The 60878-nt window shown below is 42.3% G+C and overlaps 3 protein-coding genes, 1 long non-coding RNA gene and 1 pseudogene across 8 annotated transcripts; 1 reads left to right on the forward strand and 4 right to left on the reverse strand.

Moving 5' to 3' along the window:
• Positions 1-2728: 2728 nt before the first annotated feature.
• Positions 2729-4937, reverse strand: LOC139581034 (homeobox protein Hox-B5b-like). The gene is made up of 2 exons (XM_071410349.1): positions 4193-4937; positions 2729-3686 (listed from the first exon to the last, which is right to left on the reverse strand). The coding sequence occupies exons 1-2, from the start codon at positions 4782-4784 to the stop codon at positions 3439-3441; spliced, it is 840 nt and encodes a 279-aa protein (XP_071266450.1). The 5' UTR covers positions 4785-4937; the 3' UTR covers positions 2729-3438.
• A 417-nt stretch (positions 4938-5354) lies between these two features.
• Positions 5355-7820, reverse strand: LOC139581035 (homeobox protein Hox-B6b-like). The gene is made up of 2 exons (XM_071410350.1): positions 6739-7820; positions 5355-6168 (listed from the first exon to the last, which is right to left on the reverse strand). The coding sequence occupies exons 1-2, from the start codon at positions 7163-7165 to the stop codon at positions 5915-5917; spliced, it is 681 nt and encodes a 226-aa protein (XP_071266451.1). The 5' UTR covers positions 7166-7820; the 3' UTR covers positions 5355-5914.
• A 9428-nt stretch (positions 7821-17248) lies between these two features.
• Positions 17249-21440, reverse strand: LOC139581876 (tubulin polyglutamylase ttll6-like; annotated as a pseudogene).
• Positions 21441-29729: 8289 nt separating this feature from the next.
• Positions 29730-40772, forward strand: LOC139581036 (calcium-binding and coiled-coil domain-containing protein 2-like). Of its 4 annotated transcripts, XM_071410351.1 has the most exons (21): positions 29730-29898; positions 30387-30562; positions 33678-33780; positions 34744-34904; positions 35102-35227; positions 35332-35454; positions 36067-36192; positions 36286-36408; positions 36643-36702; positions 36807-36922; positions 37096-37165; positions 37270-37332; positions 37440-37562; positions 37978-38093; positions 38227-38296; positions 38443-38613; positions 38698-38886; positions 39055-39150; positions 39263-39434; positions 39566-39591; positions 40023-40772. In XM_071410351.1, exons 2-21 carry the CDS (start codon positions 30395-30397, stop codon positions 40185-40187), a joined length of 2367 nt encoding a protein of 788 aa, XP_071266452.1. In that variant the 5' UTR covers positions 29730-29898; positions 30387-30394; the 3' UTR covers positions 40188-40772. The 4 variants fall into 4 exon arrangements, with proteins under 4 accessions (XP_071266452.1, XP_071266453.1, XP_071266454.1 ...); XM_071410352.1 differs by lacking the exon at positions 36643-36702; XM_071410353.1 differs by lacking the exons at positions 36643-36702; positions 36807-36922; positions 37096-37165; positions 37270-37332.
• A 29-nt stretch (positions 40773-40801) lies between these two features.
• Positions 40802-56031, reverse strand: LOC139581037 (uncharacterized). Of its 2 annotated transcripts, XR_011676136.1 has the most exons (6): positions 55690-56031; positions 55501-55551; positions 55245-55383; positions 54815-54887; positions 54502-54643; positions 40802-41189 (listed from the first exon to the last, which is right to left on the reverse strand). It is a non-coding gene; the product is annotated as an uncharacterized lncRNA (long non-coding RNA). The 2 variants fall into 2 exon arrangements; XR_011676135.1 differs by having other exon boundaries at positions 55501-56031.
• Positions 56032-60878: the final 4847 nt, after the last annotated feature.

A 60878-nucleotide genomic window follows, 5' to 3' on the forward strand; every position in this document is an offset into this window, starting at 1 on the left:
TTTGTAGGCTATAACATGTTCATAGGCCGAGATAGATTGCGAGCCATAACAGTGAACCCGGTCTGAAGCGCGCTCTGCTGGTGTGCAGGTGGCGTTACAACACGTCACTGAAAACGCATAGGCCTCTCTGCTCAAATCGCATGTTTTAAGATTTACTTTGAGGTCACTTTGAGAGGCAAGATTATTATGCCAACTATCCATGCATATACAAATATTTGTTCGATTGCATTTTCTGCAAGACATGTTTTCAGAGAAAGAACACATATTTTGATCTCCCAATGCGTTTTCAATATGAAACTTGATTCCTAACTACATCATTTTCACACACATAAAAAATCGCCCTACAGACTAATACATGTTTAATAATATCGATGCAATTGTATTTTATTTAAATAATAAGTAGGCCTAGAAATGTAAAAAACGAAACAGCCAATTCAACACAAAACATTAATTATGTATGCATGAATCCATACAGAATACATAAGGTACAATTCCATAGGCTAGGATTTACGCTTCCAAAAGCACATATGAAAAAATTATTCAGACTTGTCTCGTGTAGGCCTATGTATTTCGAGGATGGTGTCTGAGAAACAGGCCTATTGATATTGTAGGTTAGAGCCTCGGCTTTGCATCTGTGGACTGTGGCTCTCGTCTAGTGACCTCGCTATGATCCCAGGTCTATGAATTATTAATGAGATCCGTGCACAGATTACCTCTATCAATATTCAATACTCATTACCCTGGTTAAATGGCTATTTAACAGTTATGAATAGTGGAACTGTTTCAACCCAATGGAAAACATTGGCGTGTGTGCTTTAGCATCTTTATTTTTAATAACATATTGCTTAATTATTTAAGCAAAAAAAGTTTCCGACATCTTCTGGAATATTGCATTTAGTTGAATTTTCGATTATTAGATTACAGCTTTTTACGAAAGATGTCGAAAACAGTGTTTTCATATTGGCCTAGATTTGATAGGATATCACTACGCAAAACTGCGATTGCATGGTTGAATTTATACAATTTGGTCAGGTACGCAATGGGAAAAATATCAAACTTTGAAAGGACATGATGCATTATATAGCAAAGGCGAGAAAGCACCTATAGCAACGCGTAGGCCTAATTACAATGTAAAATAGTTTACAAGTACACAAGTCGTACGTAATTCCAAGCCTATACAATCAGGGTGAGTGTGTGATGCGTTTATAGAATCATAAAGCCTAACATTTATATTGTTAGATCTCCATATATCCAGCATAACTTGTTCGAATCGTCTGACGTCTGATCCCCAAAGTTATCAGCGGATTCACCTATCCTCTCTTTGGACGCACGTTCAACGGCTTATCTTGGAGATCGACACAAACCCCCTGCTCAAGTTCCTGTCTATACCTTAGGCTATATGCTTTTATCAAGACGGTCCAATTTTAGTATACAGACTTGAATTTCACATCAAGATTTTTTCCGAATTTTCTGAATTCAGTCTGAGCCATATGCAGTATAGTAAAGCCTACATTGCCTTTCCATCAAAGCAATTGTTAACTTTAATTTTCCTTCTCATATCAGAACCTCTACACTGACTGCACGGGGTTCAATTAAGTTAATGTAGAAATGTAATTACTTAGTGCCCTGTTCATAAAGCCACAGAATTTCCCCCAGTTTTTCTAGCTTTACGCAGCACAAAATCAATTCATTCATTCTTATTTGCTGGAGTTTAGGTAGCCAATAATTCGATTATAATCCATGGATTCTTAAAATAATGTATTTTGAGGCTAATTCTAACATGAATAACATAAATCATTTTTTTCATTATAATCCTATAAGGTGGAAGACTTATTTGACTTTATCACTGCATTTCTGATATGAACTTTCAATCCCAAGACTAGTGCTATACAGTCCACAAACCTTTCTAATCCCCTCGCAGCAGTTAAACCGTCACTTTCCTTAAAGAATGTGAATTATATAGTACATTGCCTACTCCCCAAAACCATAGAACGAACTTTATGGACCCCACGTGACCTTTCAAAGTCAGTAAAGGGGTTATATGTTCTATGGTACGGAGACATTTACTAACTTCGAGCCATGCACCTGTAAAACAGCCAACATCTTGGGACATTTGATGGGGAAACGAATATTTAAATACAAGCAAACAGAAGAGCAACTCAACCCAAAGAAATCGTTAGAGGGTAAGTTTAAAAGGGTAAGCGTTTGTTTTTCTGGTAAAGAAGGCCAGCTTGCAAAAGTAATGACTCCAATAGCCTTGAAATGATGTCGGGCACTTTATAAGTGGCAATATAGGTTGGACTAAAACAATGCAAATACTTGCCACATTAAATCAACAACAAACCTGACTCAAATGTAATCCACGTATAAACCTAGACCCAAAAAGTAATCTCAAAACGATAATATGCATAGAAACGTCTATGGAAATTATTTTTGTTAATGTGTTATTATATAATATACTAATTTAAAACAGCACAAAAGCTATAGAAAATGTTTTTTATGAAGTGAATTTGTTTGAACGTGGCAAGGTGAAGTAGGCTAGGTCTAAATTGTTGACACAAGTAGTACAAAATGGCATGAATGGTTTACGTTCACGAGTGTTAGGCTAAAGCCCATTTGTGTCGATAGAATATGTTCAATATTGCATTCAACATTTGTGGGGCTAATGTCTTATTTTGTAATATGTTTAATGAAGAGATTAATTAATTGCAATACTTTGCTTCAAATATATCAAGCGATGGAGAAACTTTATTTCCAGCTCTATAGATTCACATACAAATACAAAAAGCTTAATTGGCAAAATGTTTACCATCACTGTTGCCTTATAGGCTAATCCACAGAATACCACTCTCTCCTTGTCCACTACTAATGGATCACATTGAAATGTTGAATAGCCTACATTCACATTAGTATGCAACATAATAAGTACTTAGTTCTAAACAATTACAATTGATATATTTGTGCATTTGGTATAGTCTACATAACATATTTACTTGTATTTTTAAACCTCCTTGAAAACATAAGGCTCTGGCCACGATAATCAAGCATAAATACAGCATTAAAACGTACACTAAAGCGCTTTGAATGATCATCTACAGGTTTACATTCAATGAAGAGCAGCATATGGTGTGGAAACATAGTCTACTGTACACGTTACACCTGTTAGACGGTTTACACAATATAAGAGCTCGCGTGAAACATGACAACCTCCAAGAGATAAAACAGAGCACATGGCTTTAAACCCTTCGACAATGAGTCTTTTTTTCTTTTTTCCCTATTTCCAAAGATAAGTTCTACAGGCTACCATAACACAATGGAAAACTAAACGCCTGTTTAAGACCACAGAACATCTTTCCGTCTAAAATCACAACATGCCGAAAGGTGCTGCGCTTTAGTTTACACTCCGGATTCCCCCTTATCATCACTTGCAGTTCGAGCTCAGTTGTGGAACGCGCTGCCTCCTGTAACCAGACTCATACTTTTCAGTTTATTGTCCTTCTTCCATTTCATCCTTCGATTCTGGAACCATATTTTTATTTGTCGTTCCGTGAGGCACAAAGTGTGGGCTATCTCTATTCTCCTCCTCCGGGTTAGGTATCTATTGAAGTGAAATTCTTTCTCCAGTTCTAGCGTCTGGTAGCGGGTGTACGCTGTTCGGGCCCTTTTCCCATCTGGTCCAGCCATTTCTAAATTGTATGAAAAATCCATATTAGAAGTGGACAACACATAGGGGAAATATAATTTCAAACATTACAAAAATAAACATGTTTAATCAACAGAACAGGCAAAATATGGAGCATTTATGGGTGTGGAATAGGCTGCAAGCGGGCGAGTGCCATGCACGTATTGTAGCTACAGCTTCCAGCCATAAATATAAATACCCACCAATTGACCAACATTTAAATTCAATATTTGAACAGTAGTTTTCTTAATTCATACTGTTTTCAATTCAAATCTCCTGCATAGGTTACCAATTATTATGTGTTATCTTGCACTGGACCCCGTCAAAAAAACAATGATCATAAAACTGCTACCCCATCCGTTGCCATATACCATCTTTAGTGACCTTACCGAGTTCATGCAACACTTGACAGATTTATGATGCTACAAATTTAGATTATAGGAAAACACAACAGCAAGCATGCAATCCACTACAAAGCAAGACCACCACAAAACACAGTAGAAGATGTACCGTGGTTAATGTGCAGTTTCCGCATCCAAGGGAATATTTGTGGCGTTTGGCAATCGTTTGACGTCGTGGAGGTTGCGTTGGACTCCTGCTGTGGTTGTTGCGCCCGGGCAGCCGTGCTGCTGGAACTGCTTGTGTGTGCGCCTTCCTCGGACTCAGAGACAACCGCGGTATCCTCTATCTCTGTGAAATGACTGTTGTTGCCTTTGTTGAGATTATTATTGCCGCCCGAGGTCGTGGTCCGGTCAGATGGAGGAGAGGGGCTTTTTATTTCCAAAGACTCGGGGGTGGCGCAAGGCAGGGGGTGTGGATGTGGAGACGAGAGCGAGCAGGTCGGCTGTCTGTACCGGGCGTCCGTGCCCGTGGACGGGAAACCACGGGTATCATCCCCAACAGCCCCGAAGTGGCTACCAGTGTTGGTGCGATTTACGGTTAGGTCCATGCCATTGTAGTTGCAGCCGAAAGACCCGGAGTTCATGGTGCCAGAATCCCTAAACGTACCGTTCACAGCGCCGTTAGTCCCATAATTTAATAACTGATAGTCGGAGCCATTCGGATAGCGCCCTGAAAACGAGTTAACAAAGTAAGAGCTCATTTGGTTGTTTTTAAAGACTCGATTTGTAGATCTTTGTCGCTATAATCCTCTGCTTCACGATTTATGATGTAATCATGAATTATAGCAATGAAGCCTACTGAACTTTGCCAGGTATGCGGCCAAATATGGGAGAGCGCTCGGGAATCACGTGCCTTTGTTGACCAGTCGTAAATTCTCACTGATGACTTCAAGAGGTAATTCATGCTCTATGGTTACAAATGATGACGAAATTATGGTCGTTATGCTCAAGTCAATGGTGCCTCCCCATTGCGCCCTGAGATCCAAGTAGGCAGACAGCGTCATCTACTGGCAGTGGAGATAACTGTCAGTGAGGACGCTATGCAGGATTTTTTAATTTATTAGAACATTCTCGGACATAAAAGTAGGCTAAACTATTTTACCAACAGGTATTTCAGACATGTATCCCAGTAATCTGTTATAGTAATACATTAGCAATTTGATCGTTAAAAGAGAGAGACTAAAGGTTGGGCTTGCTCAACTAGGTCAATATTTACAGGAAATAATAATAATAATAATACAATAATTATGAAACCAGCCTGTACAGCAATAAATCTTTCTATGAAATATTCACACAACTAAACAATGCTTTATTTGTATTTATAAAAGATGACAAAACATATGCTTACACTGCACATGGCATCCAGATGTGCAAGTGCACAATAAATAACTTGTCAAAACATTATTCAGTTGAACATGACAAAGCGATGTAAAAGTCAAAAACGAACAATATACAACACACACTATGCTATTACAAAGCTTGTATCGATATTAAGGACATTTTTGAAGCAAACTATTGAATTATCGTGTCATTTTGACTAGGTCTGTTGTTGCACAGACCTAGTCAAACAATATTTACTGCAACAATATTTACAAAACTAAAAACAAATACGATCAAATAAGAATAGGCTTGCATACAGTAGTTTTAACCTGTTTCTAACCTACATACGCTATTTAATCGTGCAAATATATTAGTCTAGGTCTATTGACATATTTCACAAAAATGTGTAGGCCTATGCAGCTATTTTCTGAAAAACAACAACAATAATTCAACAGCTCTCAATTCATGTTACAACAGTTATGGCTTGTGTAGCTTATTTATTCAGTGTCTTTTAATCTGTCTTGTTTTCCTCTTCTTCGTCGCTGGGTTTCGAAGGATTCATTACTTTGTTCTCCTTTTTCCACTTCATTCTGCGATTCTGGAACCAAATCTTTATCTGGCGTTCAGTGAGACATAGAGCATGCGAAATCTCGATTCGACGACGCCTGGTCAAATACCTATTGAAATGAAATTCTTTCTCGAGCTCAAGTGTCTGGTATCGAGTATAGGTCTGACGGCCCCTGCGCCCACTGCTACCAAAGGCCCCTGCAAAAAAAAGGAACGCTAATAACAGTCAGCCATTATGTAAGAAACAAAGGGATAGACAGGCTAAAATATTGATTATAACCTTTACACTATTATCACTTTTATAAGCTATACTGTTATAATCCCTATGAATAACTATTATCATAGACTACTATTGTTATTGGATGTATTAAATTTGCCCGCCATTAACCTATACTAATGATTTTTGATTCACATGATAGCCTACTGTATTTTGACATAGCTTAGCAACATTTTGTTTCCAATACAAAACGAGTTTATCTATCTGTTCAGATATTTTTCACGTGAATCACGTCCTGGGCTATTGAATCCAATACATATCCAAATCATGTGTTCACACAATGTCTTGTAGAATTATTCCTCTTTTCAAAATTGAAATGATTTTTCCCCGTCTTAATTGCATAAGAAATAGTTACTTATGGACTCAAATCTGAATGCATATTGTGGACAGGCAACGCTGTTACGATAGTCACATGATTGATAGGCAACATGCTGATTGTAAACAGGTCAGAAGTTTAAAACAATTTTTACAAATAAAAAAGGTTCACTCACCGGCGGCGAAAGAATTCATCCTTTGCATCCACGGATAAAGCAGAGAAGAAGACTTGTCGTCCACAGCAGTGGTTATGTTTACATTTTGCTCGAGGCACTCTGACCTGTGCTGATCCTGAGTTAATACGAGCGGCTGCTCCTCTCGACTTGCGAAAGCGCACGAACGGTCACTGTCCTTGTAAAAAGTTCCAGCTGGGTAGTCGCAGGGAGCGCTGGTGCTGGGGCGACCGTAGACACCAGAGGTTTGCTGGTAATATGAGGTTGGGTAAGCCTTCTCTTGCATATTGGCAGCTCCATATGTAGCGTTAGAAAAGTGTCTTAAAGGGTCAGTATATCCGGAGGAATATAATGGTATCTGACCCAGGAGAGACTCCTGTCCTCCCGGCCGAGAAACAGGAAAAGTTGAGTTGACAAAATAGGAACTCATTGGATGAACAACGGTATGCTCCGAGGAATATGATTTGTAATGTTTTATAGTCCAAGTGGGTTTGCCATTACTTTATCGGAGATTTGGTTCTAGCTGAAGGGGGCTTGCGTGATGCCACTGAATAGGGCAGAAGGGAACTGTACCATCTGATCAACGTCTGGCCAATAGCGAACGTCTGCGGTTGCAATATTGCCCTCCTGGGAGGCTCATGTTGCGAACAGGGGTCACCAGTGACTGGAAACGTAGCGCCCAGGCACATATCAAATGAGCAACCTCGATCATTCAAAATTGAAGTATTTCGTTTTCGTTCTTAATTTCGATGCAAACAAATTATGTAAATAAATAATATAATTCTGACAGCACCGCTCTTTTTCTCCCCTCCCCATCTCCCCCACCACCTTTAAAACAAATAATCAAATGTAGGCCTACTTGAGACGAATTATGCTGTTGTTCTCTGGTTGTCACTTTCAATTACCCACACATGTAAAGTACTGATTACTAAGAAGTAGCCTAGTTGCCCAATGAAAAGTGGCCATATCCAACTGGGCACAGACGTCAATTCAACGTCTATTCTACATTGGTTGAACGTAATTTCATTGAATACACGTGGAAACAACGCTTGATTCAACCAGTGTATGTGTGCCCAGTGGGATTACATTGTTGCAGCTGAATGAATCTCTACTTTCATGCAGCTGTTATTTTAAACTGTTGGATAACATTTATGTTTCATCATTCCTTCACGTATAAATTAACGTGTTCGTTATGCTTTCTAGGTGTTCCCATACTGGGCGGATGAAGAGTAAAACACGACCAAGACGTCTACACTTACAAATCAACGCACAGATGCTCACACAGAGGCAAAATGATTTTCCAACGGATCAAGACCAAGTATATTATCAGTAGGCCTATATTATTTAATTGAATATGTATTATTGTTACGCTATTATCGTTATTTTTTGGATGACTAAAACGGTCAATAAAAAAAATAAACAAAGCTACTTTCTTTACAACAATGACGCATTTCCTTTTTCCAATAAATTATATTTTCCTTGTTGAAAATTACATGTCAACACAAATTTCTCATTCAAAATCATTTCGTATTATCTATCACAAGTAGCCAAATGCAAAAGCCATTTCTGAAATCAACGTCAAGAAAAGCGGGCCTTTGCTGAGCCAAGTTAATAGTTTATATGTGTACTCATTCAATTTTCCATCAACAGCATTAGGCCTTTGTTTCAACAACTAATCAAACATTTTAGCTTAGTATCCTACGACATCGCTGTATGCAGAATTACAGCTTTTCAACTTCAATAGCTTCTGTGCAAAATGCATATCAGCTTGCTTTTGTTTAATTTGATTATAAAAAACGAAAGAAAAAAAAGAAAGAATATGTGCCAATATGTTAATTGAGTGTATATGTGTGTGTGTGTTACTGAATGCATTTATTGACCTTGGTAAATCATGGAAATGCAGTAATTGAGAACGAATACACCCTTAACTCAAAAGTTTATGGATTTCTTCGGGTAAGAAGCCTTTTTGGAGGTGCCACCGCCACCAAATGTAGGCCTATTATCGCCCCTAGATGGCGTCAAAGAGCAATAAATGAGACGAGGTGAAGAAAATTCAGCATAAAGCTGAATTAATACAGACATTTCAGAGTTTCCTAGTTCCGACTAGCATATGAACGCGGCAAGAATTAATATGAATTGGACTGCCGGTCGAAACGCAGAATACTTGTGGCAGCTTCCAAGAGGTATCATATAGGCCTACCTATTTATCTGAAACCTTCGTCACCCGCCAAAGATGCTGCTGCCATTTTGCCACTAACACATTATCAGTATAGCAACCAGGTTTTGCAAATGGAAACAATGCTATACTTTAAAGACACTGAAGACACTGTAGCCATTTTGAGGTCTACCAATGTTTGTGTAACTGTTTGTTATCGAATCCAATTTGAACCTCTAATGGCCTACTCTAGTATGATTGTGGTGGTATAGGAAATTATTGAGACTTGACGACCTACCTTTGTTTATAATCCATCATTTCGCTTGTGGGTATTCCGGATGCGATTATCTTGGTTCTTTTTAGATATTCAATTGTTGTTCCTTTGGTATAAAGCATATGGTAAATAACAATAACTAAACGAGTCCCTCTGTTGAAAATAAAATAAATATTCCATTGTCCTGGCGTATATTGAGTCTTCTTTGACGGTACAATTCAGAGATGGCCACATTAGCATAGTCTAGCATTGGATGAGAGATTCCTCATTGACTCCATCTCTCAGTTGATGGAGCTGCACAGTCACTGGACACATTTCTTTGACACAATTAAACCATAGCAAAGACAAAAAGCCAAGAAAACGAAGGTGTTACTGAATGAGCCGTAGAAAACAGACAGCTGCAATACAACCTCATGGGAAAAAAGTTCCCTGTCCAGAGTCCACATGACCAACCTCAGCCAATCCCAGAACCCAGGCAGTCGTAAAATTCCATCACAAAGTTATACATTTTCATAAAGAGACTCAAATTTATAGCATTTTCCAGTAGAAGGCATTTTTTTCTTCATCGCCATCTTTTTCTTTCAAAGACGGGTATGCATCTTAAGCAATTTTTGGAAGCTACATTGTCTTTAAAGCGAAATGGCTAGACCAATAATATTTCAGGTTGGTATCATATTTAGAGAATTTGATGATCATGCCTTATCAATTCAATTCAAAAAGCAAAAATATGGAAACGTTTCCCCAATTGTAGTTCCACACTATAGCATATAGGCTAATCTATAACATGTTTGATAACTATTTACATTGTATTATAGGGTAAGCAGCCTACTATACGTTTACTTAAAGGATTGATAAAAGGTTTAAAAGTTTAGGTAGCTCATGTAAGCGGCTAATAATAGTTGGCTAGGCCTAGTCTACATTTGCATTAGCCTACATTTAGTTATTAATTTAGTTAAACTATATATCAACATAATCAACCGTGCAGTCTTTATGACTCCCTTAGGTATGCCTACCTTTATAGCGTTAGCACACATTTTCAAGCAAACGCAAGCAAAATGTGTTATATTTCCCTCCGTTAAAGCCTATTGAGCCACCCATTTTTAGATTTTGCTCACATATAAAATAGTTGTTTGTTAAAATAGAGATATATACAAAAGATATCCCTGTATGAAAACATCAGGTATATGAAGTGAAAAGTAAATATCAAATGAATGGAACATTTCTCTTTTTTAATTATTTTTATTTAACCTTTATTTATCTTGGCTAGGCCTATCCCCAGCAACTGTTTGCATGGTGCCCTGTTCAATATCATTTCGTTGACAAAAAGGATTTCCGACATTTATAGATGCAATAAAACCATAACCCCCCCCCCCCCCCACCCCACCCCAATGCAACCTAATCCCTCTGCAAAAGGTTGCACAGAGAGATATCGGCCTAATCTCCCGAAAATGGGGTACCCAAACCGAACATAGGTTATTCTAGAAAACTGACAGTTATTTAGTTCAATTCAATTATCGTAAAGGTAAGTATTTTTTTTATCGAAATAACCCAATTAACCTCCACGATTATAAATGAAAATACGTTTTCTATCATTATCATTATTTTCTAGGAAATTCTTAAATATGATGTATATTATGTAGGCTATCTTCTGATCTTTTGAATTTGATGTTGTCTAATAGTGCAGTTTGAAATGATTCTTCCTCGAATTAATGTGACAAGTAGATTCTAGTCCTACGTTTGCCCGTTTTTATTGCAGCTAAAACATGCTAACAATCTATCAACAATAGGTAAACTAACATAAAGCATTTCAATACATTACAGTTTTCATTAACTGCACACCTTTGGGCTTTGTTGGGTCATGAATGTGGATAAAATGAATTTAAATAGTGTGTGTGTCCCTCTTTCCTGGCATTAACTCCCTAATTAATCCACACTTTCAGACTTTTTTACATTAACCTTCAGTAGACACTTTTTTTTTTACACTAGGCCAATGAATATAAAATAGCCCAATTAGCATAAATGCATCAGAGGGTACTGCATATGGCCCAGTACATCACGGGGCCAAGCTTCCTGCCATCCAGGGGCTCTATACCAGGCGGTGTCAGAGGAAGGCCCTAAAAATTGTCAGAGACTCCAGCCACCCTAGTCATAGACTGTTCTCTCTGCTACCGCACGGCAAGCGGTACCGGAGCGCCAAGTCTAGGTCCAAGAGGCTTCTAAACAGCTTCTACCCCCAAGCCATAAGACTCCTGAACATCTAATCAAATAGCTACCCAGACTATTTGCATAGCCCCCACCCCCCCCTTTCTACGCTGCTTCTCTCTGTTATTATCTATGCATAGTCACTTTAATAACTCTACCTACACTACCGTTCAAAAGTTTGGGGCCATTTAGAAATGTCCTTGTTTATGAAAGAAAAGCAAAAAAAAATATCCATTAAAATAACATAAAATTGATCCGAAATACAGTGTAGACATTGTTAATTTTGTAAATTACTATTGTAGCTGGAAACGGCAGATTTTTTATGGAATATCTACATAGGCGTACAGAGGCCCATTATCAGCAACCATCACTCTTGTGTTAGCTAATCCAAGTTTATCATTTTAAAAGGCTAATTGATCATTAGAAAACCCTTCGCAATTATGTTAGCACAGCTGAAAATGTTTGTTCTGATTAAAGAAGCAATAGAACTGGCCTTATTTAGACTAGTTGAGTATCTGGAGCATCAGCATTTGTGGGTTCGATTACAGACTCAAAACGGCCAGAAGCAAAGAACTTTCTTCTGAAACTCGTCAGTCTATTCTTGTTCTATTCTTGCGCAAACTGTCTCTAACCAGAATAGAAAGAGGAGTGGGTGGCCCCGGCGCACAACTGAGCAAGAGGACAAGTACATTAGTGTCTAGTTTGAGAAACAGTCGCTTCACAAGTCCTCAACTGGCAGCTTCATTAAATAGTACCCGCAAAACACCAGTCTCAACGTCAAAAGTGAAGAGGCAACTCCGGGATGCTGGCCTTCTAGGCAGAGTTGCAAAGAAAAGGCCATATCTCAGACTGGCCAATAAAAATAAAAGATTAAGATGGGCAAAAGAACACAGACACTAGACAGAGGAAGATTGGAAAAAAGTGTTATGGACAGACGGATCTAACTTGTAGGTGTTCGGATCACAAAGAAGAACATTCGTGAGACGCAGAAAAAATGAAAAGATGCTGGAGGAGTGCTTGACGCCATCTGTCAAGCATGGTGGAGGCAATGTGAAGGTGTGGCGGTGCTTTGGTGGTGGTAAAGTGGGAGATTTGTACAGGGTAAAAGGGATCACTCCATTTTGCAACGCCATGCCATACCCTGTGGATGGCGCTTAACTGGAGCAAATGTCCTCCTACAACAGGACAATGACCCAAAGCACAGCTTCAAACTGTGCAAGAACTATTTAGGGAAGAAGCAGTCAGCTGATATTCTGTCTATAATGGATTGGCCAGCACAGTCACCGGATCTCAACCCTATTGAGCTGTTGTGGGAGCAGCTTGACCGTGTAAAGAAGTGCCCAGCAAGCCAATCCAACTTGTGGGAGGTGCTTCAGGAAGCATGGGGTGAAATCTCTTCAGAATACCTCAAAAAATTGACAACTAGAATGCCAAAGGTCTGCAAGGTGGAATTGCTGCAAATGGAGGATTCTTTGACGAAAGCAAAGTTTGAAGGACACAATTATTATTTCAATAAAAAATCATTATTTATAACCTTGTCAACGTCTTGACTATATTTCCTATTCATTTTGCAACTCATTTCATGTATGTTTTCATGGAAAACAAGGACATTTCTAAGGGACCCCAAACTTTTGAACGGTAGTGTACATGTACATATTACCTCAATTACCTCGATTACCAATGTAGCCCCGCACATCGACTCTGTACCGGTACCCCCTGTATATATAGCCCCGCTATTGTTATTTACTGCTGCTCTTTAGTTATTCGTTATTATTATCTCTTTTTTTGTTGTTGGTATTTTCTTAAAACTGCATTGTTGGTTAAGGGCTTGTAAGTAAGCATTTCACTATAAGGTTGTATTCGGCGCATGTGACAAATAAAATTTGATTTGATTTGACATTGCTGATCACAAATCATATATATTTTTTATTTTTTATTAGGATGCCAATGGCGACAGCTAGTCTTACTGGGGTCCCATAACGAAAAAGACATTACAGACAAAATACTTTACAATTTACATACATTTAAAAACATTAACATGTAGTGTGCCTGTGTGTGCATCTATTTAGTTACACATACATGTCAGTACATACACACAACAAGTAGGTCACATGGGGGAGAGGCATTGTTCCATGAGGTGTTGCTTTAAAAAAAAAATGTAAACCAGGTTTGCTGTTCACTTGCGCTATATCAGATGGGAGTTCCATGCACTCATGGCTCTGTATAATATTGTACTTTTCCTTGAGTTTGTTCTGGACCTCGGGACTGTGAAAAGACCGCTGGTGGCATGCCTGGTGAGGTGTGTGTGTGTGTGTGTGTCAGTGCTGTGTGTAAATTGACAATGCAAACAATTTGGAATTTCCAACACATTAATGTTTCCTATTAAACAAGAAGTGATGTAGTCAGTCTTTCCTCAACTCTAAGCCAAGAGAAACTGACATTTATAGTATTGCTTTGAGGATAACACAGTGCCACCGACGTGGCCCGCTACCAAGGACTGTGGGCTCTCCTTCTCCGTAGCTTTCGTGAATAAAATATTTAAAACGTGTTAACCCTCGCAAGGCTGTCTGCCCAGACAAGGCTGTCTCCCTAGCAAGCGTCTCAGACCAGCTGGCTGGTGTGTTTACGGGCTTGTTCAATCTCTCCTTATCCCAGTCTGCTGTCCCCACATGCTTCAAGATGGCCACCATTGTTCCTGTACCCAAGAAAGCAAAGGTAACTGAACATAATGACTATCGCCCAGTAACACTCACCCCTGTCATCATGAAGTGCTTTGAGAGACTAGTCAAGGATTGTATCACCGCTACCTTACCTGCCACCCTAGACCAACTTCAATTTGCTTATCGCCCCAATAGATCCACAGACGATGCAATCGCCATCACTCTGCACAGTGCCCTATCCCATCTGGACAAGAGGAATACCTATGTAAGAAGGCTGTTTATTGACTACAGTTCAGCATTCAACACCATGGTACCCTCCAAGCTCATCATTAAGCTCGAGGCCCTGGGTCTGAACACCGCCCTGCGCAACTGTGTCCTGAGCTTCCTGACGGGCCGCCCCCAGGTGGTGAAGGTAGGAAACATCACCTCCACTCCGCTGATCCTCTCGATGGTGCAGCTGTAAAACCTTTTGAGGATCTGAGGACCCATGCCAAATCTTTTCAGTCTCCTGAGGGGTAATAGGTTTAATTGTGCCCTCTTCACGACTGTCTTGGCGTGCTTAGACCATGTTAGTTTGTTGGTGATGTGGACGCCAAGGACCTTGAAGCTCTCAACCTGCTCCACTACAGCCCCGTTGATGAGAATGGGGGCGTGCTCAGTCCTCCTTTTCCCGTAGTCAATTTCTCTACACCCGCAATAACCTCTGCTAATCACGTGTATGTGACCAATAAAATTAGATTTATTAGCCCTCTCATTACAATGAAGAGCAACATTTTCCGCTCTGTTCTGGGCCAGCTGCAGCTTAACTAGGTTCTTCTTTGCAGCACTTGGCCACATGACTGGACAATAATCAAGATAAGATCAAACTAGAGCCTGCATGACTTGCTTTGTGGAGTTTGGGGTCAGAAAAGCAGAGCATCTCTTTATCACGGACAGACCTCTCCTCATATTTACAACCATTGAAGCGATACGTTTTGACCAGTTTACAATCTAAGGTAACACCAAGTCATTTAGTCTCCTCAACATCTTCAACAGCTACACCAGATTCAGCTGAGGTCTAGAACTTAGGGAATGATTTGTACCAAATACTTAGTTTTAGAGATATTCAGGCAGTTTGTTACTGACCACCCATTCCAAAACTGACTGTAACTCTTTGTTAAGGGTTTCAGTGACTTCATTGGTTTGGGCTCCAGAGTGGTGCAGCGGGCTAAGGCACTGCATATCAGTAGGCGTCACTACAGTCCCAAACTGGCTGTGATTGGGAGTCCCATAGAGCACGCACAATTGGCCGAGCTACGTCTGGGTTTGCCCGGGGTAGGCCGCCATTGTAAATAAGAATTTGTTCTTAAATGACTTGCCTAATTAAATAAAGGTTACATTTAAAACTAAAAAAATATATATAGTTGTGGTTGCTAACGCATATAGGGTTGACTCATCAGCGTACATGGACACACAGGCTTTGTTTAATGCAGGTCATTGGTAAAAATAGAATGAAAGAAATGGGGCTGAGTAGTATTTTTTGCACATGGTTACAATAAAATGTATGTGCTTTTATTGAGATGTGAAATGTTGCGATAAAGGGTGTTTGTTGCACGTTATATAAAAGTAGGCTATAACTAAACTGTAATTTAAACTTTTGTTATGCCAACTATCCAATAGTCACAAGTCCTAGATCTTGAGAGATCCTGTATATCACGCGAGTAGAAATTCAGCGTATTCTATATTCCAATTGAACAATAAATATATCGTTAAATCATCTCTTCTAAATAGCCTTCTTTCCAAATCCTCACTGAGGTAAAATTAAACCAATCGACATATCGAATTTCCAATTATGTACAGTAGTCTAGTACAATGTTTATGAGCTACATTTTAAACAAATCAAACAGTGCGATTATTTTTTTATTTTTCCTTCATTTAACTTACAATGACGGCCTACACCTGCCAAACCCTCCCCTAACCCGGACGACTCCCGATCACGTGAAACAGCCCGGGATCGAACCAGCGTCTGGAGTGACGCCTCTAGCAGTGAGATGCCTAGCCTTAGATCGCTGCGCCACTAGGGAGCCTTGTTAAAGAGAGGAGAGAAGCTTTAATTTTCATTCAAATAGCCTATCGTTTGCATTTCCAATGATTTCACTTATAATTTGATAGCCTAAAATGGTGCAAAACTGGGGTGTTAAAATAAAAACGTCTACGATTTCTCACTTATTATTTGCTAAACTGTTTGACTAATCATATGGAGCATATTGATAATAAGCCTAGTACTATTATCAATATCATCCTGAATTTAACAAATATCCTCATATAAACATGAGCAAAGATGAATGCATAACATATTTCTCACCAACTCAAATAAAATAATGCGCAACAAACAAATGTACACATTTTTACATTTTACATTTTAGTCATTTAGCAGACGCTCTTATCCAGAGCGACTTACAGTACACACACACACACACACACACACACGGCAGGCACCACATCCCAAATAGCCATGTGAAAATACTATGGGTTAATCTACAATTAAAATCAGTGAAATCTGAGGAGTATTTGTTAGTCCCGCTTCGTGGTAATTTCAGTGCCCCGAGCGTTTTTTTCTTCTAAGACTTAGCACAAATGAACGATTATGGTTACCATTGCAGAATTATAAACAAAAACGAATATGATAACAAAGCCTAGTAGCAAAGTCGCACACATTTGCTATAGGACTACCTGGTCACACCCATCTCTTCCTTTCAGATTTCACATAACTGAGTAAAATGTCCAGATTTCCTGAAATAATATTTTGAAGAGTTTTCACTATTGTCTCAGTGGTTATGGTGATATTTAACAACCCAAGGTATTTGATAAGACACAGATAGTATTCACTTAAATTCCATTCTGTAAAAGCCACAGTGTTTGCATAGACATTAAATGACACATCTTTCTACCAAGTACCACGCAATACCTAAGTCACAATATGCACCATTGCTTCCATATTTTCACAATAAGGCCTCACTCCATTTCTCTTCTCACCATTTCACCTCAATCAATTATCAGAAGCTCAGTCCTAACATAGAAATTAATTTCATTTTGAGGATGTAAAAAAAAAATGAAGAAATGTATACAGTATATGGAGAGTATTTGGGGAACAACTTATGCAAAGTTTGCCAGGAAAGCTCGTTTGCTCTCCCTCGCTCGTGGTTTTTGGCACTATGGAAGGACCAGTGACATCCCTGCTCCCTAACGCCTTTGTCCGTGTTGGGGGACTTTACGGGAGGGGTTGTGGATGAGGTGGGGGATGTCAGGCCGCTGGATCAGTGGGGTTGGGGTGGAAGTGACAAACAGGCTCTGGAGAGCCTTGGGGCCAGAGGACATGGGGGGTGCAGTGGAGCCATCCAGGCATGAGCTGGGAGAGATTTGACACTGTGGCCCAGGCCCTGGACTCTGCATGGGATGAGCTCATACCGCACTGACGAGCACCACTGACAGAGAGAGAGAGAGAAAGGTAGAGAAAATCAATACTATGCCCTCAAAATAATAAACATGATTATCCATAAGTACAATCTACAATTTGAGATCAGTGGCGGTATGGTAATGACGCAATAAAGTGAGGACAAGAGCTGCAGCATGGATGCTCAGTGGTTGAGCTCACTTGTCCATGGAATACGCTGGGTACTGTTGGTCCTCCTCAGGTCCCCTGGCACCTGGCAGACCATCTCTATCTCTAATGGCGTCAGGATTGGGGTGTCCCCCCCTGCAGCAGCTGATAGACTTGGTCCCGTTGGAGCAGTTCTATCACCCTCTCCGCCTCCTCAGAGAGGTGCTGCACTGTAGGGCAGTAAGCAGGGGGAGTAAGTAAGTTGCAGGAAGCAGGGGGAGCAAGGTCAAGAGCTGGAGAGACACAATTCACACCATATAGTAAGGAAACATTTCATCACAATGTATAATCATTTTTCAGTATTTAATGAGATGTTAACGTAGATGTGTTAAATGGCCATCTTATGGTGTGGTAGTTGGACATGTATGTAAGTTGTTCAGTGGGAAAGAAGTTTGGCTCCCTCCTGTGGCCGCTGAAAGGCCCTGCAACTACAAGTAAGATTGCCACTCCCAATGATGCCATGAGACTCTTACATTTACATTTACATTTAAGTCATTTAGCAGACGCTCTTATCCAGAGCGACTTACAAATTGGTGCATTCACCTTATGACATCCAGACTTCCCTCTATGATTGAGGACAGCTAGGCTTCTGTAGGTAATAATACATAGAAAACCATAGGTAACATGTCACGGATCTAGCAATGATACAGGACCCCAAGTCTCATCTACAGTTCCCATTTTGCTCCCTCTCCTTCTGCTCTTGCTTTAGACGTAGCACCTGCAGCTGCTGCCTAAGCACACAGTCACACACAGAAATAAATTGTACATGAAACAACGAAAAAAGTGAATATAAACTAAGATTTTGTATTTTCTGTTTGAGTATTTTCATGGTATTGTCTACAAGCCTGTATGTGAGTGTGTGTGTGTGTGTGTGTGTGTCTGTGTGTGAAAGTGTTTGCCTGCCTCAACATGGGATGTCTATGTGGCACACTCCTCCCTGGTCTTGGAGGTGGCAGTCTCTTGAAACAGGGCGCTGCTGTGTTTGAAGTACTTCTCTCCACCCTCGCGGGAATAGATCCCGCGGAAGCCACCTGGGTGTTTGGCCTCGTCCATCTGGACTTGCTCCACACTGGCTGCCTGGGACTGACACATCTCCTCACAACACAAAAATGACCTCCACTGACCACAACTGAATGAATGAATTGAATGCATCAAAAAAAATACATACCGGATTGAGTTTGGTCCAAATCACTTTGTTTGTTACATGTCTATAACCATGATAATTCATAATATGACCCATCATAGCTTGTTGTTACATAGTCAAACTGATCATACAAGCACATTGAAATTCCACAAATACAAAGTTCCAAATGGTCTTCCTACCCATCACGTTGTTCTGTACCGGGCCTCTCTGGACCAGTTCTGCAGCAGCCTCTCCTTCACCCTGCGCTTATCCTCCTCAGCGATCTTATGGCGGTCACGGGCAGCCAGGTTTAGAAGGAGCAGGGTGTCATACAGCAGGCCATCCTTCTAATCCCGGGCAAATCAGTGGGGAAACTGGGGGGGGGGGGGTGGGTGGGTGGTTCACCTGCACACACACACACGTGAACATAATTGAGCATGATGAATATACCTTGTTTGCTTTCTAGCTTTAATATAAAATGCTAGCAAAATGCCTTAGCATAACACATTTCTTAGCTCAAAAGACGCTTTAGGGATATAGGACCCATATCAATACGTCCTCCTAACCCAAGAAGAGGGCATCACCTCTAGCACCCAGGGCCTGTTGATGGTCTAGCAGCACATCAAAGCCCAGGATCTCAAAGCAGGCACTGCCAGCAGCGTGGTTAGGGGAACAGGTGTGGTAGTTGTGTTTGAGGACGGGGTGGGCAGAAACGAGCGTCTTAATAATCACGTCCTCAATGTCCAACCACATCTTCTCTGTGTCGTAACACATGGCCTCCGGGTGCGTGTTCAAGGTGGACAGCTTCCTGGAACGACAGGGAGGAGGGAACTGAGATGGAAGCATTGGCTTAGCAGTCACTTGTGGATGGGAATTCCCAATGAGATGAATTATACAAAGAAATGAAGGTAAAGTTCAATTCGAGAGGTATTTGAAGTAAAGGAACACCTGCTTACCTTTTGCTGCCAGTGTCGTCATCACGGACAAAGTTCTCACTGGGCTTGTTGATGGCATAGCTGGTCAGATGCATGCAAACATCATCCTTGTAGAAATAGAAAGATAGTCAGTGGGGGAGAGTCAGGGATCAGTAAAGTTACTGATGAGATTCCTCATGTTAAATGATTATCTAGTGCTTCAAACTATCAACTGTACAAACAACACTGCCAAACAGAGCAAGATAGGCAAATGAGAAGTGTGTAATGCTGTGTAACAGTTGGCATTAGAAGTGTTAACTGAGTAGCCGTGTTGTCCACCTCACCACTTTGCCATTGCTGGGCTCATTGTATTGGGTAGTGCAGAAGCGAGCCAGCCCATCGTTGTACAGGAAGATGCGGAAGGGGTCACAGGAGGTCACCAGTACATAGATACGCAGCTCAAACTTGAAGCCGTCAATAATGAATGGCTGGGGGAGAGCACAGTTGGCATTATGATATATCTAATGACATCATCATAACCCTGCTTTCTGATTAGACTCTTCATAATAACATTGACATAACCCGGCTCTCTGATTGGTCCCTTCATAATGACATCATCATAACCCTGCTCTCTGATTGTTCCCTTCATAATGACATCCTCATAACCCTGCTCTCCGATTTGTCTATTCCTAATGACATCGTCATAACCCTGCTCTCTGATTGGTCCCCTCAAAATTACATCATCATAACCTTGCTCTCTGATTGGTCCTTCATAAAGACAGTCATAAACCTACTCTCTGATTGGTCCCATTAAATACTGTCACATAATAAGGTATCACTTTTATTGCACCTGTCCTCCTGCAACCTCAGTTGAGCTATGAGTTGAATCGATTCTGCAGAATATTATACAAAGTCTAGAAGGTTCCCTCTCTGAGAAGGGAGGTGTGTGTCAGTGAGTCTCACCTGGGAGACGAACAACTGGTAGATCATGTGTTCTCCGGGCCGTATGTCGTTGCGGAACTTGGTGATGACGATGCCTCTCCCTTGGCAACCGGAGTCTGCCTTACAGACGTATGTCTTGTGTTTTTTGGCCCTAGTGTAAGCTTGGAAGTCACTATAACTGCAGATACAAAAAAATAAAATAAAAAATTCTCCATTGATTACACTGCTGATTCAATACGTGTTTTGAATGACGAGACTAAGCACAGTGACAATGAGAACTCACTCTGCCGGTAGGCACCATGTTCAGGGAAAGATATTGTAGTATCTGGGGAAGAGCTTCAGCGTGCGGTTCATGTTTTGAGCCAGAAGATCCTTTCAACAAATCTCACTCATCCTGGGAAAGTGGTTGATCTTCTGTAAGGTTACAGCAAACACATAGCGTTGAATGTGACAACTCAACAGCTGCAGAGGCACATATTCAGAGCGCTATGAGGAGAGGGAGGTGGACTTGGAAGAGGTAGAGTACCTAGTAACGCTTCCTGTCCATAACTCTGTCCAGGGAGACAGAGCAGTCTGTCCAGAAGAGAGTCCAGTCCTCTGAATAGGATCTCTATGATTTTAAGTATCAGCTAACCAAATGAGCCATCCGTCAGTCGATGACACTGTCGATGACATGTTCACACAATGATTGGTTGATGCATGCAACGTCTGAGCAGGGGAACGCAACCATTATGTGTTACACTTCGATCACACCAATAGAGTCATTGCATTTTGGTACACCAGAAGTACATTCATTTTTAATGGAACGCTGAGTCGGCCTTGCAGCATTGCAGTGCGTTCTGTGTGGTGCAAACGTTGGATTTATCGAATGTATGCATCAAACTGTATGCGTAGACGGCTTGACAGAAATGGTAGCAGAAGGTGAATGTTGAACTTTTCTTGCACACATATCCAGATGATGCTGCGTACCATTTTGCGCACCGACGCTGTCGGTGGGATCGAGGCGTTATTGTGGCAGGCACATGGTGTCAACGTTGTTTGAAAACATTCCGACGTCCTGGGGAATCATAAGTAATCATAAGTCCAAACGTTTGGTTTTTCAAACAAAAACGAGAGTTTCTCTTGGACAAATTCAGGTAAGTCCTTCCCCGTTTCCTTCCGTTTGCTTCCGTTTAAGAAACGTTTTGCAACAATTGTGGCTTAATGAATACGCACCCCCTGCTCTTGCTCTTCTGCACTGAATTTCCTATACAAATAGGTTGGGCTTTTGTCCGATCACACACCCCATTGACCGTTCTACAGCTTTTCTAAATTAGCTAGTTACTGTATCTAGGCTACTCACCATACTATAGGCTACAGATTTGAGTCCCCACTAGAGTTGTTATTTTTATGTTATTAAATATATATATATATATATATATATTATATATATATATATATCTTTGTTTAATCAAATTATTAATCTAACAATAAAAATTGTTATTATTTTATAAGAAATGTAAGGTCTTTTCACATATTGCAATAAAGTTGACTAAAGTTGTCACGTTCGTTATAAAGATCGGACCAAGGTGAAGCGTGGTATGCGTACATTCTTCTTTTATTAAAGAAAGAATACTGAACAAACTAACAAAACAAACTAAACGTGAAGCTATATGAATAGTGCAGACAGGCAACTAAACATAGAATAAGAACCCACAAACACCAAAGGGAAATGACTACCTAAATATGATCCCCAATCAGAGACAACGACAAACAGCTGCCTCTGATTGGAAACCATATCAGGCCACCATAAACATACAAATACCTAGACCTACAGAACCCTAGACATACAAAAATCCTAGACAATTCAAAACCCCTAGACAATACAAAACCCTTAGACAATACAAAAACTAGCGTATCCACCCTAGTCACACCCTGACCTAACCAAAATATAAAGAAAACAGAGATATCTCAGGTCAGGGCGTGACAAAAGTAGAAGCTCGTCTTTTATTTGTAGGTATTTTCACTTGGTAATGAGTAACACGTAATTATATAGAAATTGCTCATAGGTAACTATAAAGTTACACTTCACTTTAAATAGCTAAATCCTGTGTAAGAACTAGCGACAACCTTGTATTTATGCAGATATTACAGACATGTACTCTGCGATGTATTAGTGTGTTTATTTTCTCACTTGGATGGCACTTTCAGAAGCTGACGATAAGATTATCTGAATGGGTAACGTACTTTGTAGGTACACAATAATTACAAAGTAAGTACACCTCAAGATACACAGGATTTAGCTAATTCAAATGAAGTGTAACACCTAGTAATTACATTGTACTTATGCAGATATTACATGTACTCTGTGGTGTACTAGTCTGTTTATTCTTAAACTTGGATGGCGCTTCCAGAAGCTTTAAAATTAGGGTCAGGATGGGTAACATACGATATACGTACACATTAATTACAAGTAAGCACCCCCAACATACACTTCATTAGGCTTCAGTAGTGAGCTTGATTACCAACAACGACGAGACGGCCTACAGGGAGGAGGTGAGGGCCCTCAGGGTGTGGTGTCAGGAAAATAACCTCACACTCAACGTCAACAAAACAAAGGAGATGATCGTGGACTTCAGGAAACAACAGAGGGAGCACCCCCCTATCCACATCGACGGGACAGTAGTGGAGAGGGTAGAAAGTTATAAGTTCCTCGGCGTACACATCACGGACAAATTGAATTGGTCCACCCACACAGACAGCGTGGTGAAGAAGGCGCAGCAGCGCCTCTTCAACCTCAGGAGGCTGAAGAAATTCGGCTTGTCATCAAAAACACTCACAAACTTTTACAGATGCACAATCGAGAGCATCCTGTCGGGCTGTATCACCGCCTGGTACGGCAACTGCTCCGCCCATAACCCTAAGGCTCTCCAGACGGTAGTGAGGTCTGCACAACGCATCACCGGGGGCAAACTACCTGCCCTCCAGGACACCTACACCACCCGATGTCACCGACATTAAGGACAACAACCACCCGAGCCACGACCTGTTCACCCCGCTATCATCCAGAAGGCGAAGTCAGTACAGGTGCATCAAAGCAAGGACCGAGAGACTGAAAAACAGCTTCTATCTCAAGGCCATCAGAAGGTTAAACAGCCATCACTAACATTGAGTGGCTGCTGCCAACATACTGACTCAACTCCATCTACTTTAATAATGGAAAAATTGATGTAACAAATGTATCACTAGCCACTTTAAACAATGGCACTTCATATAATGTTTACATACCCTACATTACTCATCGCATATGTATATACTGTACTCTATACCATCTACTGCATCTTGCCATCTTGATGTAATGTATCACTAGCCACTTTAAACAATGCCACTTTTATATGTTTACATACCCTACATTACTCATCTCATATGTATATACTGTACTCTATACCATCTACTGCATCTTGCCTATGCCGTTCTATACCATCACTCATTCATATATTTTTTTATGTACATATTCATTCCTTTACACTTGTGTGTATAAGGTAATACAAGGAACTAGAAGCACAAGCATTTCGCTACACTTGTATTAACATCTGCTAACCATGTGTATGTGACAAATAACATTTGATTTGATTTCAATTAGCTAAATTCTGTGTACACGAAGTAATTACATTGTACTTGTGCAGATATTAAATGTACTTTGTGGTGTACTTGTGTGTTTATCCTTTCACTTGGATGGCAAGGAGGTTCAGGTTGTCATAATGGCCAACGTAAACATTAATTATAATCATCAAACCCTTGACTACTTGAATCAGGTTTGCTAGATTCAAGTAGTTGTGACACGTCTGCCCGAGGAGAGTTTTGAAAAAGGATTTAGGTCAGTTTGCTCCATCTAGGAGGCGAGGTTGACACTGACGTCCAGTTCACTGAGACTCAAACACTACTGCAGGATCATACGGAGGTTCAGGTTGCTGAGCAAACAGCATTAATGCAAGTAAAATATTGCATTATTTAATCACAATTCTTAAAAACTCTCCTCGGGCAGACTATTTTGAAACATTTTCAAAACAGGAAACAGGTGGCATTTAGCCTACCCACCAGGGTGTACAGACTATCTTTGAATGAAGCAGCACAGGCCAACAAGGTTCTGATCAAATAAAATGGGTCAGAAAGAAACTTCACCCGGATACATGCACTTGATAAAAATACATGCACTTGATAAAAAGCAATATTGTGCTGCTCTGTTTGTTGATTTATCAAAGGCATTTGATTCAGTTGACCATGAATTGTTGCTAGCTAGACTCAGTATCACTGGTCTAAGTGAAGGGGCAGTAAATTGGTTTAGGAACTATCTTTCTGACAGAACACAAAGTGCATGTGCTGACAATCACAAGTCTAGCTTTGTTGAGATTAATAGCGGTGTGTCCCAGGGTTCCATTTTAGCTACTGTGTTGTTCTCAATTTTTATTAATGATTTGGTTAATGGGATGCAACCAGCAAAGTTGCACCTATATGCTGATGACAGTCTGTACATACAGTTGAAGTTTACATACACTTAAGTTGGAGTCATTAAAACTAATTTTTCAACCACTTCACAAATTTCTTGTTAACAAATTATAATTTTGGCAAGTCGGTTTAAGACATCTACCTTGTGCATGACAAGTAATTTTTCCAATAATTGTTTACAGACAGATTATTTCAATGTATCACAATTCCAGTGTGCCAGAAGTTTACATACACTAAGTTGACTGTACCTTTAAACGGCTTGGAAAATTCCAGAAAATGATGTCATGGCTTTAGAATCTTCTGATCTTTCCTCCAGCATCTTCACAAGGTCCTTTGATGTTGTTCTGGGATTGATTTTGTCAGAAGGTGAGTGTAGCTGGTGCATGAGGTCAGGCGCAGGAGAGCAAAAATGAGTGAGCAACCTACTTTACTCAACAACAAAAAAGGCACAAGGTAAACAAATACACTTGACCAATAACCAACAGTAAATATTACGCACGGGTGACCACAACACCTGTCGAAAAACCAGCCATCATAACCGAACTGAACATAGAAATAATCACGCACAACAAACATGGGGGAAACAGAGGGTTAAATACATGAACATGTAATTGGATAATGAAAACCAGGTGTGTAGAAAATAAAGACAAAACCAATGGAAAATGAAAGATGGATAAGCGATGGCTAGAAGACCGGTGACGTCGACCGCCGAACGCCCCCCGAACAAGGAGAGGGACCGACCTCGGGCGGAAGTCGTGACAGATTTGCACTTTTCGCACCAAAGTATGTTCATCTCCAGGAGACAGAACGCATCTCCTTCCTGAGCGGTATGACGGCTGCGTGGTCCCATGGTGTTTATACTTGCGTACTATTGTTTGTACAGATGAACGTGGTACCTTCAGGCATTTGGAAATTGCTCCCAAGGATGAACCAGACTTGTGGAGGTCTACAATTATTTTCCTGAGGTGTTGGCTGATTTCTTTTGATTTTCCCATGATGTCAAGCAAAGAGGCACTGAGTTTGAAGGTAGGCCTTGAAATACATCAACAGGTACACCTCCAATTGACTCAAATGATGTTAATTAGCCTATCAGAAGCTTCTAATGCCATGACATAATTTTCAGGAATTTCCAAGCTGTTTTTAAAGGCAGTCAACTTAGTGTATGTAAACTTCTGATCCACTGGAATTATGATACAGTGAAATAATCTGTCTGGAAACAATTGTTGGAAAATTGACTTGTGTCATGCACAAAGTAGACGTCCTAACCGACTTGCCAAAACTATAGTTTGTTAACAAGAAATTTGTGGAGTGGTTGAAAAACGAGTTTTAATGACTCCAACCTAAGTGTATGTAAACTTCCGACTTCAACTGTATCTATATCCACAGTAAAACGAATCCTATGTCGACATAACCTGAAAGGCCGCTCAGCAAGAAAGAAGCCACTGCTCCAAAACCGCCATAAAAAAGCCAGACTACAGTTTGCAACTGCACATGGGGACAAAGATCGTACTTTTTGGAGAAATGTCCACTGGTCTGATGAAACAAAAATAGAACTGTTTGGCCATAATGACCAACGTTATGTTTGGAGGAAAAAGGGGGAGGCTTGCAAGCCGAAGAACACCATCCCAACCGTGAAGCACGGGTGTGGCAGCATCATGTTGTGGGTTGCTTTGCTGCTGGAGGGACTGGTGCACTTCACAAAATAGATGTTATCATGAGGAAGGGAAATAATGTAGATATATTGAAGCAACATCTCAAGACATCAGTCAGGAAGTTAGAGCTTGGTCGCAAATGGGTCTTCCAAATGGACAATGACACCAAGCATACTTCCAAAGTTGTGGCAAAATGGCTTAAGGACAACAAAGTCAAGGTATTGGAGTGGACATAACAAAGCCCTGACCTCAATCCTTTAGAAAATTTGTGGACAGAACTGAAAAAGCATGTGCGAGCAAGGAGGCCTACAAACCTGACTCAGTTACACCAGCTCTGTCAGGAAGAATGGGCCAAAATTCACCCAACTTATTGTGGGAAGCTTGTGGAAGGCTACCCGAAACGTTTGTTAAACAATTTAAAGGCAACGCTACCAAATACTAATTGAGTGTATGTAAACTTCTGACCCACTGCGAATGTGATGAAAGAAATAAAAGCTGAAATAAATCATTCTCTACTATTATTCTGACATTTCACATTCTTACAATAAAGTGGTGATCCTAACTGACCTAAGACAGGGAATTTTTACTAGGATTAAATGTCAGGAATTGTGAAAAACTGAGTTCAAATGTATTTGGCTAAGGTGTATGTAAACTTCCAACTTCAGCTGTAGGTGCAACTTTATTAATGTGCTCCTTTTCTGGTTCAGGCTGTTGAAGAGCTTCAGACTGCTTTTCAGTCACTGCAGGCCTCCATTTATGGTCTCAAACTGGTCTTGAATGTACAAAAAACTAAATTCATGACTTATACAAGAGCACTCAGCCAGAGAAGGTTAGCATTGTCACATCTAGTGGCTTATTCCATTGAAATAGTGTTATCCTACAAATACCTAGGTATATGGTTGGATGACAAGTTGCCCTTAAAAGTTCATATGGATAATCTTGTGAGGAAGCTTAGATTGAAATTAGGTTTTTGTTTTCGTAATAAGGCCTGCTTCCCGCTTATGGCTAGAAAGAAGTTTGTTCAGGCCACTTTTCTCTCTGTAATTGATTATGGTGACTTGTTATATATGCATGCAGCCTCCTCTGTCTTATAGACACTGGACTCTGTTATTCATGCATCCTTGCGCTTTATTACGAATGCCAAGTCACTCACCCACCATTGCACCTTATACCAAATGGTGGGTTGGACCTCACTTCATATGCGCAGAAAGCTACATTTCTATGTGTTCATCTACAATGCCCTTTTGGGTAAACTCCCTCTTTAATCTGGTCTCCTTCACCACCAGCAGTTACCATACCCGGTCTGCTAGGTGGTTGCTACTTAAAGTCCCCAGAACATTTACAGTATTAGGCAAGACTGCCTTCTCGTCTTGTGCACCAGAGGTATGGAATAGTCTACAATACATGCTTCGTCTAGATATGTTAGTGCCACTGAATTAATTCACATTTTTGATGGGAGACCATTACAGAGGAGTGTAAAATGCCTATTTTAGGCTGGATCATGTTGAATTTTATTGTATTGTCTTATGTTTTAGTTCTGTAATGTATTGATTGTTTCTGTCTTCTTAGCCAGGTCTCCCTTGAAAAGGAGACTCTGGGTCTCAATGGGCTCAAAATCAACCTCAAAATCAATAAACCACCATGAGAATAAATCCTTCCATAAATCCAATATGGTTCAGAGCAGTGAGAGAAATCCAAAAGCCATCACCGGCCTGCAACAGGTGCAAAGAGCATTTCAATGAACCATCCTGTGTCTAATACTACACTATCCTGGCTAGCATCAGAAAGGTTATGGTTACGCAGTGTGTTTTAAGCTGGTTAATACATTGGGGAGCTGCTGTCTGTCCAACTAGGCTACACACGAGTCACACCTACAGTATCTGATACAGCGCCCAGCAGGAAATCTCCTTTTGTCCACTGAACCAAGGGAACCAGGGAAGCAGAAGGAGAGCAGTGGGCTAGTGTTACCGGAATAGCAGCACCAATGTGTCGCCAGTGATTATGTTATGGCATGGTATCTGCTTCTGCTATAGCAAAATTCTACCCAGTGTATGCCTTTTAAATATCCATTGGTTGTCATCCTCTATGGCCCTTTTTTCATCTGCTATTGTTTGCCAATAGAAGGAAGCATCCTTGCACCTTCAATCACACCAGCTTGACCAAGACTTCGGGCAAACACAGGAGATTGTTCCATAATTGAACCAACACATCTATATGAAACACTGTTGTTCGTTGCCCCAGAAAACAACGGATTAACCGAGGAGAAGCATGTTGGCTGCATGCTACATACACATATCTGAGTGTGCTAGGGATTTGGGATTTGGTGCAGGGATTTGAAAGTTGATCCTGATTGTCCCTCGTCCTGTTATCTATCCTGGGTGACAGTTAGTTTTTTGCTTCAGCTGAATTGTCATTGATGAAAACAGAAACAGTCCAGCAACAAGGCTACCTGAACCCCTTTCCAATTGGATAGTGCTATATTGACTAGTGACATGCCGTTAATTGACATCAGCAATATCCACACAGTCACAGCATAAGACCAACCCTTTAATAACGGGGACAGGTCACTATCGCATTTTAAATGAGGGAAGAGGCTATCTCCAATTTCATATTGTGAAATCTCCCCATCTTAAAATAGGCATCCTAAAAAGATCAAAACGGGTTGTTGTAATAACCTCCATTTTCATGTGTAACAGAGCATAATACAATGTAACTGTTACAGACATATTGTTTTGGGTCTAGTGACATTTTTTATTCTTCAGGTCTATTTGATACAAGCGAACAAGATTGTGAAATCTTATTATGATTAGGCTAGTAATCTAGGTAACTGATCACTTTGAATATTTTTGTTCCATTGTCGAGATAAAAGGGAAAGTTAGTATAAGCCCTAGCTGACAGTAGACTGGCCTTTTAAACTCCAAAATCCACTTCTGATTGGCCAATAAGAAGAAACTACATTTCCCAAAGAGGCCTACGGTTGATGACGTTCGTGCACACTTGAAATGAATACCTGGAACAGTATTATGAGTTGACGTCTGAGTTGCGACCTTTATATATACACAATCTATGGTTGCGACACCGCTGAGTTGAACAGGCAGTGGCAGTCCAAACTTCATGTAAGTTCAACTATCTAGTTACATTTTTTGGCTAAACTGCATAACACATGTGATCGTAATAATCACAGAATTGCGTTCCCTTTCACATGAGTTTTCTTTCCTGTGTTTTATTTGTGGCATTGTATGGTTTATTATGGCTTGATCAAACATAATAAAACAATCTAGAATAATCTATTGGGCTAGAAGTGTATGTTTGACAATAAAATCAAATCATTCTGTGTTAAATATGGTCTGGTGGGAAGCATAAACATTGCACAACCTATTTTAAAGGAAAGTGAAACTTAGTTTAGCAAACAACGCAATAGTGTTTGCAATTTCTATGCCTTATAATAAACAACCACCCATCAACACTGTGTGCTGCCAGAGAAGATACATAAGTGTTCAGTTGACAACATAAATAATGGTTGATGCAAGTTGAACCTGCTGTTCGTTTTTTTTTGCTCATGTTTGGCCTACGTGTTTTCTTTTTGTTATATTCTCAATTTCAGAACTCAGAATGGAGAGCTTCGAAACTGCAGCCAACATGGAATTGTCAACCAACTTTTCCCAGGTTGTGTTTCAGGAAATCCCCAACTCATATGTGTCAAATGTTGCCTTGACTTGCTGCTACACTCTGACAGCAGCAATCCAACCGAATCCCAGAGACTGGGTGGGGATATTCAAGGTGAGATTATAGACCAATTTGTCATGAATATTCATGAACAATGTTCCCGCTAAATTTTTCCTGGCATTGAGCAAATTTCATGTCTGCTGAGTGCAAACTTGAATGTTATGACAAATCTGTGTAATTTCCAGCACGTGCTTACTGTGAACACTGAGGCTGTACCCACTTTAAATTAGTTTCAGACAGTGGGCAAGTAGGCTACTGTGGCTATTTGATCATAATGTAGGCCTACTAGAGTGGCCTATCATAAAAAAACTAAGGAGAAAATACATCCCATAACATTTTAACATGGAAATAGCTGTTCTATTATTCAGCCTACAATAGCAGTCAATGCGTGGTGTTCAATGTAGGCCTACATTCCATGAATTTTTAACAAAACATGCAGCGCTTGACATTACCCTGTTTATCCACTTGTCCTTCCAGACAAGGTGACTGAAAATGTGTTGTTTGATGCAGTGTTGGGTAGATTACTTTCTAAATGTAATCCGTTACTAGTTACCTGTCCAAAATTGTAATCGGTAACGTAACTTTTGGATGACCTAAACTCAGTAACGTAATCTGATTACATTCAGTTACTTTTAGATGACATAACCCATCGCTATCTACTACATATAATAATACGATTAAATTATATATTTACATTAAAAACCAATGTCTATCAGAATTAGTCATTTCAATGAATGTTATACCCCTTGATCTTCAAGAATAGGATTTGGAAATATGGAAGTATAGATTAGCCAAATTGTTTTATCTGAGCATAACCCCAAAACAAAGGACTTATTAGCCAGCTCTACTCTGTTTATGATTTTGTTGTCATGGAGGACTGACTGGGCTCATTGATTCGAGTTGAAAAATGAATGCTGCACTCATGGAATGGCATGCTTTGAGCACTACTGAAAAGTGCTATTTACATGTGAAAAATGAATGCCATATGCTGCATTTGCTATAGGCCTATTGTTTACCTTTTTGTTGGTGACACTTTGATATCTTGATAATATGCAGCTGTTTAAAGGGCAAATCCACAAATGAAACAATAACAAAATGGATTGCCCCGCCTCTTTTTTTGATAAAAAGCTGAGGGAAGACCTGGGTAAATGGTAACCACTCTCAGATTAATAGACAGAGCTATTGATGCAAGGACTGGCCATCCACAATATCAAAAGGATTGTTTTAACCATGTTATGAGGCTATACAGTGTTTGTTTACGTTTACAGTGTTTACAAACATTAGAGTAAAACAAGCTTATATTTCGGGTTCTCATGGAGTGTGACAGTTTAACTAAACTCATGAGGCATTTATAAGTTATATTCTTTAAGAATCAATGGATATATAGATATATACAACATTTATATGTATATTTGTAAGTCCAAAAATGGATGTAGCAACTACAGATTGCCACTTTAAGTCTATCAAAAGTATGCAAGCTTGAGCATGTGTCCATTAGGCCTATGGGTTTATTTATTTTATCAGCATGAATTAGATTGAGCAATAAAAGCCCCACTTTCATTCCATAGGCTGGGATCCGCACTATGCAGCTGTTGCAAGAGCGCAGTTTCACTGTCTGTCTACTGGTTTCAAAAACAATGATTGATATGCAGCTTAAACTTCTTGAATTCAACCATTATTGGGTTCAAATACACATTTAGATTTGTGAACAGCCATCCACAACAACCACAATCCGTAAGGCGCAAATAGATAAATGAGAGAGCAGCAGTGTGATTCACATCAATGCGCTATGTAGATAACAATAATAAGTGATATCCGTATCGCCGTAGACTACACCACTGCTGTCATCCTTACCTCCAAGCGTTTATTCAAGTTGGATAATCTTTGGATGTTGACAGCAGTCGCACCATTGGAAGACATAGCTTGGACTGTAGCCTACAAAAGCCTATTCCTGCGCTTTTCCTGCCATCCATCAAACACATTTGGTGTGTCATCATAGTGGTCTCTGACTTGTGGTCAGACTCGCTCAGGTGGAACAAACTTAAACTTGCGCCTTTTTTCAAGGCTAATTTGAATGACATTGAGAAAACAGAGAAGTGTCAAAGATTGTTTTTCACAAGGATCCTTTCTGAATTTAAAAGTAATCCTCGAAGTAATCTAGTTTTTCAAAAGTATCTGTAATCTGATTACGATATGTTTTCTTGTAACGGATTACAGTGACCTTTTTTTGTAATCCCTTACATGTAATCCTTTACTTCCCAACCCTGGAAACCACTTTACAAAATAAAATGCATTATTATTCCCATACCATTATTACAGAGAATCAGACAAATTATGCTACCTTCTATCTATTGGCTACTTATCTTATTCACACCTGTCTCAAAAAACAACACTGCCCCTTTAAGACAAAAAAAGCTCTTTACCAGACTTTCTTTTAGAAATGTACACGTTTCGTGTTCTTTTAGGGAGCAAATCACTCCCCCATTTGTAGTAAATGATCTATAACTGGGCTAATAACTAACTAGCAAAGGATATGTACAAATGTGCAGACGTGGCTACATGAAGCTCTCGCTTTGATCTCAAAACAAGCACATCTACTGACGACCGCTTATGCTGTAAATATAGTCCAGTTCAAAGTCAATGGCACAGATCCATATATGGCAATGGTCTATTTGCATATAGTACTACTGCAGCTCTGTTTGGTTATGCCATAACGGTCTGTGTAGAGTACAGCTGAGTCGTGAGTGTCAATGCAATAGAATCCTACTCCGATGCGTAGTTCGTTTTGTATACTAAGCCTTGCAAAGTTAGTTTTGTGTTGGTATGTTGCATCGAAAGTGGCTAATATTGTGTGGATTTGATCACAATTCCCACAGTTAAAGGGAAACGTTGATAGTGTTAACTAAGGGGGAAAACTCTAGAAAGTTGAGTGAAGTTCTTCTCTGCATCTGCTGATATTTCTTCTGTACAGCAGTCCCGGGGAGCTGCGCACCCACTCGCAGTTAAGAGGGAACATTGTTCATGTGTGATCGGTTCAATCTGAGATTATGATATGGATTGTATTTCCACAAAGTAAATAACCTATACTACACAATAAATATCCAGTCTGGAATGTCTCTCTATATGTTGTCAGTCATAAATATGTTATAACTGGTGTATCATTGTGCAGGTGGGCTGGAGCACCACAAAGGATTATCACACATTTGTGTGGGTAGAACCATCATTGGATCTGATAGGACTGGAGACAGTCAGAAAACAAGTGCTTTTTACTGGTAAGACTGTGTGGATTTTATCCTCAAACTTTTCAACTGACATGAACTTTGATATGAATTATTGTGATCAATTTATACTGAACAAAAATATAAAACGCAACATGCAACAATTTAGAAGATTTTACTGAGTTACAGTTCATATAAGGAAATGCATTAGGCCCTAATGTATGGATTTCACATGACTGGGAATACAGATATGCGTCTGTTGATCACAGATAGCTTTAGAAGAAAGAAAGAATTAAAAGAAGGTAGGGGCGTGGATCAGAATACCAGTCAGTATCTGGTGTGACCACCATTTGCCTAATACAGCGCGACACATCTCCTTCGCATAGGGTTGATCAGGCTGTTGATTTTGCCCTGTGGAATGTTGACCCTCTCCTCTTCAATGGCTGTGCAAAGTTGCTGGATATTGGCAGAGCCTGGAACACGCTGTCATACACGTCGATCCAGAGCATCCCAAATATGCTCAAATGGGTGACATTTCTGGTGAGTATGCAGGCCAAGGAAGAACTGGGATTATCATGCTAAAACATGAATGGCACAACAATGGGCCTCAGGATTTTGTCAAGGTATCTCTGTCAATTCAAATTGCGATCGATAAAATGCTATTGTGTTTATTGTCCGTAGTTTATGCCTGCCCATACCATAATCCCACCACCACGGGGCACTCTGTTCACAACGTTGACATCCCAGAAATGCTCACTAACAGGGATGTAAAGAGATTTGTGCACAACATTTTAGAGAAACAAGCTTTTCGTGCACATGGAACATTTCTGGGATAATTTATTTCAGCTTATGACCAACACTTTACATGTTGCATTTATATTTTTGTTCAGTGTAAGTTACTTTTTTTTATTTTTATGATACCTGTAGGCCAATGTTAACTTTACATTATTATTTGATATTAAAGTGATCAATATTATGCAGGGGATTACACTGACAATGATATTGTGATTCTGATAGCATACTACTTGCCAAAGGATGACTCAGCATTCTATCAGTTCTGCTATGTTGATAGCAATGGCCAAGTTAGAGGAGCCAGCACCCCCTTCTGCTTTAAAACCCCTGGGGAACAAAGCACAGACTGCAGCCTTGAAAATGACCTCTTGGTTATCATAACTCAGGTACAACACAATCCACCATATCTAACATTGATTGTGTTTTGAAGACCATGCTTGAAATACTTGTCTTACAAATGCAGCACACTCTGTTTGGCTTGCTTAGTGACTGGGTCAAGGTGAGGATGTTCCTCGCAAATTTATTTTGCTAAAATGATCCATAGGAGGTTATGTATGTACATGATTTGCATTTCTGAATCTAGGAAAAGGTAGAGCAACGTGAGAGGGAGAAAGAAGAGCTGGTCATGGAGTTGGGGCAACTGAAAGAACAAAATGAGACTCTGAGAAATGCTCTGAAAGAGCAACAGCAAGAGATTGATCACCTCAAGGTTTGTTTTCAAGTTATTTGTTCCAACAGCGGCTCATTTCTAGCCCCTAGTCATGTGTGAGAATAAAAATGTGAGGCAACAGAATTGTAACATTATTTCTGCAGCTGTCAAATGAGGAACTATACCAGGCAGATGGGAACACGGAGAATAAGCGGGAGAATGCAAGAAAGCATGAAGAACTGACACAGAACACTAAACTAATGGATGACTCACACAGAGGGCAGGAGGTAATATTTGGTCCATTTTGTGTCTTTAACACACTGATCACAAACCATCTGACAACTAAGAAACAACATATTGAAACGTCAATGCTTTTGAACATAACTTGTCTTGGTGGAACTACACTGAGTTCACAAAACATTAGGAACACCTCCATGACAGATTGACCAGGTGAATTCAGGTGAAAGCTACGATCCCTTATTGATGTCACCTGTTAAATCCACTTCAAATCAGTGTGAAATGAAGGGGAGGAGACAGGTTAAAGGAGGGTTTTTAAGCCTTGAGACATGGATTGTGTATGTGTGCCATTCAGAGGGTGAATGGGTAAGACAAAAGATGTGCCTTTGAACGGGGTATGATAGTAGGTGCCAGGTGCCCCGGTTTGAGTGTATCAAGAACTGCAACGCTGCTGGGTTTTTCACGCTCAAGTTTCCCGTGTGTATCAAGAATGGTCCATGCCTTGATTAATTGAGGCTATTCCGAGGGCAAAAGGGGGTGCAACTCAATATTAGAAAGGTGTTCCTAATGTTTTGTACACTCAGTGTATACTTTATGGATAGATGGAACTATCCAAACAAATTAAGAGGTTATGGACATGATTTAAGCATCTCTGAATCTAGGAACAGGTGGGAAAAAGTGAGAGGGAGAAAGAAGAGCTGACCATGGAGTTGGGGCAACTGAAAGAGCAAAATGAGACTCTGACATGTGCCCTAAAGGAGCAGCAGCAAGAGATTGATCACCTCAAGGTTTGTTTGCATGTCTTTTCTTTCCACAAGCAGTTGTACTTCTAGCCCCTAAATCAGGTTGAGAGGGTGATGAATTGTATATTGTGTCTGTAGGAATCCAAAAAGGAACTGGTACAGTTAGTGAGCAAACTAGAGCGGCAGCAACAGAATACTAGAGAGCATGAAGAACTGGCAAAGAATGCCAAATCATTGGATGAATCACAGAGAGGACAGGAGGTAACTGTTGCAAACCAATTTTCCATTTGTGATTACTAATACTTATTCTATTAATAGAGTGAATTTGTATCTGTGGTAACAAAATATCTGATCTGACAGCTGTAGGCTATGCATCTAAAACAAACATCAATGCTTTTCATTGTAACAACCTCTTTTTCCACTTTCTCTGTATTCATGTCTTGTTTCTGTCTCCTTGTCTTGTTTCTAACTGTTTCTTTCCATGAATGGCTGCAGTCTCTGACCCCCATTCATGAAAAATATTTGGGGAATTTAGTGTCAAAACATGTGACAGCTGTATGTATACAATCAATATTTCTCAACGCTACTACTTGTTTTCCTCATTTTCAGTCTGCTGGTCGTGTATCTAACTTGCTATTTGTTTTCATGAATGGCTGCAGTCTCTGACCCCTATTTGTGAGAAATATGAAAGAGCGTTGATCAAGATCAAACAGCTAAAGAAAGAACGAGAGGTGTTAAGAGGAAAAGTTGAGGTCCAAAGTGTGGAGATCGCACAGTGAGTCATTCTTGTCTGGAGCAATCCATTCAATGCATGGCAACATAGTCTCCCCTACAGAACACCGCTCCAGTGATTTTAAAATCAAATATTCTCTCATGATATCATCTGGTTTTGGAATGTTTTGACAATTGTGTCACTTGATGTGGTTCCCTATGCTCCTGTGTATACAGGCTGAGCCCAAGGCTCAAAGAATCTGAGCGGGAGTCACACAGACTGAAGGCTCACATTCAGCTTTTACAGGTCTGCACAACCAGCAAAGTAATATAATGTGAACAAATGCCTGTAACCCACAGCGTTTTAAAATGCGAAACTCAGACAATCCAATCATAGATTTTCATTTCCAGGTGGATCTCCAGAGCAGTAAGAAAGAGAAGAAGTGTTCTGCCCTAAAGGAGCAACAGCAAGAGGTTGACCACCTTAAGGCTTGTTTCCAAGTCGTTTGTTCCAACAGATGTCTTCTTTCTAGCCCCTAAATCAGGTTGAAAGGGTGATGAATTGTATATTGTTTCTGTAGGAATCCAAAGAGGAACTGTTACAGGTAGTGAGCAAACTGGAGCGGCAGCAACAGAATACTAGAGAGCATGAAGAACTGGCACAGAATGCTAAATCAATGGATGAATCACAGAGAGGACAGGAGGTAGCTGTCGCAAACCATTTTCCCCTTTTGGACTACCAAACTACCAGTACTACTACAGCTAATTCTCAGTAGTAGTAAAAAAAACATCCAATCTGACAGCTATAGGCTATACAGCTGAATACCATCAATGCTTTTCAATGCAACAACCAACTTTTTCCACTTTCTCTCTGTCTCCTTGTCTTGTTTCTGTCTCCTTGTCTTGTTTCTAACTGTTTCTTTCCATGAATGGCTCCAGTCTCTGACCCCTATTCATGAAACATATTTGATGAATATAGTGTCAAAACATGTGACAGCTGTATGTATACCATAAATATATATTTATTTCAATAATACTTCTATTCTTCCCCCCCCCCCCACTTTCTCTGTCTCCCTGTCATGTATGTAACTTCCCATTTCTTTTCACAAATGACTGCAGTCTCTGACAACTATTTGTGAGAAATATGAACGAGCGTTGATCACGATCAAACAGCTGAAGAAGGAGCGAGAGGAGTTGAAAGGAAAGATTGAGGTCCAAAGTGTGGAAATTGCACAGTGAGTCATTCTTGTCTCGAGTCATTCATGGGGACATAGCTATCTAGTACAATACCTTTCCAGTCATATCATCACTTTTAGGATATTTTTTTACACTATGTGGTTCCACATGCCCCTGTGTCTGTGTAAATAGGCTGAGCCCAAGACTCAAAGAATCTGAGCAGGAGTCCCACAAACTGAAGGTTCATATTCAGCTTCTACAGGTCAGCAAACTCCGCAAAGTAATCAAATGTGAATGAATACCTGTAACGCAAACTCTTTGAATGAATTGGCCAACAAGTATTTCAATGTCAGAGTGCATTCTTTTGATTGGAGAAAAACAATAATATAATCTCATGACCCTTTCCAGGTGGATCTCCAGAGCAGTGAGAAGGAAAAGGAGAAGCTTTCTGCAGCGCTGCACAGAGTGTGTGGTGTCACACATGATCTACAGGACCTGAAGACTGAGAACAAGGCATTACGTAGAAGCCTGTCAGAGCAGGAGCAGCAGCCACTGCAGATGATGGACAGTGATTGGAAGGTGTGAGCAAGTTTCTAAAAGAACCATGTCCTTCCCCCTACAAACCATTGTGCAATGTAATTCTGTAGTATTGTGTGTCTACAGGAGCAATACCAAGCCCTTCTTGGTCAGCTGGAGGAGGCTCAGAGACAGTTGCACAAGGAGTTGCAGGCTTCCAACAATACCCGCAAACGTGCAGAGCAAGCAGAAAGGGAACTGGAGGAGCTCAAGGAGTGCATGGAGAGCACGGCCATGACGTCTGATCAGACAAAACAGGAGAGCAGCAAACTAGAGGTGCTTTGAGAATCTTACACTATTGAATTTTCCAATCCAGCGACAATTTTTGCTAACCAATATGTTGTTTGTTCTATGAAGTTAGTTGACCCGTGAGAAGAAATGAACAGAGAACACACTAACCTTGTTCTCTTGGCTGATCACAAGTTGCCTGTTTTCTCCTCTCAGATGCAACTTTCAGAGTTAAACGAAATCATTGAGGAGAAAGAAAACATGGCAGAGATCGCTAAAGTAGAGAAAGAGGAGTTGTCCAGAGAGAATCAGGTGATTTCTATGAATTGTGCTACTATTTACTAGTCATTGAATTATTTACTTTACAATAAAATTAGGGACATTTGCTTACCTTGAGGTTTTTTCAATGTATTCGGTCTGGCAGGATCTCAAAAGAGATATTGAAAGACTTCGCAAGGTATTTGATGACGTCCAGGCTGCTCCAGTGCCCATGCAGCATCCCAACCCTTATGGCTCTTCAACTGACCCTACCCCCAATAAGGAGCAGCAGCAAGAGGCTGACTCTCTCCACTTTGGGAACCCATATGAAACCCCAGGTAATCCCAATTGTCCAGCTATTGGGAAGCCTCACCTAAATATTCCTAAACGAACACCACTTGTGCCTCACGGACACACCTTGAAAAAAATAACACGTTCAATTATGACTGACATACGATTCTGTTTGCAGGCACGGCTACAAACCTGGAGGAAGAGGTATGTCAAGTCATTCCTATGGTACACATGGTATTAATACAGATTACAACAACATACACAAGTGATTTGGGATCGAAGGGTTGACTTCATACTGCTCTATCCACAATCATTTCTGTCCTACGGTACAGTTAACGCGATCCAGTCTAGATACAATATTATTACCACTTAAGACCTGTGCCTGTGTAACCAATGTGAAATGGCTAGCTAGTTAGCGGTGGTGCGCGCTAATAGCCTTTCAAACGGTGACGTCACTCGCCTTGAGACCTTGAAGTAGTGGTTCCCCTTGCTCTGCAAGGGCCGCGGCTTTTGTGGAGCGATGGGTAACGATGCTTCGTGGGTGACTGTTGTTGATGTGTGCAGAGGGTCCCTGGTTCGCGCCCGGGTCGGGGCGAGGGGACGGACGTAAAGTTAAACTGTTACCTGTCCCATAGTTGTCCTTGGAGTGTCGTCACTGCCATGAGTCCTTCCCTGGCATCACCCAGGACGAGCTGGAGCTGCACGAACACAGCCACAGAGCGTGCCCCTTCTGCACCCTCATCTGTGACGGAATGGAGCAGGCTTTATATGAAGACCACGTCTACAGCCATGAGGTGTAGAGATGCTACTTCCTCACAACCCGGAGAGTTGTTTGTGAGTTGACAACTCATTCAAAAAATGTAAAAAGCTAATACTCTACTAATTATTTAGTAAGGGGGGAGGGCAAATAAATATGGGCTAACAACCAATCCAGGATATTATATAAATAACATGTTCATTACGGTAAATGTCCTCTTACCTGGTCAAATAAGTTAAGAATTAAATGTCTGGTAAATCCGTAGCTAATTTATTTAGCCTGAAATGTATCATACTATATCAGAGATTTGTTTGATGGCACTTCATTTTGGTCTTGGAGTAGAATTTTGCCTCCATTGCTGGGTGATAGGAATGTATTGCTTTGCTATTTAATGGTTTCCTATGTTTACTCCGTTATAATCTCTGCTGAACTGTTTACTTTGCGTAATTACACTATACTGACTTTCTGCCCTTAAACCTCCTGCAAATATGTATACATAACGTGTTGCATAATAGAGTCAAACAATTAATGGTCAAATGATGCCATCTGAAAATGAAATGGTTCAAATGGGATTCATGTGGGAAGCAACAAATAAAGTTGTCTTCACAGTTGTGTTGACATGGAAGTACACATTGTTTTGTATCATGAACTGCAATATGCAAAGAATTACTCCGTTTTAATAAAAGGTCATTGCATAGAATGAAACTGTATAACAAATCCATGATTGACAACTGCCACAGAAAACATAACATTTAACCTAGTTTTCATCGCCACAATCACTGATGGGAAACAAGATGTGTACCTACCCTTGAAGTTATATACACCCCACTACAATTCAGGACATTTGCAACATGCACACATTGTTCATCAAAAAGTCCCCCCGACTTCCCAAAAATGCAATTTTTCCTTAAGGCGTCATCTGATTGGCCTCTTCAGGTGTGACATCAAGGGAAGTCAGCTCCGAGAAGAGGGCTGGCAGCCAATACTGTGGCTCTCCAGAAGCTTGGGAATCCAACCATGCCAAGCCCTCTTTCAACAGGGGTTCCTAGAACAACAAGGAGTGTGTTAGGATGGTGGGTATGGAGCCAGATATTTGCCAAAAGGTTGAACGTACATATCATTAGGATCATAAGAAAATCCATACATAAATTGTTAAGATAGTAAGAAAAGCCATGTGTGAAACATGAAATGTAAACGTTACAATTGATCTGTAAACGTACAAAACCTGTGTTACGACTATGAATGAACATTTACACTTTTCAATTCTTACTTTACGTCTCCCTTCACTCGGTTACAATCTTTTTTTTATGCGTACAAACTTTTGTCAGTAATGTGGGCATCTGCAAAGGACATGAACTGAATGTAGCTAGTCAATCAAGCAACTCTAGCCCAGATGTTAGTTGCTTTGCAGCTTCAGGTTTCATTTACAAAATAAAAGTCTAGAGCTTCTTTTAGAACTGCATCCAATAATGACATACCAGTAGATTATGTGGTATAGGCTTGTGCCTTCAGCAAATTACTTGTGTGAGAATGATAAATATAAAGAAGAACCTTGTCTAGAATAACCGCCTGAGCTGCAAAATAGAATGCAAATATGATTTAGGCTAGGCCTATTCCGCTCTCTAAATATGCCATGCTGTTGTGTTATATAATTGCCATATAATTGCATAATACATATTTATAGCTGCGTGGCGGTATTGTGGTGATCATGTAACCTAATGAATCACACGTTTTCCCAGATTTTAAGAGCACGGACTATAGGCCTTATTTTGACTGTTGTATTACTGAATTCCACTCGGTATGTAGGCTTGTTATAGCCATTTGCGTTGCTCAACCCCATCACACAGAGGCTATATCCATATCAATAAATGAGACAAAACAAAATATTGATATAGGCTGGGCTATAACCTGTACTGAGTGTTAGTAGTTGCCATTCTCCAATAACACAGACCCCAAAGTGAATCAGGGGGAGAAAAATAGATTTATTTGAAAAGGACAAATCCTAGATGTTATGCTGGGAGGTACAGTTGAAGTCGGAAGTTTACATACACCTTAGCCAAATACATTTAAACTCAGTTTTTCAAAATTCCTGACATTTAATCCTAGTAAAAATTCCATGTCTTAGGTCAGTTAGGAGCATCACTCTATTTTAAGAATGTGAAATGTCAAAATAATAGTAGAGAGAATGATTTGAGCGATGTGAGCGAGCGAGTTCATTAGAAAGTGCATTGACGATGTCGTACCCACAGCAACGATTAAAACATTCCCAAACCAGAAACCGTGGATTGATGGCAGCATTCGCGTGAAACTGAAAGCGCGAACCACTGCTTTTAACCAGGGCAAGGTGACCAGAAACATGACCGAATACAAACAATGTAGCTATTCCCTCCGCAAGGCAATCAAACAAGCTAAGTGCCAGTATAGAGACAAAGTAGAGTCGCAATTCAACAGCTCAGACACAAGAGGTATGTGGCAGGGTCTACAGTCAATCACGGATTACAAAAAGAAAACCAGCCCCGTCACGGACCAGGATGTCTTGCTCCCAGACAGACGAAATAACTTTTTTGCTCGCTTTGAGGACAATACAGTGCCACTGACACGGCCCGCTACCAAAACCTGCGGGCTCTCCTTCACTGCAGCCGAGGTGAGTAAAACATTTAAACGTGTTAACCCTCGCAAGGCTGCAGGCCCAGACGGCATTCCCAGCCGCGTCCTCAGAGCATGCGCAGAACAGCTGGCTGGTGTGTTTAAGGACATATTCAATCAATCCTTATCCCAGTCTGCTGTTCCCACATGCTTCAAGAGGGCCACCATTGTTCCTGTTCCCAAGAAAGCTAAGGTAACTGAGCTAAACGACTACCGCCCCGTAGCACTCACTTCCGTCATCATGAAGTGCTTTGAGAGACTAGTCAAGGACCATATCACCTCCACCCTACCCGACACCCTAGACCCACTCCAATTTGCTTACCGACCCAATAGGTCCACAGAGGACGCAATCGCAACCACACTAGACACTGCCCTAACCCATCTGGACAAGAGGAATACCTATGTGAGAATGCTGTTCATCGACTACAGCTCAGCATTTAACACCATAGTACCCTCCAAACTCGTCATCAAGCTCGAGACCCTGGGTCTCGACCCCGCCCTGTGCAACTGGGTCCTGGACGTCCTGACGGGCCGCCCCCAGGTGGTGAGGGTAGGTAACAACATCTCCACCCCGCTGATCCTCAACACTGGGGCCCCACAAGGGTGCGTTCTGAGCCCTCTCCTGTACACCCTGTTCACCCACGACTGCGTTGCCATGCACGCCTCCAACTCAATCATCAAGTTTGCGGACGACACTACAGTGGTAGGCTTGATTACCAACAACGACGAGACGGCCTAAGTTCCTCGGTGTACACATCACGGACAAACTGAATTGGTCCACCCACACAGACAGCGTTGTGAAGAAGGCGCAGCAGCGCCTCTTCAACCTCAGGAGGCTGAAGAAATTCGGCTTGTCACCAAAAGCACTCACAAACTTCTATAGATGCACAATCGAGAGCATCCTGTCGGGCTGTATCACCGCCTGGTACGGCAACTGCTCCGCCCACAACCGTAAGGCTCTCCAGAGGGTAGTGAGGTCTGCACAATGCATCACCGGGGGCAAACTACCTGCCCTCCAGGACACCTACACCACCCGATGTCACAGGAAGGCCATAAATATCATCAAGGACAACAACCACCCGAGCCACTGCCTGTTCACCCCGCTATCATCCAGAAGGCGAGGTCAGTACAGGTGCATCAAAGCAGGGACCGAGAGACTGAAAAACAGCTTCTATCTCAAGGCCATCAGACTGTTAAACAGCCACCACTAACATTTAGTGGCCGCTGCCAACATACTGACTCAACTCCAGCCACTTTAATAATGGGAATTGATGGAAATTATGTAAAAATGTATCACTAGCCACTTTAAACAATGCCACTTAATATAATGTTTACATACCCTACATTACTCATCTCATATGTATATATTGTACTCTATATCATCTACTGCATCTTGCCATCTTTATGTAATACATGTATCACTAGCCACTTTAAACTATGCCACTTTATGTTTATATACCCTACATTACTCATCTCATATGTATATACTGTACTCTATACCATCTACTGCATCTTGCCTATGCCGTTCACTCATTCATATATCTTTATGTACATATTCTTTATCCCTTTACACTTGTGTGTATAAGGTAGTAGTTGTGGAATTGTTAGGTTAGATTACTTGTTGGTTATTACTGCATTGTCGGAACTAAAAGCACAAGCATTTCGCTACACTCGCATTAACATCTGCTAACCATGTGTATGTGACAAATAAATAAAATTTGATTTGAATTTGATTTTGATTTGATTTATTTCAGCTTTCATTTCTTTCATCACATTCCCAGTGGGTCAGAAGCTTACATACACTCAATTAGTATTTGGTAGCATTGTCTTTAAATTGTTTAACAAACGTTTCGGGTAGCCTTCCACAAGCTTCCCACAATAAGTTGGGTGAATTTTGGCCCGTTCCTCCTGGCAGAGCTGGTGTACCCGAGTCAGGTTTGCACACGCTTGATCAGTTCTGCACACAAATATTCTATAGGATTGAGGTCAGGGCTTTGTGATGTCCACTTCAATACCTTGACTTTGTTGTCCTTAAGCCATTTTGCCACAACTTTGGCAGTATGCTTGATGTCATTGTCCATTTGGAAGACCCATTTGTGACCAAGCTTTAACTTCATGACTGATGTCTTGAGATGTTGCTTCAATATATCCGCATATTTTTCCCCCCCTCATGATGCCATCTATTTTGTGAAGTGCACCAGTCCCTCCTGCAGCAAACCACCCCCACAACATGATGCTGCCACCCCCGTGCTTCACAGTTGGGATACTTTTGTATCTATATCTTCACAATGTCCTTTGCTGTTGTTCTGGGATTGATTTGCACTTTTCGCACCAAAGTACGTTCATCTCTAGGAGACAGAACGCGTCTCCTTCCTGATGGCTGCGTGGTCCCATGGTGTTAATACTTGCATACTATTGTTTATACAGATGAACATGGTAGCTTCAGGCATTGGAAAATTGCTCCCAAGGATGAACCAGACTTGTGACGGTCAACAATTATTTTTCTGAGGTGTTGGCTGATTTCTTTTGATTTTCCCATGATGTCAAGCAAAGAGGCACTGAGTTTGAAAATAGGCCTTGAAATACATCCACAGGTACACCTCAAATTGACTCAAATTATGTCAATGAGCCTGTCAGAAGTTTCTAAAGCCATGACATAATTTTCTGGAATTTTCCAAGCTGTTTAAAGGCACAGTCAACTTAGTGTATGTAAACTTCTGACCCACTGGAATTGTGATACAGTGAATTATAAGTGAAATAATCTGTCTGTAAACAATTGTTGGAAAATGGACTTGAGTCGTACACAAAGTAGATGTCCTAACCGACTTGCCAAAACTATAGTTTGTTAACAAGAAATGTGTGGAGTGGTTTAAAAACTAGTTTTAATGACTCCAAACTAAGTGTATGTAAACTTCTGACTTCAACTGTAGATGGTAGATGTTCATTCCCCCTGTCCTCAGCTTTTCTCCACAGAACAAAGAAGCAGGATGCCACTTATAACCCCACACCCTAGCCTGGGGTTGACCAATCAGAAGTCCTTGCAGTACAACTGGGCCAATGGCCAAATAACAAGTATCCTGCTCCAGACTCAATGCACAGACCGATGAAAACGTGGCACACATTTATTAATTTTTTCACCTTTATTTAACCAGGTAGGCAAGTTGAGAACAAGTTCTCATTTACAATTGCGACCTGGCCAAGATAAAGCAAAGCAGTTCGACACATACAACACAGCGTTACACATGGAGTAAAACAAACATACATTCAATAATACAGTAGAAAAATAAGTCTATATACAATGTGAGCAAATGAGGTGAGATAAGGGAGGTAAAGGCAAAAAAAAGGCCATGGTGGCGAAGTAAATATAATATAGCAAGTAAAACACTGGAATGGTAGATTTGCAGTGGACGAATGTGCAAAGTAGAGATAGAAATAATGGTTTGCAAAATAAATAAATAAACACAGTAGGGGGAGAGGTAGTTGTTTGGGCTAAATTATAGATGGGCTATGTACAGGTGCAGTAATCTATGAGCTGCTCTGACAGCTGGTGCTTAAAGCTAGTGAGGGAGATAAGCGTTTCCAGTTTCAGAGATTTTTGTAGTTCATTCCAGTCATTGGCAGCAGAGAACTGGAAGGAGAGGCGGACAAAGGAAGAATTGGTTTTGGGGGTGACCAGAGCGATATACCTGCTGGAGCGCATGCTACAGGTGGGTGCTGCTATGGTGACCAGCGAGCTGAGATAAGGGGGGACTTTACCTAGCAGGGTCTTGTAGATGACCTGGAGCCAGTGGGTTTGGCGACGAGTATGAAGCGAGGGCCAGCCAACGAGAGCGTACAGGTCACAGTGGTGGGTAGTATATGGGGCTTTGGTGACAAAACGGATGGCACTGTGATAGACTGCATCCAATTTATTGAGTAGGGTATTGGAGGCTATTTTGTAAATGACATCGCCGAAGTCGAGGATCGGTAGGATGGTCAGTTTTACAAGGGTATGTTTGGCAGCATGAGTGAAGGATGCTTTGTTGCGATATAGGAAGCCAATTCTAGATTTAACTTTGGATTGGAGATGTTTGATGTGAGTATGGAAGGAGAGTTTACAGTCTAACCAGACACCTAGGTATTTGTAGTTGTCCACATATTCTAAGTCAGAACCGTTCAGAGTAGTGATGTTGGATGGGCGGGCAGGTGCAGGCAGCGATCGGTTGAAGAGCATGCATTTAGTTTTACTTGTATTTAAGAGCAATTGGAGGCCACGGAAGGAGAGTTGTATGGCATTGAAGCTCGTCTGGAGGGTTGTTAACACAGTGTCCAAAGGGCCAGAAGTATACCGAATGGTGACGTCTGCGTAGAGGTGGATCAGAGACTCACAAGCAGCAAGAGCGACATCATTGATGTATACAGAGAAGAGAGTCGGTCCAAGAATTGAACCCTGTGGCACCCCCATAGAGACTGCCAGCGGCCCGGACAACAGGACCTCCGATTTGACACACTGAACTCTATCAGAGAAGTAGTTGGTGAACCAGGCGAGGCAATCATTTGAGAAACCAAGGCTATCGAGTCTGCCGATGAGGATGTGGTGATTGACAGAGTCGGTCAATGAATACGGCTGCACAGTATTGTTTCTTATCGATGGCGGTTAGGATATCGTTTAGGACCTTGAGCGTGGCTGAGGTGCACCCATGACCAGCTCTGAAATGAGATTGCATAGCGGAGAAGGTATGGTGGGATTCGAAATGGTCGGTAATCTGTTTGTTGACTTGGATTTCGAAGACCTTAGAACGGCAGGGAAGGATAGATATAGGTCTGTAGCAGTTTGGGTCAAGAGTGTCCCCCCCCCCCCCTTTGAAGAGGGGGATGACCGCAGCTGCTTTCCAATCTTTGGGAATCTCAGACGACACGAAAGAGAGTTTGAACAGGCTAGTAATAGGGGTTGCAACAATTTCGGCAGATAATTTTAGAAAGAAAGGGTCCAGATTGTCTAGCCCGGCTGATTTACATTTACATTTAAGTCATTTAGCAGACGCTCTTATCCAGAGCGACTTACAAATTGGTGCATTCACCTAATGACATCCAGTGGAACAGCCACTTTACAATAGTGCATCTAAACCTTTTAGGGGGGGGGGGGGGGGGGGCAGAAGGATTGCTTTATCCTAGGTATTCCTTGAAGAGGTGGGGTTTCAGGTGTCTCCGGAAGGTGGTGATTGACTCCGCTGTCCTGGCGTCGTGAGGGAGTTTGTTCCACCATTGGGGTGCCAGAGCAGCGAACAGTTTTGACTGGGCTGAGCGGGAACTGTACTTCCTCAGTGGTAGGGAGGCGAGCAGGGCAGAGGTGGATGAACGCAGAGCCCTTGTTTGGGTGTAGGGCCTGATCAGAGCCTGAAGGTACTGAGGTGCCGTTCCCCTCACAGCTCCGTAGGCAAGCACCATGGTCTTGTAGCGGATGCGAGCTTCAACTGGAAGCCAGTGGAGAGAGCGGAGGAGCGGGGTGACGTGAGAGAACTTGGGAAGGTTGAACACCAGACGGGCTGCGGCGTTCTGGATGAGTTGTAGGGGTTTGATGGCACAGGCAGGGAGCCCAGCCAACAGCGAGTTGCAGTAATCCAGACGGGAGATGACAAGTGCCTGGATTAGGACCTGCGCCGCTTCCTGTGTGAGGCAGGGTCGTACTCTGCGGATGTTGTAGAGCATGAACCTACAGGAACGGGCCACCGCCTTGATGTTAGTTGAGAACGACAGGGTGTTGTCCAGGATCACGCCAAGGTTCTTAGCGCTCTGGGAGGAGGACGCAATGGAGTTGTCAACCGTGATGGCGAGATCATGGAACGGGCAGTCCTTCCCCGGGAGGAAGAGCAGCTCCGTCTTGCCGAGGTTCAGCTTGAGGTGGTGATCCGTCATCCACACTGATATGTCTGCCAGACATGCAGAGATGCGATTCGCCACCTGGTCATCAGAAGGGGGAAAGGAGAAGATTAATTGTGTGTCGTCTGCATAGCAGTGATAGGAGAGACCATGTGAGGTTATGACAGAGCCAAGTGACTTGGTGTATAGCGAGAATAGGAGAGGGCCTAGAACAGAGCCCTGGGGGACACCAGTGGTGAGAGCGCGTGGTGAGGAGACAGATTCTCGCCACGCCACCTGGTAGGAGCGACCTGTCAGGTAGGACGCAATCCAAGCGTGGGCCGCGCCGGAGATGCCCAACTCGGAGAGGGTGGAGAGGAGGATCTGATGGTTCACAGTATCGAAGGCAGCCGATAGGTCTAGAAGGATGAGAGCAGAGGAGAGAGAGTTAGCTTTAGCAGTGCGGAGCGCCTCCGTGATACAGAGAAGAGCAGTCTCAGTTGAGTGACTAGTCTTGAAACCTGACTGATTTGGATCAAGAAGGTCATTCTGAGAGAGATAGCAGGAGAGCTGGCCAAGGACGGCACGTTCAAGAGTTTTGGAGAGAAAAGAAAGAAGGGATACTGGTCTGTAGTTGTTGACATCGGAGGGATCGAGTGTAGGTTTTTTCAGAAGGGGTGCAACTCTCGCTCTCTTGAAGACGGAAGGGACGTAGCCAGCGGTCAAGGATGAGTTGATGAGCGAGGTGAGGTAAGGGAGAAGGTCTCCGGAAATGGTCTGGAGAAGAGAGGAGGGGATAGGGTCAAGCGGGCAGGTTGTTGGGCGGCCGGCCGTCACAAGACGCGAGATTTCATCTGGAGAGAGAGGGGAGAAAGAGGTCAAAGCACAGGGTAGGGCAGTGTGAGCAGAACCAGCGGTGTCGTTTGACTTAGCAAACGAGGATCGGATGTCGTCGACCTTCTTTTCAAAATGGTTGACGAAGTCGTCTGCAGAGAGGGAGGAGGGGGGGGAGGGGGAGGAGGATTCAGGAGGGAGGAGAAGGTGGCAAAGAGCTTCCTAGGGTTAGAGGCAGATGCTTGGAATTTAGAGTGGTAGAAAGTGGCTTTAGCAGCAGAGACAGAAGAGGAAAATGTAGAGAGGAGGGAGTGAAAGGATGCCAGGTCCGCAGGGAGGCGAGTTTTCCTCCATTTCCGCTCGGCTGCCCGGAGCCCTGTTCTGTGAGCTCGCAATGAGTCGTCGAGCCACGGAGCGGGAGGGGAGGACCGAGCCGGCCTGGAGGATAGGGGACATAGAGAGTCAAAGGATGCAGAAAGGGAGGAGAGGAGGGTTGAGGAGGCAGAATCAGGAGATAGGTTGGAGAAGGTTTGGGCAGAGGGAAGAGATGATAGGATGGAAGAGGAGAGAGTAGCGGGGGAGAGAGAGCGAAGGTTGGGACGGCGCGATACCATCCGAGTAGGGGCAGTGTGGGAAGTGTTGGATGAGAGCGAGAGGGAAAAGGATACAAGGTAGTGGTCGGAGACTTGGAGGGGAGTTGCAATGAGGTTAGTGGAAGAACAGCATCTAGTAAAGATGAGGTCAAGCGTATTGCCTGCCTTGTGAGTAGGGGGGGAAGGTGAGAGGGTGAGGTCAAAAGAGGAGAGGAGTGGAAAGAAGGAGGCAGAGAGGAATGAGTCAAAGGTAGACATGGGGAGGTTAAAGTCACCCAGAACTGTGAGAGGTGAGCCGTCCTCAGGAAAGGAGCTTATCAAGGCATCAAGCTCATTGATGAACTCTCCAAGGGAACCTGGAGGGCGATAAATGATAAGGATGTTAAGCTTGAAAGGGCTGGTAACTGTGACAGCATGGAATTCAAAGGAGGCGATAGACAGATGGGTAAGGGGAGAAAGAGAGAATGACCACTTGGGAGAGATGAGGATCCCGGTGCCACCACCCCGCTGACCAGAAGCTCTCGGGGTGTGCGAGAACACGTGGGCAGACGAAGAGAGAGCAGTAGGAGTAGCAGTGTTATCTGTGGTGAGCCATGTTTCCGTCAGTGCCAAGAAGTCGAGGGACTGGAGGGACGCATAGGCTGAGATGAGCTCTGCCTTGTTGGCCGCGGATCGGCAGTTCCAGAGGCTACCGGAGACCTGGAACTCCACGTGGGTCGTGCGGGCTGGGACCACCAGGTTAGGGTGGGCGCGGCCTCGCGGTGTGAAGCGTTTGTATGGTCTGTGCAGAGAGGAGAGAACAGGGATAGACAGACACATGGTTGACAGGCTACAGAAGAGGCTACGCTAATGCAAAGGAGATTAGAATGACAAGTGGGCTACACGACTCGAATGTTCAGAAAGTTAAGTTTACGTTGCAAAAAAAAATAAATAAAATAAAAGATCTAATTGACTAAAATGATATAGTACTGCTGGCTGGTGAAGTAGCCTGGCTAGCAGTGGCTGCGTTGTTGAAAGTGAAGCTGGCTAGGTGACCTCGACAATTTCTCTAAATTTCTCTAAACTACACAATTATCATGGATACAAGGACAGCAAAGACAACTAGCTAACACTACGCAAATCAAGTCGTTCCGTTGTAATGTAAGTTTCTACAGTGCTGCTATTCGGTAGAAGTTGGCTAGCTAGCAGTGTTAGCTAGCAGTGTTGGCTAGGTAGGAGGACGGCAGCGCGGCAGGCGAAAATAGCTGGCTAGCTAACCGATAATTACTCAAAGCTACACAATTATCTTAGATACAAAGATAGCAAAGATTTGTAGGGGTCCAGATTTTTCAGCTCTTTCAGAACATCAGCTGACTGGATTTGGGAGAAGGAGAAGGAGAAATGGGGAAGGCTTGGGCGAGTTGCTGTGGGGGGTGCAGTGCTGTTGACCGGGGTAGGGGTAGCCAGGTGGAAAGCATAGCCAGCCGTAGAAAAATGCTTAGTGAAATTCTCAATTATAGTGGATTTATCGGTGGTGACAGTGTTTCCTGTCCTCAGCGCAGTGTTCAGCTGGGAGGAGGTGTTCTTATTCTCCATGGACTTTACAGTGTCCCAGAACTCTTTTGAGTTTGTGTTGAAGGAAGCTAGCCTTGGCTTTTCTAGTTGCCTGTGTATATTGGTTTCTAGCTTCCCTGAAAAGTTGCATATCACGGGGGCTGTTCGATGCTAATGCAGAACGCCATAGGATGTTTTTGTGTTGGTTAAGGGCAGTCAGGTCTGGAGAGAACCAAGGGCTATATCTGTTCCTGATTCTAAAATTCTTGAATGGGGCATGCTTATTTAAGATGGTGAGGAAGGCATTCAAAAAAAATAACCAGGCATCCTCTACTGACGGGATGAGATCAATATCCTTCCAGGATACCCCGGCCAGGTCGATTAGAAAAGCCTGCTCGCTGAAGTGTTTCAGGGAGCGTTTGACAGTGATGAGTGGAGGTCGTTTGACCGCTGACCCATTACGGATGTAGGCAATGAGGCAGTGATCGCTGAGATCTTGGTTAAAAACAGCAGAGGTGTATTTAGAGGGCAAGTTGGTTAGGATGATATCTATAAGGGTGCCCGTGTTTACGGCTTTGGGGTGGTACCTGGTAGGTTCATTGATAATTTGTGTGATATTCAGGGCATCAAGCTTAGATTGTAGGATGGCTGGGGTGTTAAGCATGTTCCAGTTTAGGTCACCTAGCAGCACGAGCTCTGAAGATAGATGGGGGGCAATCAGTTCACATATGGTGTCCAGAGCACAGCTGGGGGCAGAGGGTGGTCTATAGCAGGCGGCAACGGTGAGAGACTTGTTTTTAGAGAGGTGGATTTTTAAAAGTAGAAGTTCAAATTGCTTGGGTACAGACCTGAATAGTAGGACAGAACTCTACAGGCTTTCTTTGCAGTAGATTGCAACACCGCCCCCTTTGGCCGTTTATCTTGTCTGAAAATGTTGTAGTTAGGAATGGAGATTTCAGAATTTTTGGTGGTCTTCCTAAGCCAGGATTCAGACACGGCTAGAACATCCGGGTTGGCAGAGTGTGCTAAAGCAGTGAATAAAACAAACTTAGGGAGGAGGCTTCTATTGTTAACATGCATGAAACCAAGGCTATTACGGTTACAGAAGTCATCAAAAGAGAGCGCCTGGGGAATAGGAGTAGAGCTAGGCACTGCAGGGCCTGGATTCACCTCTACATCACCAGAAGAACAAAGGAGTAAGATAAGGGTACGGCTAAAAGCTATGAGAATTGGTCATCTAGAACATCCGGAACTTTGCAGCTCCTTCAGGGTTATCTCCGATTAATGCCCTCCTTGCCTGGTCCATGAGTTTCATTATAACTGGTAGATACTACTGGTTATGATTGCAGACAGAACCCAGAGAATGGGACGGTGCAATATTGAATTAGTCATATTTTGATAAGGTGCATGCATGAGGATGTCCACGTCACCCAGAGATATGTCCATGCTGTAGAGATACACCTAGCGGACTGAAACTTCACTGTTGTAGGCAAAGTACAGCTAGTGCTATCTAGACTTGCTCTGGCAAAAAAATCCATTACATTAGCTACCTAAATGTGAAGTAAACTCAACTGACGAGTCATAGAGAATGGAGACTTTTAACTTGAAAACATGTGTTATGCTTGTTCGGGTGTACGTTTTTTTTGTTGGCGAGATAAAACTGCCAAAACTCTGAAAGCTATTATTGTACGTCAGAATTGCAACACAATATTTGTTCAAGCCTAAAATGTTAGTCCGTAATCGTAACATGGTGTTTTTATGTTCACAGATGAAATTTCACATGTACGTTCACTTTTACGCATGGCTTTTCTTACAATTCTAACAATACGTACGTTCAACCTTATGGCAAGTATCTGGCTCCATAGGTGGGGAGCGAAAACAAAAAAATCAAGAACCATGATTCTATGGTCCTTTGTCAATCCTAATTAGTGTGTAGCTAACAATTTCCTTCTGTAAAATATCCTCCTCCCAGTGTTGTGTTCGAGACCACATAAACCAGAGCAAATCGAGACCGAGTCAAGACCAAGACCCAAAGGTGTCAAATCGCCACCATAATAAGAGTTAAAATGTGTTCATATTTCAGAAGTACATATGGATTCTTTAGAAACTGAGTGGTGAAAAAATGCATGCCGAGGGCAAATAGACAAAGAAAAGGGATACCTAATCAGTTGCATAACTGAATACATTCAACCTAAATGTGTCTTCCTCATTTAACCCAATCCCTCAGAGGTGCAGGGGTCTGCTTTAACCGACGTCCATGTCATCAGCTCCCGGGGAGCATCTGTTTTTGGGGGTTAAATGCCTTGGTCAAGGGCAGAACAGCAGATTCTGAACCAGCGACCTTTCGGTTACTGGCCCAACGCTCTTATCACTAGGCTACCTGCCACTAACACTGACAGATCTATAATAGATAATAGGATGAAATATGTTACAACTTCCCCAAGTCTCCCCTTACTGATTGTGTGAAATTTGGACGCTCACCATGTCCCCCACCAAATCAAGGAAATTCTGACAAAGTTTAATGATATTTTTCAACGATAGTAAAGGACAGTAATGTTACGAGCAAATAAGATATTTATGTGTCATGAAAGGAGTGTGGATATTTGGCCTGGCGAAGCAGTTTTATGGGCTGACAATGGGAGCTGATAATTAGGAATTTCTCCCTCCGCTGGTCTCTGGCAAGAAATTACGAGTCCTCATTGTACGAGAGAGAGTCAAGACCGAGTAAAAATATATCCGACACAGAGACAAGACCAAGACTACAACACAGCCTCCTCCTAAACTTACCAGCACATGACAGACACGCTATCGCTCCCACTTGAGAGACTCTCTGATCTAACTCACTGAAACGTAGCCCTTCTTCTGATTAGGTAGCCACACGATACAGATTCAAGAGGTTAAATTAAGGATTACCTCAGCCAGCTGAAGTACCACAGTGTGGTCCATGTTGAGCTCTGCTGGCACTGACTGCACAAGGTAAGAGCTTCCAACAGGAATCATCCCAAAGCCGTTCCCCATGGCTTTCAGCTTCTTTATGGCCCGCACCAAGTCATCTCTGGAGTGGAGAATAGAGATACAATTTCAACTTCATAACGAAATTGCACAAAAGTGTATGAATAATTGTGTGCATTATTGTATTAAATATGATCATAAATGTTGACTTTCTGCATTTCTTAGGAGACACAATTGAATGTATCATTTCAAATATTTGTCTTATGGTACTCACTGGCTCACATCCTGAGCAAATTTCCCCCTTCCCTTCAACACTCTGTGACGGAGCTCATCCAGAGTAATAAGTCCTAAAACAGAGATAAAACATAAATGAAAGGCACATTACAAATGCAGTGCTTTGCTATGCCTTTGACTATGTTCCAAAGAAGCATCACCTCCATTTATGTGTTTCAGGGCCAGACATACTTCCAATGATCTGCACACCCAGCTCGTAATAGAAGTCACCCACACCAAGCATCTCTGACCAAAAGCCTTTGCCAGCCGTCAATGACACAGAAAACCCTCAACTGGTTGCGTTTCAATTCATTGACTATATACAACGCATGAACCTCATGGAGCATGCATAAAAAATTACTAAGGAACATTCAATACCCTTAGCTAATGGGCTGCTAGAGCAAAAAAAACAACACAGTTGTGATCCTCACAGGCCAGTGGGTCAACTCCAATGGTGGCACACATCTCCTGGAACTGAACCCGGAACTGGGAACTCTTACGGATCTCTTGTTTGTGCTTGTTGGCAAATTCCTCAAGGTTAGATTTGAAGGTCTTCAGCTGTTTTGGCATCTGAAAGACCATGATGGTTAGATCTTTCTACAATGGCAGCAAGTTGATTACCTACATGGATTAAATAGCATTCCAAAGTAGACACACTTGCACACCCACACGACTTATTGGGCTTACCTGAACAATTTGATCCTCAGCTAGAACTGTTCCCCTCTCTTTATACTTGACCTACAGAAAATAGTGTTTTGGCTAAGATGTTTGTATTTCTTGCTGCTAATGAACATGACTGCAATGTCATGACTTGATTATTTACATTTTGTAGATGGGCACATTCATCTATAGACGACATGACGGCAAACAAATTACCTCTGCAAGCTTCTTTTTTGCGATAGCTCCCGCACCTACTCCTCTCCTATGCATCTTGTTTGTGTCAAAAAAAGGACTAAAGTTAGCTAGCAAAAAGATGACACTACTACTGTTATGCTAGCTAGTTTCCAGTTGAACGGTCAAAGTAACATGCTAGTTCGCAAAATGCTTTTTTGGCTATTGCAGCCATGTGATGAGTGTCGGCATTCCGAAGCTATTAAATAATACTTTCCATGCACACATCTCTGAAATCGACTAATATCACACTCTTTGTGACATTTGAAAGCTAACTGACGACGCTTGCTTCCTTACCCGGAAGTAATTTCTCCTTCTTTGGGATTGCGTTTGCAAAACGCATCCAACTTTCAAGGTGCATACACTGCCACCTATTGTACTGAAGTGTGAGGGAAGTCACGGTCTAACTACATGAAATTCTCTTAATTAGTCCTGTTCTTCTAAGAAGGAGAAATAGAGCCCTAGACACCACTTCCCTCCCCCGAATTACACCACCCAAACCCCAACCCTTTCACACAATCTCTCCCCATCTATGTCATACAATTCCCAAAACATCAACACATGCTCCACCGTTTCCTCCACTAAACACTCATCACACAGACCTGTTTCATGTCTCCCTATCAACCACAACATGGCATTCAAACCTGGGTGCCCAAACCATAGTCTACTCCACACAACTTTCTCTCTCCCACATCCCATACTCCCCACCTCTTCATTTACTGACTGATGCATGCTATAAAATTGCCTCCCCTTACTACCAGCATCCCACTCCCTTTGCCTAAGATTGAGCCCTTTAGCCCAGAACAAGGACTTGACTTCCTAGTGGTACATTTATTACATCATTTTTTTCATTATTAAAGTGGCTAGAGATGAGTCAGTATGTTGGCAGCAGCCACTCAATGTTAGTGATGGCTGTTTAACAGTCTGATGGCTTTGAGATAGAAGCTGTTTTTCAGTCTCTCGGTCCCCGCTTTGATGCACCTGTACTGACCTCGCCTTCTGGGTGATAGCGGGGTGAACAGGCAGTGGCTCGGGTGGTTGTTGTCCTTGATGATCTTTTTGGCCTTCCTGTGACATCGGGTAGTGTAGGTGTCCTGGAGGGCAGGTAGTTTGCCCCCAGTGATGCATTGTGCAGACCTCACTACCCTCTGGAGAGCCTTACGGTTGTGGGCGGAGCAGTTGCCGTACCAGGCGGTGATGCAGCCCGACAGGATGCTCTCGATTGTGCAATGGTAAAAGTTTGTGAGTGTTTTTGGTGACAAGCCAAATTTCTTCAGCCTCCTGAGGTTGAAGAGGCGCTGCTGCGCCTTCTTCACCACGCTGTCTGTGTGGGTGGACCAATTCAGTTTGTCCGTGATGTGTACGCCGAGGAACTTAAAACTTTCCACCTTCTCCACTGCTGTCCCATCGATGTGGATAGGGGGGTGCTCCCTCTCCTGTTTCCTGAAGTCCACGATCATCTCCTTTGTTTTGTTGACGTTGAGTGTGAGGTTATTTTCCTGACATCACACTCCGAGGGCCCTCACCTCCTCCCTGTAGGCCGTCTCGTCGTTGTTGGTAATCAAGCCCACTACTGTTGTGTCGTCTGCAAACTTGATGATTGAGTTGGAAGCGTGCATGGCCACGCAGTCATGGGTGAACAGGGAGTACAGGAGAGGGCTGAGAACGCACCCTTGTGTGGCCCCAGTGTTGAGGATCAGCGGAGTGGAGATGTTGTTACCTACCCTCACCACCTGGGGGCGGCCCGTCAGGAAGTCCAGGACCCAGTTGCAAAAGGGCGGGGTCGAGACCCTGGGTCTCGAGCTTAATGACGAGTTTGGAGGGTACTATGGTGTTAAAGGCTGAGCTGTAGTCAATGAACAGCATTCTTACATAGGTATTCCTCTTATCCAGATGGGTTAGGGCAGTGTGCAGTGTGATTGCGATTGCGTCGTCTGTGGGCCTATTAGGGCGGTAAGCAAATTGGAGTGGGTCTAGGGTGTCAGGTAGGGTGGAGGTGATATGGTCCTTGACTAGTCTCTCAAAGCACTTCATGATGACGGAAGTGAGTGCTACGGGGCAATAGTCATTTAGCTCAGTTACCTTCGCTTTCTTGGGAACAGGAACAATGGTGGCCCTCTTGAAGCATGTGGGAACAGCAGACTGGGATAAGGATTGATTGAATATGTCCGTAAACACACCAGCCAGCTGTTCTGCGCATGCTCTGAGGACGCGGCTGGGGATGCCGTCTGGGCTGGCAGCCTTGCAAGGGTTAACACATTTAAATGTTTTACTCACGTTGGCTGTAGTGAAGGAGATCCCGCAGGTTTTGGTAGCGGGCCGTGTCAGTGGCACTGTGTTGTCCTCAAAGCGAGCAAAGAAGTTGTTTAGTTTGTCTGGGAGCAAGACATCGTGGTCCGTGACGGGGCTGGTTTTCCTTTTGTAGTCCGTGATTGACTGTAGACCCTGCCACATACCTCTTGTTTCTGAGCTGTTGAATTGCGACTCTACTTTGTCTCTATACTGACGCTTAGCTTGTTTGATTGCCTTGCGGAGGGAATAGATACACGGTTTGTATTCGGTCATGTTTCCGGTCACCTTGCCCTGATTAAAAGCAGTGGTTCGTGCTTTCAGTTTTGCGCGAATGCTGCCATCAATCCACGGTTTCTGGTTGGGGAATGTTTTAATAGACGCTGTGGGTACAACATCACCTATGCACTTGCTAATAAACTCGCGCACCGAATCAGCGTATTCATCAATGTTATTGTCTGACGCTATGATGAACAGACCTGACCAGCGTTCGGACCAGCGTTGAACAGACCTGATCACGGGCGCTTCCTGTTTTAGTTTCTGTCTATAGGCTGGGAGCAACAAAATGGAGTCGTGGTCAGATTTTCCGAAAGGAGGGCGGGGAGGGCTTTATATGCGTTGCGGTAGTTAGAATAACAATGATCCAGGGTTTTGCCAGCCCGGGTCGCGCATTCGATATGCTGATAAAATTTAGGGAGCCTTGTTTTCAGATTAGCCTCAAACCTATAATCATGGCCATCAACTCTGCTGCATACATTGACACAATCAGTTAACCACTTACATACTCTAACATTGAAACATGGGATATACATCCCAGCCCCCACCCTTCCACTGACTGGATCCTTTGAACCGTCTGTTTATATCCTCAAAAACAAATAAAGCTAATTATCTATACATCTCTCCATATACCATCTCAAGTCTACACCCCATTCTCTCCTGCCCTCAATCATGTCCACATCTTCACTTGGTTTTCGAAACAGCCAAGCAGGAACATTCCCCAATGCAATTGCCATCCCTATCTCTCTCCCCCAGTCAATATTCTACCACCGTATGCCCTCTGCTTATCCCCTCCTCGCTCCCAGCATTCCCAGTTTGCCGTGACCGCAGGATGTCCTTCTGAACTCCCTTTCAACCTCGTCCAGTATGCTAATGATGTTTGTCCTGCCTTATCCTTAGTGGCAGTTCCCCACTATCCATCTGCAAAGCCTCAACAGATGTCGTCCTGAAGGCACCCACACACAATTTCAGGGCCCTTGACTGTATCCTATCCAGCCGCTGTAGTACTGTTTTGGCTGCCGATCCATATACAAAGCACCCATAATCCAAACATGACATGATCAATGCCTGGTACATATACAACAGTGTTTGTCTATCCAACCCCCAACCATAACCTGCGCATTGCTTTCATGCGGTTCAGCACCTTCCTACACTTAATTAGAATATACTCAACATGTCTCTTCCACATACGCCTCTTATCAAACCACATACCTAAATACTTAAATCCAGACACCTATATCCTGACCCTACATTTGCAGCCTAACATATTTAACCTTCCTCCTAGAAAACACCATAAAGCAGGACATGGCCACACACATCCTAAACCCCCATGTTAGAGACCAATCGTCCACAACTCCCACAGTATCTAGCATCTTCCTCATCACATATTTCACATTCCCACCTCTCTTCCATACAGCCCCATCATCAGCATACAATGCCACACCCATTCCCTGTCCCACCTCCTTAAATATGTAATATATCATCAAGGTGAACAGCACAGGAGTAATGACACTTCGCTGTGGAGTACCACTGTCCACTTCAAACCGCATTGACAATTCTGACCCCACCCTCACCCGTATGACTCTATCGAACAAGTCCATGATCCAGTTATACAGACGTCCCCCAATGCACTCAACTTGATCAACAACCCTTCCCTCCACATGGTATCGTAAGCTGTCTCAATGTCAAAATACACAACACTCTTTTATTGTCAGGGCCTTGGCTATCTCTGTACTAACTGTCACCAGGGCATCCATGGCTTCTTCTTCTTCTTCTTTGGGATTTAGTTGGTGGGTAACATCCAACTTTTAGGTGGATACACCGCTACCTACTGTACTGGTGTGTGAGGCCGTTCACGGCCTACCTACATAAAATTATTGATAAGGTAATACAAAATTGGGGAAAAGGAAAATAAAAATTGCCCTGCCTACTATTAGCCCTTTCTAAATAAATATATATTAAAAAGACACCACCCCATTCCACTATTTAACCCTATCCAATCCTACTCCAGACCAATGGCTCTGGGAGGACAGAACACAACCACGCAACACCTACTGCAACTGTTCTGCAGTAAATCCTCCCAATCCCAAGTACTTCTCAGTCGCTGCCACCACAACCTCTATTTTCTGTGATATCCAATCAATTTCTGCAGTACAAGTGACAACCATGGCTATAAATGCTAAAAAGCCCACCTTACTGAAGCACATATTCTTCCCATCATGCTCTCTTGGTTTCTGCCTACTCACAGGAATCATCTCAGTATCCCTCACCCTGTAACCATCTTCCTCTACCACTCTCTTCACTGCTTCGGCATATGACACTTTCTGTACTACTCTAACCCTGACAACCTCAACCTTCTTTTCTCTCACCGGACACCTCCAATTTCCAGCCCCATGGGAACCCCGACAACTAACACAAGGGGCGCAACTTTCACTGGGGGAAAGTGTTCCCCCCACATTCTGAAATTGCATTTTTTCCCCCCCCCCCCCCCCATTTTTATCATTGGAATGTGAAACTAAACACCGTAGGGGTGTGCTTTAGGACCATGCGGACACCACAGAGCGGTCGGGTAGACTGTTTGGAGTGTTAATTAATCCAACTGGAATCCC

This window comes from Salvelinus alpinus, chromosome 7 (assembly GCF_045679555.1).
Source record: "Salvelinus alpinus chromosome 7, SLU_Salpinus.1, whole genome shotgun sequence".
Lineage (NCBI taxonomy): Eukaryota > Metazoa > Chordata > Actinopteri > Salmoniformes > Salmonidae > Salvelinus > Salvelinus alpinus.

Coding starts and splice junctions, on each gene's coding strand:
- LOC139581034 (XM_071410349.1), bottom strand. CDS start 4,784: ATGAGCTCTTACTTTGTTAACTCGTTTTCAGGGCGCTATCCGAATGGC. Junction 3,687..4,192: donor GAAACTGCACATTAACCACG/GTACATCTTCTA, acceptor CATACAATTTAG/AAATGGCTGGACCAGATGGG.
- LOC139581035 (XM_071410350.1), bottom strand. CDS start 7,165: ATGAGTTCCTATTTTGTCAACTCAACTTTTCCTGTTTCTCGGCCGGGA. Junction 6,169..6,738: donor GATGAATTCTTTCGCCGCCG/GTGAGTGAACCT, acceptor TTTTTTTTGCAG/GGGCCTTTGGTAGCAGTGGG.
- LOC139581036 (XM_071410351.1), top strand. CDS start 30,395: ATGGAGAGCTTCGAAACTGCAGCCAACATGGAATTGTCAACCAACTTT. Junction 35,455..36,066: donor ACTCACACAGAGGGCAGGAG/GTAATATTTGGT, acceptor CTCTGAATCTAG/GAACAGGTGGGAAAAAGTGA. Junction 37,333..37,439: donor TAAAGGAGCAACAGCAAGAG/GTTGACCACCTT, acceptor TTGTTTCTGTAG/GAATCCAAAGAGGAACTGTT.